This window comes from Saccostrea cucullata, unplaced genomic scaffold (assembly GCF_032062105.1).
Source record: "Saccostrea cucullata isolate Sc308-1 unplaced genomic scaffold, CSIRO_AGI_Scuc_v1 ctg3037, whole genome shotgun sequence".
In the NCBI taxonomy this organism is placed as follows: Eukaryota; Metazoa; Mollusca; class Bivalvia; order Ostreida; family Ostreidae; genus Saccostrea; species Saccostrea cuccullata.
Genome location: NW_026921956.1, coordinates 30,883 through 101,484, shown reverse-complemented (window position 1 = coordinate 101,484; position 70,602 = coordinate 30,883). Strand labels below are relative to the sequence as shown.

General features: G+C 33.5%; 3 long non-coding RNA genes across 8 annotated transcripts; 1 reads left to right on the top strand and 2 right to left on the bottom strand.

The window, feature by feature from the left end:
* Nucleotides 1-14,112: 14,112 nt before the first annotated feature.
* Nucleotides 14,113-15,425, bottom strand: LOC134260957 (uncharacterized). The gene is made up of 3 exons (XR_009990677.1): nucleotides 15,346-15,425; nucleotides 14,987-15,103; nucleotides 14,113-14,530 (listed from the first exon to the last, which is right to left on the bottom strand). It is a non-coding gene; the product is annotated as an uncharacterized LOC134260957 (long non-coding RNA).
* Nucleotides 15,264-28,056, top strand: LOC134260956 (uncharacterized). Its single transcript, XR_009990675.1, has 3 exons — nucleotides 15,264-15,439; nucleotides 27,506-27,623; nucleotides 27,862-28,056. It is a non-coding gene; the product is annotated as an uncharacterized LOC134260956 (long non-coding RNA).
* On the bottom strand, nucleotides 16,964-26,838 carry LOC134260958 (uncharacterized). Of its 6 annotated transcripts, XR_009990679.1 has the most exons (12): nucleotides 26,568-26,838; nucleotides 25,797-25,948; nucleotides 25,155-25,636; nucleotides 24,928-24,978; nucleotides 24,109-24,187; nucleotides 23,649-23,726; nucleotides 23,204-23,282; nucleotides 22,737-22,814; nucleotides 22,283-22,360; nucleotides 21,604-21,969; nucleotides 20,287-21,239; nucleotides 16,964-19,962 (listed from the first exon to the last, which is right to left on the bottom strand). It is a non-coding gene; the product is annotated as an uncharacterized LOC134260958 (long non-coding RNA). The 6 variants fall into 6 exon arrangements; XR_009990680.1 differs by having other exon boundaries at nucleotides 16,964-21,239; nucleotides 24,099-24,187; XR_009990681.1 differs by having other exon boundaries at nucleotides 16,964-21,239; nucleotides 23,194-23,282.
* Nucleotides 28,057-70,602: the final 42,546 nt, after the last annotated feature.

Below are 70,602 nucleotides of genomic sequence, written 5' to 3'. Positions count from 1 at the left end.
ATATCTTTTCTGTTGTTTTTTTTACAAAATGCTTTGAAATTTTAAACATAGGCAAACTTTAAGATGCCCTACAATATGATATATAATAATTGTCATGAAAATACGCGCATGCACGTGCGCTGCAATCTGATTGCCTTAAACTTTAAATGGCTATAACTCCCTTGTTTTTCAACCGAACAGGATGGGATTTAGAACATAGACATAATGGACTCCTACAAGAAGGTATGGTCATCATGCACGTGCGTGCACGTGCAAATGAGTAAAATAGTGTAGACAATATGATATCGTCATTACGCTCATGCAATCACATGCGCATGCCTGCATTGCTTAAATTTGAAATACTTGGTATACTTTTGGGAAAACGTTGTTTACGTCTTAAATGCATATATTTTGCCTTCTTTAATGAAACTTACATGTACAGGGAATATGGCACGAGAATGGAGTTGGGGAGCGTTTGGGGGAACATCTGTAACGGTTCCCGTTACAATTAGCACTAGTTACAATGTATGTTGAGAGACTGGTGTGAATAAACGTTAACAAAAAATACATTCTGAAATCTATTTCATGGGATGATGCAGCATAGAACTCTAACGAAAAGTCGGTCGGAAGACCGCTTGTTGCTTTAGCAACAAGAACGCATCTAGTTATTATTAGGGTCTTCCGTCTTCAGCGGAAGACCCTTCTATTATTCTTTTGTTTCTTTTTCACTTTTCTTCTTAGGGTCTTCCGTCTTCAGCGGAAGACCCTTCTATTATTCTTCGGTTTCTTTTTTACCTTTATTAGGGTCTTCCGTCTCCAACGGAAGACCCTACTATTATTCTATTGTTTCTTTTTCACTTTTATTATTATTCTTTTTTTTTTCTTTACAATTTTTGTGCAGAAGATTTCTCGGAGATGGCTCGACCGATTTTCTTGAAATTTTCGGAGAAGATGTATCTTCGTCTAAACCTTATACGTTTTTTTCATTTTTTTGAAATTCACTTCCGGTCGGAAGTTATCGCCCTTTGATCGAAATTTTGATGACCTCCATGTCTGTGATGGAACTCAATAACGACTCAAGCTAGAAAGCTGATTTTTTCAGGGATGATAGAGGACATGTTGCCATGTTGCAACATGGTCAGGAAATTTTCCGGAAGTGCCTAGTATGGAAGCTCGGTAGGGGTCAAAATTTAGGACACGTTTTATGAGTGGTTTTTTGAGACATTTTGCATCATATCTTTTAAAGTATCATTATTTTGTGAAAACATATTGAACAGAATTTGTGCAGAATGACAAGATCTTTAATATGATATCAAGAAAAAAGTGCTGACTAATCACATTAAGGGCCAAAAGGGGCCAAAAGTCTTTTTTCGGTAACTCTTTAGCAGTCAATATTTTGTTAAACATTACTGAAGCAAAAATGTTTATTTCAACAATCTACAACTATATATTATGATTTGAGAGTCGTATGGTGCATAATTAGGGGCCATAAGGGGCCAGAATGCTAAATATTTGACGCTTTATATCACAACAGAGGGAAATATTTTGTTAAGTAATATTGAACAAAAGATGTTCAAAATAATGATCTTAACAATATGCAACCTTTAAATTTTCGCTATACGTCCCCTTTAAGGAGTTGAAGGGTTGGCCCCTAAATATTTCTTTTGCAAATAACTCGAAAACGAAAGATAATTTCTGAATAGTTGTTGAACAAAAAGTGTTCAAAATCCTGAGAGCTTAAAGACGAGATCAAGAAAAAGGGGCTGGACACTCCAATTAAGGGCCGAGAGGGGCCAAAAGTCTTTTTTCGATAACTCTTTAACAGTCAATATTTTGTTATACATTACTGAAGCAAAAATGTTTATTTCAACAATCTACAACTATATATTATGATTTGAGTGTCGTGTGGTGCATAATTAGGGGCCATAAGGGGCCAGAATGCTAAATCTTTGACGCTTTATATCACAAAAGAGGGAAATATTTTGTTAAGTAATATTGAACAAAAGATGTTCAAAATAATGATCTTAACAATATGCAACCTTTAATTTTTCGCTATACGTCCCCTTTAAGGAGTTGAAGGGTTGGCCCCTAAATATTTCTTTTGCAAATAACTCGAAAACGAAAGATAATTTCTGAATAGTTGTTGAACAAAAAGTGTTCAAAATCCTGAGAGCTTCAAGATGAGATCAAGAAAAAGGGGCTGGACACTCAAATTAAGGGTCGAGAGGGGCCAGAAGTCTTTTTTCGATAACTCTTTAACAATAAATATTTTGTTATACATTACTGAAGCAAAAATGTTTATTTCAACAATCTACAACTATATATTATGATTTGAGTGTCGTATGGTGCATAATAAGGGGCCATACGGGGCCAGAATGCTAAATCTTTGACGCTTTATATCACAAAAGAGGGAAATATTTTGTTAAGTAATATTGAACAAAAGATGTTCAAAATAATGATCTTAACAATATGCAACCTTTAATTTTTCGCTATACGTCCCCTTTAAGGAGTTGAAGGGTTGGCCCCTAAATATTTCTTTTGCAAATAACTCGAAAACGAAAGATAATTTCTGAATAGTTGTTGAACAAAAAGTGTTCAAAATCCTGAGAGCTTAAAGATGAGATCAAGAAAAAGGGGCTGGACACTCAAATTAAGGGCCGAGAGGGGCCAAAAGTCTTTTTTCGATAACTCTTTAACAGTCAATATTTTGTTATACATTACTGAAGCAAAAATGTTTATCTCAACAATGTACAACTATATATTATGATTTGAGTGTCGTATGGTGCATAATAAGGGGCCATACGGGGCCAGAATGCTAAATCTTTGACGCTTTATATCACAAAAGAGGGAAATATTTTGTTAAGTAATATTGAACAAAAGATTTTCAAAATAATGAATTAAACAATATGCACCCTTTAATTTTTCGCTATACGTCCCCTTTAAGGAGTTGAAGGGTTGGCCCCTAAATATTTCTTTTGCAAATAACTCGAAAACAGAAGAGATTCCCTGAATAGTTGTTGAACAAAAAGTGTTCAAAATCCTGAGAGCTTTAAGATGACTTGAAGAAAAAAGGGCTGATCCCTAATATTAGGGGCCGTAAGTCGAATTTTTAAGTCTTAATGTTCAATGTCTGTTTACAGATTATTGAGGTAGAATCGTTCTTCTTTACAATCTTTATCTTTATTTTAGGATGAAAATCTCAATCAATATCTTATCTCATCTTATCAAGAATCGGACGGAAGACCCACTCGTTGCTCGCAACGAGATCGTATCTAGTTATTATTATTTTTATTCTTTTTTCTTCTTACAAAATTTGTGCAGAAGATTTCTCGGAGATGGCTCGTTCGATTTTCTTCAAATTTTCACAGTCGATGCGTTGTCATCTGAAGTTAATTCCGGCAAATTATTTTTTTGAAAGTCACTTCCGGTCGGGAGTTATCACCCTTTCATCGAAATTTAGAGGACCTCCTTGTCTGTGATGGAACTCAAAAACGGCTCAAGCTAGAGAGCTGAAATTTTTAGTGATGATAGAGGACATGTTGCCATGTTGCACCTGGGTCAGGATATTTTCCGGAAGTGCCTAGTATGGAAGCTCGGTAGGGGTCAAAATTTAGGACACGTTTTATGAGTGATTTTTTGAGACATCTTGTATCATATCCTTTAAAATATAAATATTTTGTTAAAATATACTGAACAATATTTTTGCAAAATACAAAGTTCTTTAATATGATATCAAGAAAAATGTGCGGACTCATCAAATTAAGGGCTGAAAAGGGGCCAACAGTTTTTATTCAATAACTCTTTTAAAGTCAATATTTTGTTACACATTACTGAAGCAAAAGTGTTCATCTCAACAATGTACAACTATATATTACAATTTTTATGTCGTATGGTACATAATTAGGGGCCACAAGGGGCCAGAATGCTAAATCTTTGACGCCTAATATCTCGAAAGAGAGAAATATTTTGATAAGTAATATTGAACAAAAGATGTTCAAAATCATGTTCTGAACAATATGCAACCTTTCATTTTTCTCTAAACGTCCCCATTAGGGAGTTGGTTGGCCCCTAAATATTTCTTTTGCAAATAACTCGAAAACGAGAAAGAATCTCTGAATAGTTGTTGAACAAAAAGTGTTCAAAATCCTAGGAGCTTTAATATAAAATCAAGAAAAAGGGGCTGGGCACTCAAATTAGGGGCCAAGAGGGGCCAGAAGTCTTTAATCGATAACTCTTTATCAGTTAATATTTTGTAATACATTACTGAAGCAAAAATGTTTATCTCAACGATTTACAACTATGTCTTATAATTTTTATTTCGTATGGTACATAATTAGGGGCCACAAGGGGCCAGAATACCAATTCTTTGACGCTTTATATCTCGAAAGTGAGAAATATTTTGATAAGTAATATTGAACAAAAGATGTTCAAAATCCTGTTCTAAACAATATGCAACCTTTCATTTTTCTCTAAACGTCCCCATTAGGGAGTTGAAAGGTTGGCCCCTAAATATTTCTTATGCAAATAACTTGAAAACGAGAAAGAATTTCTGAATAGTTGTTCAACAAAAAGTGATCAAAATCCTTAAAGCTTTAAGATGATATGAATAAAAAGGACTGATTCCTAAAATTAGGGGCCATGAAGGGCCAATAGCGGATTTTTAAAGTCTTCAATGTTCAATGTATTTTTACAGATTATGGAAAATCATTATTTTAGAATGAAAATCTCAATCAAAATCTTATCTCATCTCATCAAGAATTGAACGGAAGACCCACTCGTTGTTCACAACGAGATCGTATCTAGTTATTATTATTATTCTTTTTTTCTGCACAAATTTTGTGCAGAAGATTTCTCAGAGATGGTTGGATGGATTTGCTTCAAATTTTCAGAGATGTTGCAGGATAATCTGAAGTTTATACCGGCTGAAGGATTTTGTGAAAATCACTTCCGGTCTAGAGTTATCGCCCTTTTACCAAAATTCAGAGGACCTCATTGTCCGTTCTTTTTCTCGAAAACGGCTTGAGCTAGAGCGCTGAAATTTTCAGTGATGATAGAGGACATGTCCCCATGTTGCTGGTAGTTTGGATAGTTTCCGGAACTATCTAGTATGGAAGATCGGTAGGGGGTCAAAATTCAGGACTCGAATCACGAGTGATTTTTGGAGACATTTTGCATCATATCTTTTAAAGTATAAATTAGGGATGTCAACGAATAGTCGACTATTCGACTGTCAGTCGAAAGGACCGACTATCGAATAATACGACCGACTATCGACTAAATAAAATACGATAAAAAAGAGCGATAACTCTTGATTACAAATTTATCTGTTTATGAAAAAATTGTTGACAAAATTATTTTTCTGAACAAAAACTGTTGATTTTTCATTATCAATGTATAAATGCATATTAATTAAATGCTCTTCTATAATCTGATAATTGTCAATAACAATTGTTTTTCTGATAAATTATGAATCACTGTGCTGGATTTTGTTTCTAAAATTATAATGAAAACACAGTTATTTAGTCATTACATTACATAATATTGTTAATTTAGTAATGTTCAAAGGTTCACATACGGTAGCCGAGACAAGTTTTGATAATTTGATAATTACTTTAATAAAAACACGCATACTTTGTAGTGTTGTAAGCTAGGGCATTTAACTGTTTTAAAGTTACGGTAATCGCGGTATTAACAATGTCACACGGGCACCTGACGTGTAGATGCTGTGTTTATCGTATTTTATTTATATGAGTTTAAAAAATATTTGCTGGTAGTTTTTGATGCATATTAAAACTAAATAAATATAATTTCATGTAAACATAATAGCTACAAGTGCCTGTGAATATCTGTCAAAAGCATACGTAATGCATACACCAAAGAAGGATAACTCTTGCATAGTCTATGCAAATAAAAGAAAAACGGAAATCAAGATTTTATTATGAAAAAAAATGTTCCGAATAGTCGACTATCGTTCGAATAATGCAATCGAATGTTCGACTAAGGAAAATATATATTTTGACATCCCTAGTATAAATATTTTGTAAGAACATACTGAACATTATTTGTGCAGAACAACGAGATCTTTCAAATAATATCAAGAAAAAAACGCTGACTCATCACATTAGGGGCAGAAAGGGGCCAAAAATCTTTAATCGATAACTCTTTATCAGTTAATATTTTGTAATATAATACTGAAGCAAAAATGTTCATCTTAACAATCTACAGCTATATATAATAAATTTTATGACGTATGGTACATAATTAGGGGCAACAAGGGGCCAGAATGCCAAATCTTTGACGCTTTATATCTTGAGAGTGAAAAAAATTTTGATAAGTAATATTGAACAAAAGATGTTCAAAATGATGTTCTGAACAATATGCAACCTTTCATTTTTCGCTAAACGTCCCCATTAGGGAGTTGAAGGGTTGGCCCCTTAATATTTCTTTTGCAAATAACTCGAAAACAAAAAAGAATCTCTGAATAGTTGTTGAACAAAAAGTGCTCAAAATCCTAAGAGCTTCAAAATGAAATCCAGGAAAAGGGGCTGGGCACTCAAATTAGGGACCAAAAGGGGCCAAAAGTCTTTTTTCGATAACTCTTTAACAGTCAATAATTTGTACTACATTACTGAAGCAAAAATGTTTATCTCAAAAATCTACAACTGTATATTATGATTTTAAAGTCGTACAAAACATAATTAGGGGCAGAAAGGGGCCAGAAGGCAAAATCTTTGACGTTTTGTATCTCATAAGTGAGAAATATTTTGATAAGTAATATTGAACAAAAGATGTTTAGAATCATGTTCTGAACAATATGCAACCTTTCATGTTTCGCTAAACGTTCCCATTAGGGAGGTGAAGGGTTGGTCCCTTAATATTTCTTTTCCGAATAACTCGAAAACGAAAAAGAATCTCTGAATAATTGTTGAACAAAAAGTGTTCATAATCCTGAGAGCTTTAAAATGTTATGAAGAAAAAAGGGCTGATCCCTAATATTAGGGGCCGTGAGGGGCCAAAAGTAGATTTTAGAAGTCTTTATTGTTCAATGTCTTTTTACAGAATATGGAAAATCATTACTTAAGAATGAAAATCTCAATCAAAATCTGATCTCATCTCATCAATAATCGAACGGAAGACCCACTCGTTGCTCGCAACGAGATCGTATCTAGTTATTTTTCTTTTTTCTTCTTATTTCTTCTCCGGTACTTTTTTGTCCGGAAGTGTTCTCAGAAACTGTTCACCAAACTAAGTTAAAACCTTTTTAGGGTTAGTAGGCATGTTGTGTAGATGTGCCGAACGAAGGTCATTTTGCGCGCATTCGCATGCACGTGCGGGCGCGTGCAATGAGTTAAATGACTGATATATTTAATATGGTTGTAACTTTTATATTTTTTGGTTAAATTTTTTGAAACTCATTATATAAAGATATATAAGATGTGTAGATAAGATGACATGGTCAAATTTGCATGAACTCACGAGCATGCACGTGCGCTTTGCTCTGATTGGCTGAAACAGAAATCTCAATATCTTTTTTGTTTTATGATGAAATGCTTTGACATTTATAACATAGACACGCATTAGGATGTACTACAACATGATATATAAAATTTTTCATGAAATCACGCGCTTGCGCGTGTGCTGCAATCTGATTGGCTGAAACTTTAAATGAGTACGCAGCACAGTTAAGGTTACAAAAAGGAGGCGGAGCCTAATTTGTACGGGAAAACTTGACTATGACATCATGCACAATATACGTCATACAGCATTTCTTTAAAATACCACAAAATGAGTTTATCTGCGAATTTAACCAGTAAAAAATCATCAAAATACATAAAAACGTACTACAGCGTGTTGTTTTGTCGTTAGTTAAATCCCACATAACAAGTTATAAACAAGTCACTGATCGCAATACACTTGTCAATATGACGTAATTTCTTAAAACGTGACGTAGTTTGTATGCAGTGAGAGACAGATCAAGTAATATTTTCTCAACAAAATATGTATTCTATAATTAAATAAAATATTATTAACATATATTCTATGGGCCAATAACTTGAATTTAATGTCTTCTTTACTATTTTATTAATATATTTTCTGTACATTACGTATTTAATTAACACTGCCGTATATTTGTATGCAAGTACATCGGAGGGTAATGTGGGGGGTCTTAATAAATCGATCTAGTGCAAGGGCATACACTCTATGGATCAAAGTAAGTTTTTACATTTTATTTATAGAACTATTAAGGTATCTAAAAAGTGCTGCGACCCTGATGAAGTCGTAAAAACAATTTAATTATATCAATATTTCATGCCGCTGACCAGCAAAAAATATAGTATTCTGTCATACAAGTGTAATTTTAACAATGAAATTGCAGAATTTAGACAGGATCGCAGCACTTTTTAGAAACTACAATGCGTGTTGAAAATATTTATATACTAAACTTGGAAATTTAACTTGGTTATGCCCTTGCACTAGTGATATTTATATGTAACATCAATACTTCAAGTCAGTGTGCTAAAATCGCGTGACTGCCGCATCACGTGACTAGTCTAAATATAAAATATAATCGTCCTCGATATGTAGTTATTAATCATAATTACAATTATTCGATATAAATAATGTACTAAAAATAATCGCCATCCCGATTACGAATACATTTTTAAATACAAAATTTAGTCGATATTTCCATTGCGCACCTTAAATGTACTGCGTATAACTCCCTTGGTTTTCAACCAAACAGCATGGGATTTACTTCCTTCGGAAGACCTTACTGTTATTCGTCTGTTTTTTATTATTATTCTTCTTTTTTTCATAGTTAGGGCGATATCTCAGCTGTGCGTGGACGGATTTGAAAGATTTTTACAGGCATGATGCATCATGAAAATATCTCCAGACGTGTTTTTCAATTTTTTAAAATTCACTTTCGTTCGCGATTTTTGGGGATTTTTGTATTTTTAAAAAAGCATTTTGTCCAGCAGTTTTCTCGAGAACGGCTAAAGATATGAAAGTGAAACTCACTGATGTAATAGAACATCAAACTCCGTTATGGGCAACGACCGTTATTTGCACTTCCGGTCGGAAACGGAAGTGAATTCAAAAAGTCTTATTTCTCAACTTTTTTGTTTCTCAATATTTTTCTTTAGGATTTACAGGGTTTATAGTGTATCTTATGAGAATTCTAAATATGTGTTCAGTATTTTAATGCGTGCATATATTGCAAAGATATCACCGAACCAAACTGTGTCCCACTGTCGGGGGTTTGAATCCCGCTGGAGGCGTTTCAAAAATTTTTTTCTTTGTTTCTGTCTTTTTCAGTTGCAAATGACTTTTGTCTCTTTAATAATACATAAGGAATATTTTGCCGATTTTTAAAAGCTATTTTTTGAGATATTTTGAGGAATACGTATAAATATCATTATGTATGTTGAGAGACTGCTGTGAATGAACGTTTACAAAAATATACATTCTGAAATCTATTTCATGGGATGACGCAGCATAAAACTCTAATGAAAAGTCGGTCGGAAGACCGCTTGTTGCTCTAGCAACAAGAACGCATCTAGTTATGTCGCCCCGAACGAAGTCGGGAACGACATATTGATATTGTACGCATGTTTTTTTTATCCAGGCTGTTTCTCGGAGATGGCTGGGACAATCTTCCTGAAACTTTCCTCAAAGGACGATCACTGGTTGTAGTTGTGCAGTGAGGTCGTTCAGTTCCAATATGTCTACCGTTGCCATGGAAACCTGTAAAAAGCGACGAATTTTGTCCGCGAGTGTTCTCTCTGGTCCCTTAAACGTTCGTCATGAAACTTTTCTTATTTTAATGATTAGTATCTGTAGTTGTGCGATTCGCATTTAAAATTTTCAAATAATCGATTTTTGCCATGGAAACCAGGGGAAAGTTAAAATTCTTTAATATCGATTTTCTCAATAACTACGCAAGTAATCGTTTTGAAACTTTCAATGTTTATTCCTTGCAATGTGTCAAAGTGATTTCTACTTTTAAAATAATTGTAATGAGTCGCTCACAGTTGCCATAGAAACGAAACAGAAAAAAAGGTTAAGATGTACACATGTGTTCTCCAAGGTCTAGGTCAAAGGGTCAAAGTTCTTCATATCCAATAAAAGTTCTTTTCACAAGGATTACATATTTGAAATACGAAAGCCCTAGCCCTTACCGTTCAAACGTTATGGCTAAGGTACTATGTTCAAGACGACCCCCCCCCCCCCGCCTTTTGAAGCGCACAGCCAGGTAGAATACACAGATATAACATATACAACTTGCAAGTAACGTTTTAAAAGTTTCATTCATAAAATTCAGTTCCCGTCATGTGATATTTTTCCATCATTCATTCTCCTTCTGTTTTGTCTCTTGAAATTATAATTATTTTATTTTATCTATATATAAAAAAAATAACGATTGTCAGCTGCATTTATTATCATTTCGCGTTTTCTTGTATATCTATTACTTGTATATTATTCATTTCATTAGATGGTGCAAGTATAAATTAGAAACTTGGTACGTCATTTCCATAGTTTTTATTCATTCATAAATCCTTGGATCCGCTCCTTCAGGTGCGCTAAGCCTTGATCACCACTTTATACAAAACATTCATCTCGCCGAAAATGTTCATGATTCCGCTAAACTGAGAAAGTTTACAAATGATTTATCATGTCATAACAATCATCAGCTCTGTGCATTGCAGAAATGCTCGAATTGAAGGTGGCATGTCAGATTCGTTTTCCGGCAGAACCCCTAAAATTGAAAGTGAAAGTAGGGAAATTTGAGTTTTCGCTGGCGTTATAATACACAAAATAATTCGGCTGATCTTCTTAATAAATTACACTTGCCAAGCTTTTTTGGTAGGAAAGATATTGCCAATTAACAAGTATGAGGCTCAGTTCAGTACATCTGCCCAATTTCTTTTATGCAAGTCTGCAAATTTAGGAACTTGTAATTTTTTCCTGCACTACTTTCTTCTCCTACCGATTCTAAAAATAATTAGTGGGATGTACCCAATTAAGGTCTTTCGCTTCCAACGGGAAGGACTGATAGGACTCGATGGTTGTCCAGCTTAGCTAATGGATCATTGTTTTAGTGATGATAAAAATGAAAATCTTGTCCAGTACGGGGCGACATATGCTATTGCTTGCAATAGCAGACTTTCTAGTTAAGGTCTTCCGACTTCCTTCGGAAGACCTTATTGTTTTTCTTCTGTTTTCTATTATTATTAAGGTCTTCCGACTTCCTTCGGAAGACCTTATTGTTTTCCTCCTGTTTTTTACGGAAGACCTTCTAGTGATTCTACTGTTTCTTCTTCTTCTTATTATTATTATTTTTTCCCCAAAATTTTGTGCAGGCGATTTCTCGAAAACTATTCGGTGGTTTTCAATGAAACTTTCAGAAATCATGCGTCATTATATGAACTTTGTTCATCAGAAGGAAAATTTGGAATACTCACCTTTGGTTCCAAGTTATTGTCAGTTTTCTGATTTTAAAATGGATTTTTGTCCCCCCTTTTTTACGAAAATGGTCTAAGATATTAACTGGAGACTTGTTAGAGATGAAAGATGATGACTTTTAGATATGTGAAATCACCTTTTCGTGTGTCGTCAGTACTTCCGGTGGCTAGCGGAAGCGAATTGAAATATTCCGTATTTTCTAACTTTTTTGTTTTTCAATATTTTTCATTTATTTTTGGAATGTTAATAGAAACCGTTTTTATAATGCTTACTATATAATTTGTTTGAACATTGATAAATCCAAACTCTAGATATTAACATTCAAAAATCTGAAGCGGGTCCAATATGGCGGCTGTCTATGTCAACTCCGACATTTCGCAATAGGGGTTTTCAGAGGCAGCCAAGCGTTTGCTTGAACGAAAGTAAATAAGGATAAATGAAATGTTAAAGAATACGGGGATTGTCACGATGTAGTTACGTTGCAATTCTGTGTTAAACTAAGTTTAAATCCATGGTCGTCTCAAACGTCTTCTATAATTGGTTTCGGCTGGTTCTCAAAGTAAAAAAAGAAAAGACTACATGTGCAAATGAAAAACATACCTACTATCATTTGTTTTGCGGAAAAACAGATCTTAAATCATAGTTACAAATAATAGTTTTAAGAAACAATATCGAGGTATATATAGTAAGTATTAAGCGTATCCACTGTTTTGCTCATGGACACTTGAGTCTTATTAAACTAATAGGAAAGACAAACATAAGAAAAAGATTTTTTTTAAGAATTGGGTTTATATTAATATTCTTGTCTCAAAGATATGATTTAAGTTATTGAACATAAATGGTATCTGATGCCTTTACCGTCTTAGGGCGACACATGTTTTTCGGCGAAACATTTCAACCTTTTCATGAAGCTAACTAATCGAGATAGTTCAGTATGGGGATGAACAGGAAATTTAAAAAAGTAAAATATTATAGCAGTTTCGCTGATTTAGTGTTACTTATCTATTTACGTCATGGAATTTGTAAATGTGTTACAAACAATTTCTTTACCTTGAAATTTTAGCTATAAGAACGTTCTTTTTTATTTCCATTGAAGCTATCACACCTATTTAATGGGACGTTCCAAAGAAAAGGCGCGAAGATTCACTCGTGGCGTTTGGCGCTAAATTTTGAATAGTAACCTGCCTTTCATTATTCTAAGACAGATGTACTGTTTCAGAAGTATATACAAGTAGATTTAGAAGTTTGGTCCCAATAGCGTAATAGTAAGCGCTTTGGATTTAATACAGTCTCAACTAAATTTTGATTTGTCTCAACTATTTTTTTATGCAAATATCACTGTTTAAAGCTTTGTTTATAAATGACTCGTGCATCACCTTACAAAAACCTATGCTGAAGCACACATTTGAATTGACAAAATTTTGCTTTTCAAATTTGAGCAAAATAAAGTTAAATTGGTAAAAGTAAAATACTGAAATTCCAGATGGAGATGTTTTCATTAGAATTATTTTTCCATTTTACATCTCCTTACCTGCATTGTTGCAATGCTACTGAATTTGTGCAACTTTATCCGAATGCAGATAATTTACATTTCCCAATTCCCCAATGCAGGATTACCATTACTATGCAGTATGAATGCAGGCTCTGTCAGGTATTGTGCATTATAATGTCTATCAATGTCGCGTCAGTCAGTGCAGGCATTGGCCGACTGCACAGTCAGTCAATGCAGGCATTGGCCGACCTTACATCAGTCATTCAATGCAGGCATTGGCCGACTGCACAGTCAGTCAATGCAGGCATTGGCCGACTGCACATCAGTCAGTCAATGCAGGCATTGGCCGACTGCACAGTCAGTCAATGCAGGCATTGGCCGACTGCATGCAGGCATTGGCCGACCTTACATCAGTCAGTCAATGCAGGCATTGGCCGACTACACATCAGTCAGTCAATGCAGGCATTGGTCGACTGCAGTGAGTCAATGCAGGCATTGGCCGACTGCACATCAGTCAGTCAATGCAGGCATTGGCCGACTACACATCAGTCAGTCAATGCAGGCATTGGCCGACTGCAAAGTGAGTCAATGCAGGCATTGGCCGACTGCACAGTGAGTCAATGCAGGCATTGGCCAACTGCACATCAGTCAGTCAATGCAGGAATTGGCCGACCTTACATCAGTCAGACAATGTAGGCATTGGCCAACCTTGCATCAGTCAGTCAATGCAGGCATTGGCCGACTGCACAATAGTCAGTCAATGCAGGCATTGGCCGACCTTACATCAGTCAGTCAATGCAGGCATTGGCCGACTGCACATCAGTCAGTCAATGCAGGCATTGGCCGACTGCACAGTCAGTCAATGCATGCAGGCATTGGCCGATTGCACAGTCAGTCAATGCAGGCATTGGCCGACTGCACATCAGTCAGTCAATGCAGGCATTGGCCGACTCCATAATCAGTCAATACACCTCATTCTTCTTCACAGTAGATTTTAAATCCCCAGGCTTGGCTGACTTTGACAAAATGTTCTATAAAAAATGGCTGTTTGATTGTTAATAATTATCATGTCAAGAATATGTATACTCAGTAATGATAAACAATATCATTTTAATTTGAAATTGATAAATATAAAGTAATAGGAGGCCAGATAATTTTAAAACCATACCCGTCGCAATGGACATAAGAAAAGTAAACGTGCATGAGGTGAAAGTTGGTCTTTTTTTTTTACGAAAGTGTTATTCATTTTATAAATTCTAAAGAAGCCAGCATAAAAATGATTTTGGCTGTTAATTGACAACAAAGTACTAAGTGTTATAATTAATTGATTAAAATTCTCACTGCGGGGAATTTGTTGAATTTCCAACATGACTGAAACTGATGTAACAAAACAAATTCACTTGATATATGCACATGTGCACATGTATAATGGTATAAATATTTTCCTAAAGTATATGAACAGTAGCAAATAAAGTGGCACATTTAGTCGTGCATGAGTTATTCATTTAATGTCATATATTATAAAGCGTTTTCTTGATCCTCTATCTTTTTCTTTTCCTTTGGTCTATATTGTAGTTTTTAACCCGTGTATACCTGAAAAAGAAATGCAAGCAGTATTAAAGTAAACTTCTTTTTAAAATAATCGAGAATTACCGTATAATTTTACATTTCCTTTCCAATTTTTTTTTTCAAATTTTTCATTTAATTTAACTGTTTATGATTAGAATAGTTCACAAATAGTTTAAACTTATTTCTTCAAATGAAAAGACTTTGTAAGAATATGATGGCGATATATTCTGTAAGGCAGATTAACTATGCATTCCCAAGCCTTCACAAGACTGAATAATTTATTTTCCGGATAACCAGAGGCATATTACTTTTAAATTCCTGCCACTGGACATATTATCTTTATTCAATTTGTTTAGCACAACTATACTTTTTAAAAAAAAAATCTCCAGACCCCCCCCCTTCTTTTCAGAATTGAATGAATATTCTATCCCCGTCATTCAAACAAATACAAACAAATCAAAAAAAGAAACATAATCTTACCAGAGTTTTCATTTTTTTTGATTTTTTCACTATTCACTTTCATCTGTGTATGACTGGTTTGTAATGCACCAATGGACGAGTTTACATGTCCATCCTGACAAGGAGAAGGTTTTAAAACTGAAATAAATAATTATTATCCTCAATTTTTTTAATTGTGAAGGAAATTACTCTGATTGTAGATATTTATTTTAATTCGTCATAAATTAAAATTTCTTGCGATGCACCATCTTTTGAACGCCTCTGTATTTAAAAATGAAAGTGTAAAAAAAAATCGGCCGTCTAAATGTAAGTTTTATGTTATTTGTAAGTAAACACTTTTATCTATAACTGGTTTATGAACAGACGTACAAACTACTTACCACGAAGAACGATATACAGTCTGTAGGCCTGACGTTACACTCAATCATCGGCCCCTCTGCTGTAGGCTGGTCAGCTATTTCGATGCCTCGATTGGTAAAACGTAACATGTGCACGTGTATAATCATTCAGCAAAAACACACAACTTTTGGTAACCGGAAATACGTCCTTTTTAGCGAGCGCAGCGAGCGTCGCGAAGCGACGCTCGCAAAGCGAGCTCAATAGACTAACGTGTATGAACAGAGGAAATTCGGATTGAAATCTGTACATACGTCAGCCAAATTTCTCTGTGAAACCTTCCCAGAATTCCTGCACTACCCAATGTCCTTTGCGCGAATAAATCAAAAATAGTTAAAAAATTAAAGGAACATTGTTCCTTACCGAAATCTTAACGAAATGATTTTGCCTTACCTTATTCAAAAAAATACCCCCATGCCACAACACCGGCCTTCACCTTGCCCTTCGGAAATGATACAAATGACGTCACCGGAAACTTACGAAATTTGACGATATGCTAATTAAGTCATGTCGGTAGCTTCCGTGAAACTCGGAAAACATGTTGAAGATAGAAAAGTATTTTTAGGGACATATGTACATTATATACTTACTTCTTTTTTCCCGAGATTCTTAAAAAAAATAATTTTATTTGAATTAGAAATAAAAAGTCTAGTGCAACCAATGAAAATGATCTTCGTCTTGTTACGGATCGTCTGCTTTGTTTGTCAACAAACCTTCTGCCTTCCAGGTCATTTAGCTTACCTCGCCTTTGTGTGAATTGCAGCAATAAGTGTAGAGTAGCTGATATAGTATTTTTAAGGGTTTTATGAAAACAGGTGCATATTTTAGAGCAATTACTGACTAGTTTTTATATTTGAGTCACTTATATAACAATAGTCTTGACGTACTATATTTGAGTCATTGAGAGAATATCTGGTAAACTGTCAAAATGAATATTAGTGTAGTTGAAGTTCAGCCTGAACAAATTGGGTCAAGTGTTGGTTGCAATGAAAGCATGCTTTACAATCTACACAATGTCCCAGGGGATGGAAATTGTTTTTTCCATTGCTTGAGTCTTGCTTTTCATAACAACTTTACAAAGACAAGTTTTTACAGACAATCAATTTGTGAGCACATTTTGAAAAACTGGGAATGTTTCAAAAGCCATTTAGAACTTCAGTCACATTCCCCCTTGTCATACTATCAGAATATGATTCTGGGGAATGAATATGCCTCTTCTTGTGAAATTGCAGTCGCAGCTAGCCTCTATCAAAGGCAAATAAATGTTTGGTTGGAATGTTCAGATAAGGACAATGTCATCTCTCACGTCCTCTCAACATTCCAACCAAATACAGTGTCTGAAGGCAGCCCAATTAATTTATTACTCAGACATCAACATTTTCTGTACATGATACCAAAAGAGAAAAAATCGCAACAAAATAAAAATACTTCAATAAATTGCAATTTTTCTCAGCAATCTCATGCCAACATGTCGCATCAAGTTTCTAAGAATGTCAAAAGTAATGAAAATTCAAATTCCAAGCAAAATGCAACTGTTGAGAGAGATGTTCAAGAAAAACCTAATTCTTCTCTCCAAATTCAGTCTGATAAACAGAAGAACAATGTTGACCAGTATGTTTTATTTGAGCATTCTTATGCAAATTGTGAAGAAGTATTCAACAAAAATGTTCACCTGAATGATCTCACAGAGCATTCATATGCAAAACATTGTTCCAACAAACAAAATACAAATACTGACTTTACTATCTTTGAACATTCTTATGCAAATGTCTTCCCAACTCAAGGTATGGACATTGGTGTTCAAGAAAAAGCAGAATATCATACTAATGAAGGAAAAAAATTAGATTATCAGCAGTCTGTATTACCTAACACATTTACAGCATGTACTGAAAATGAAAAGTCAAACAATGCAAATATCACATTTACAGCATGTACTGAAAATGAAAAGTCAAACAATGCAAATATCAGAAAAAGACATGCTGACATTAGGTCAAATTCGTCATTGACACCTCAGCAAAAGAAAAAATCAAAAACTCAAAAATTTGCCCCTGAACATGAAAAAAAACTTCAAGAACTTTGTAGGAAATTTGGTCTAAAATATGAAGAGCCCAGTGAAAATGAAACTTATCAAATTTATACAGCAAGGAGAAAAAAAATTCTGCGAAATATTAAAGCACAATCAGAAAAATATAAATTGAATCCTGACGATATTCCACCCCCTCCCCCTCTTGATGAAAATGCTCATTACAATAAAGCTATGGATTCTATTAGGGCTTTCGAAATTCAACAAATGTCTTATTCTTTTCAATTTTGTTCAGTCTGTCATGAGAGAAGACTTGAAATGAACATGGCCAAAAATGATATTTGTAGGCGTTGCTATAGGGATAAGAATCAAATCAAAATGTTCTCAACAGAAAACAATATGAACCCAGGCACTGTACCTGAAGAACTCCAAGATTTAACTGTCATAGAGCAGCAACTTATTAGTAGGATAGCTCCATGTATAAATGTCCATATGTTAAGTCATGGGGGTATTGCTTCATCTGGTCATTGCGTCACATTTCCTCAAGAAATAAATGAACCAGCCAGAATTTTTCCTAGATTACCACATGAAATTCAAATTATTAAAGTTAGAAAACAGGGGAAAAATGAAACATCTAAGGACTTCAGAGTCCGTCGTTTAAAAATCGAACAATCTTTAAGATGGTTAAAAAAAAACAATCCAGCCTATTCCGATATCATAATAAGTACAAACAGGTTACAAGCAATTCCTGAAGATGGACAATTAACAGACATAATGACATTACAATTCAAAGAAAATACTGCTCATATTCATGACAAAGGACCATCATCTGAACAAATAGATATAGGTGTAACTGAGGGTTTTACAAATTCTGGTGCCCAACTACCAGACGCTAATGTAAATATTCAACAGAAGGTCCAGAAAATAATTGAAGAAATTTTAGGTGAAAATCATGGGGACGTTACTGTTAATAGACAGGGCACTGTTACTATTCCTTGGCCTTCAAAAGGCGACACTCCCGTATCTGAATTTACGACGAAACATTTTTTTACCCTTGCTTTCCCTGCACTCTTTCCCTATGGGTCCGGAGATTATTACATTAATAGACCAATCACTGTATCATGTATGGGGCAATGGGCTGACCATTTATTATGGTATGCAGACGGCAGGTTTGCAAAACACCCCTATTTTAAATTTGTTGTTCACAACATGATTATGCGAAAAAGAGCTTTAGAACAAAGTAGTTTTATAATTAAACAGAAACTTGGTGACCAACAATTTACAATTACAGAGTTGAAAAAACTTATTGAAAATGGTGATACATCAGTTTCAAAAAAAATTCTCTACTTTGGGGGAAATTTAAGGGGGACTTCTCAGTATTGGGAGCAGAGGGGCAAGGAATTAAGAGCTTTGGTTCAATATAAAATAAATGAAGGTGCAGGTCTGCCATCATTTTTTACTACTGGCAGTTGTGCAGAATTTCACTTTAAACCACTCAGACGACTGCTTTCAAAGTATGTTTCTGAAACTACTGGAAACTCTATTGATCTAACTGATAGAAATATCCTTTTTAAAACTCTTCAGGAAAATACACACATTGTTGCACAATACTTTGATCTAAGAACACAGTCATATTTCAAAAATGTAATGGGTCCTGTTTTTGGTGTTGACTCCTACTGGTACAGGCAAGAGTTTGCCAAATCCAGAGGTATGGTCCACTGGCATGGTCTTTGTTGGAGGTCAGATAGAGAGCCTCATGATTTGTTACACAATGCAATTTCTGCTGGTCTTTCTGAGGAACAATGTGCAGAAAAACTCTCTCATTGGGCTTCAGAAATCTTTGGACTTACTGCTTCTCATCCTGCTGGTAAGGATGAAGATGGCAATCCAAACAGAAACTTGTGGCCTCCTCCAGAGGGTACTGCTCCTCCTCCTCCCGAAGAAAAAAATCCCCTGTTGAAACTTCTCCTGGATGTTAGCACCTCCCAAGAAACACTTTTGGAAGATCACTTGCTTTTATCAAATCGTTTCAATCTGCACCGTTGCTCAGATTACTGCCTGCAACCTTCTCGATATAATAATTCTGAAAAAACTTGCAGAATGGAATTTCCTAAGCAATTACGTGCATCACCTGCTTTAGTGAAAGACCGAAATGGATCTTTGCGTCTAGAAATGAATAGAGACCACCCTGTTCTTGTTCAACATTCTCGTTTCCATACGCAAGGCTGGAGGGCAAACGGTGATATTTCTCTTATTCTGTCAAAAAGTGATCCTTCCAATCCCTCTGTAGATGAAATTATTGCGACCGAAAAATACATATCAGGTTATGCATGCAAGGGAAATGAACCCACTGGTGCTCTTTCAGATCTCTTCTCTGATATGGTCAATTGTGCAGATGAATCTTCAGGGGCAACTGCAAAATCACTCTGTACAAAGCTTTTAATGGACACAGTTAAAAGGGACATTTCTTCAGTTGAAGCATCTTATGAACTTTCTTCCATTCCTCTTTATCGCTCTAGTCATTGTTTTCAATCAGTTAGCTTATCAGGATGTAGAGTACTTGAACAATCTGGAAATACTACAATTACGAAATCCACAATTGTTGATAAATATATTTCCAGAGATGAAAACGATAATTCTTCATTATATCAATTCATTTGCAAAAGTGGTAAAGTCCCCGTCATTTCTGGTCCCACTCAGGCACACTGGCCATTAGATGAAAATTACTGTAAAACTTCATTATTGCTTCACTGGCCAAACTGGCGTACACTTTCAGATATTAAAGATGAAAATATATCTTGGACAGAACAATTTTCTCTGTTTTTACAATTAGATACTTGTCCAAATTTTATTAAAGCAGACATTGAGAGGGCAAAGACTAAAAAACAAGATGATTCCTTACCCAAAGACAATATTGAAAACAATGAAGTGGAACAGCCTGATTGGATGGAAGTCATACGCCCCAATCCCGATTTTAGTGAAGTTTGCACTGATTTTAATTTTGAAGATGGTGGCCCCGAACATGACTGGAGCAAAACATCATTTGATTATCCAAATGACTTCGGTGAAGACTGGTGGAATACTGTGACCAAAGCTGCCAACATAGATGACAAGTCCTTAAACATTCCAAATGTAGATCTCCTTAAATTGAATCAAGAACAAATGTTAGCATTTAATATTGTTATGAAAACACTCCTGAATTTTTCAAACAAATCACATGAGTACAAGCCCCTTCGCATGATTGTGTCAGGTACAGCTGGATCAGGAAAATCTTTTCTTATCAAATGTTTAGTTAAAGCCATTCGCCTCTTTTTTAACTCAAATAAATCTGTTCAGGTTCTTTGTCCAACAGGCAATAGTGCAAACTTAATATCTGGAGTAACACTGCACAGTTTCCTTAAAATACCCACCCAGTTCAAAGGAAGAGAAATGAAAGCACCAGAGGGTTCTATAGGGGAAAGCCTCCAGGAGAATTTATCTGACCTCCACGTCCTTCTTATTGATGAAAGGTCATTAATTGGTTCTAATACCTTAGGGTGGATGGAGTTTCACTGTAGATGTGGCACTGGCATTTCAGATCAGACATGGGGAGGAATCCCAGTAGTTGTATTTTTAGGGGATGATGTGCAACTTCCACCAGTTTTGGATGCCCCAGTTTATCACTCTAAAAGTAAAAATTCAGCCTCAATGCACGGTGTTCTGGTGTGGCAAGAATTTCAGACAGCTGTTACTTTAAAATCAATCATACGCCAAGGAGAACAAGAACATGAATTGAAGGAGGTCCTTTCAGCTCTTCGTCAATACAAAGTTACTCCAAGTCAGGCCAAATGGTTGCAACAATTTCAGTGGAGCAATCTGCAAAAGACACATGGGAATGAATTATTAAGTAGAATGTCAGACAGGGGTCTTTTTGTTTTTCCTACTCATAGCGAGGAATGGGGTCACAATAAGTCAAAGTTATTGGAGATGAATCAACTTTTTCCTGTTGCAAAAATTATTGCAGTTTCTAAGGGTTCTCACTCCAAAACTGGTGAAAGTGAAAAAGCTGGTGGTCTTCTCCACACTCTTTACTTATGTAAGGAATCAAAAGTTATGCTTTCTGTGAATTTGTGTGTGAAATTTGGTCTTTTTAATGGTGCTATTGGCATTGTTAAAGATATTTTGTATTTTAATGGAAGAAGACCACCTGCCCTCCCTGATGTTGTAATGGTGGATGTACCTAATTACACTGGTCCCCCTTTCCTATCTTCTTATCCAAAAATTGTTCCAATATTCCCAGTGGAGAGAAATATAGATTGTAGATGTCACTTTTGCAAAAGAAAACAAATCCCACTGCGTTTAGGATGGGCAACAACCGTTCATCGTTGTCAAGGAATGACCATAGGAAAGGGGGAAGTGAATAGATATATAGTTGTAAATCCTGGCACACGATCATTTGAATCCAGAAATCCAGGTGCCCTTTTTGTCGCCCTTTCTAGGGCAAAGTCAACTGGAAAAGATGACACAGATCCTGACTTTGCCTGGCACCCTTCCATTCTCCTCAATGAAGACAGGGTCTGTCATAGAGTCAATACGCCAACAACTACTGCAAGAGAACATGAAATAAAGAGAATAGAATTATTAGATGAACAAACTACCAAAGCCTTCCAGCATTTAAAAGATGATCCAGCTATCATTGCTTTATTTCAGAAATCAACATTACCTAGTGTCTCTGAGGAGTAATTTCCTTTTCTACATATATTGACATCATGAATGCGATTTTTAATACAGTGTCAATTTCCTGATTTATTTCATACTGTGAATAATTGTGAACGGTGGGAGACATGCCAGTCTCTAACTGAACACTTTTATCTACCATAGATTTCTGTAGGTATATATATATATATACCAAAACTTACTGGTTCAACTCTGTTGCTGTTCTGGTTAAATTTTAATCAGCATTGTTCTTCTGTGTTTTCTGAGGACGATGACCAACCCTGAAATTAAAAATGCCAGTGTCACATCTTTTACTTCCATTTTTCCCTATGTTGACCTTGCCGAAAGTACAATTCAAATAGTACTCCGTTTCTCAGTAAATTTTCTGAATTTGAATGAAATACGACTGTTTTACTTTGGGCTCTCTATGACACTCTGTTCCCTTCTGCACACTGTCAGCCTTTTTTACAAATAGAATGACCATTTCATCTTATTCTCATACCATGCAATTCATCATTTCCTTGATTTTTTATTTTAAAGTGTTTTTCATTATAGTGAACGGTGGGAGACATGTCAGTCTCTAACCGAACATTTTTTATTTTTTTTTTACCTCACCAAGATTTCTGTCGGAACATATACATGTATCCCAAAACTTACCGGTTCAACTCTGTTGCTGTTCTGGTTAAATTTTAATCAGCATTGTTCTTCTGTGTTTTCTGAGGACGATGACCATCCCTGAAATTATAAATGCCAGTGTCACATCTTTTACTTCCATTTTTCCCTATGTTGACCTTGCCGAAAGTACAATCCAAATAGTACTGAGTTTCTCAGTAAATTTTCTGAATTTAAATGAAACATGACTGTTTTACTTTGGGCTCTCTATGATACTCTGTTTCCTTCAGCACACTGCCAGCCTTTTTTACAAACAGAATAACCAGTTCACCTTTTTCTCATATCATGCAATTCATCATTTCCTTGAGTTTTTATTTTAAAGTGTTTTTCATTATAGTGAACGGTGGGAGACATGTCAGTCTCTAACCGAACATTTTTTTATTTATTTATTTATTTTTTTTTTTTTTTTTTACACCTTACCAATATTTCTGTAGCAACATACGAAAACTTACTGGTTCAACTCCATCGCTTGTTCTGGTTAAATTTTAATCCGCAGTGTTCTTCTGTGTTTTCTGAGGACGTTGGCCATCCCTGAAATTATAAATGCCAGTGTCACATCTTTTACTTCCATTTTCACCCATGTTGACCTTGCCGAATGTACAATTCTAATAGTACTCAGTTTCTCAGTAAATTTTCTGAATTTAAATGAAATATGACTGTCTTATTTTGGCTCTCTCTATGGCACCCTGTATCCTTCTGCACACTGCCAGCCTTTTTTACAAATAGAACAACCATTTCACCTTTTTCTAATATCACACAATTCATCATTTCCTTGAGTTTTTATTTTAAAGTGTTTTTCATTATAGTGAACAGTGGGATATATATATATATATATATATATATATATATATATATATATATATATATATATATATATATATATATACCAAAACTTACTGGTTCAACTCTGTTGCTGTTCTGGTTAAATTTTAATCAGCATTGTTCTTCTGTGTTTTCTGAGGACGATGACCATCCCTGAAATTATAAATGCCAGTGTCACATCTTTTACTTCCATTTTTCCCCATGTTGACCTTGCCGAAAGTACAATTCAAATAGTACTCAGTTTCTCAATAAATTTTCTGAATATAAATGAAATACGACTGTTTTACTTTGGGCTCTCTATGACACTCTGTTTCCTTCAGCACACTGCCAGCCTTTTTTACAAATAGAATGACCATTTCACCTTTTTCTCATATCATGCAATTCATCATTTCCTTGAGTTTTTATTTTAAAGTGTTTTTCATTATAGTGAACGGTGGGAGACATGTCAGTCTCTAACCGAACACTTTAAATTTTTTTTTTTTTTTTTTTTTTTTAGACCTCACCAAAATTTCTGTAGGAACATACCAAAACTTACTGGTTCAACTCTGTTGCTTGTTTTGGTTAAATTTTAATCAGCATTGTTCTTCTGTGTTTTCTGAGGATGTTGGCCATCCCTGAAATTAAAAATGCCAGTGTCACATCTTTTACTTCCATTTTCACCCATGTTGACCTTGCCGAATGTACAATTCAAATAGTACCCAGTTTCTCAAAACATTTTCTGAATATAATGATATATGACTGTATTGTTTTTGGCTCTCTCTGACCCTATTTTTCCTACTGCACATATAATTCACCATTCCATCAAGTTTTTATTTTAAAACACGTTTATCCTTCTAGTGAACAGTGGGAGACATGGTGAACGGTGGGAGACACGTCAGTCTCTAACCGAACACTTTTTTCTACCGGAGATTTCTGAATGCATGAATAGAGATATTTCATACTACAATTTGTATATATATTCTATTACTTAATAATTACCACGTTGTTCTATTCATTCTGAAATCTTCACTTGTGCAGCAGTTCTATTCTAAAATTAAAGTATTATCAGTGTTTTCATAACTTTCAGTCCCCCTTTTTTGTTACTCCTGTGGAAACTGTCACATACATATAGTATCTCTCATTGTTAGTTGAGAGAGAGATTATTTGGGGAGGGTTTTCTATGAAGCTAATTTTTTCCCTCCTTAGTTTGGAGGAAAAAAAAATCTTTTAAAACATGCCTTATGCAGTAAAACCTACCTGAGGCTTCATCAACTGTATAAAATGTGAACATTTGATAGAAATTTTATCTGATTATCCTCCCCTCCCACCAAATAAATATGTTTTTTTAATTAGCTTTATTTTTTGTGAAAGTTACCTTTTTCCGCACAGCTCACTTCATCACCCTTTTCTGGCTCTCTTCTAGTCCCTGGAATTAAAAACCAACAATAAGTATTTCTAGACTCATTGCAACCTATTTTTCAAAATCGATATGTTTACCAGATATTTTAATTATTATTTTTCATGATTTTGAATGGTTATATCTTTCAAGCTAATTTGAAATGTTTTAAGAAAAACATAATCTTTGTAATTTTTCAAAATTACCTTTTTTTATTACTTTAGAGAATGCATATATTAATTGCTTCTGACTCAAGAGGGAGAGGATTCCACTCGTATATCCAGAGAGTTCACCCATTTCCACCTGACTGGCTCGTTTCTTTTATTTTTAAACCTGGGGCTTCTGTTGAAAGGCTTAGCCGTGAGGCTAAACACTTTATTCAAACTGAAAATTCCAAATCTTATCATGTTGTTTTCATGGGAGGTATCTGCAATCTAACGGAAAAAATTACACACCAATCTGGCACCGAAATTATCTACAACCATTCACTCAGCAAAATTCAGTCCTTGATTCACAGTATTGAAAACACCTTTAAAGAAATTCCACCATTAACTGCCAACTGTTCTACCATCCAATATACCACTATTCCTCCTGTGTCTCTCAGAAATTTTCAAAATTATCAAATTGAAAAAAGAAAGTTCCATCACAGTCAAGTTCCCTCAGAGGAATTAATTACCCAACAGGAAACCTTGGAAGAAGACATCAAAATGATAAACTCTAACATCTGTGAAATTAGCATATATAACAACAGTTCACCAATACGACTTGATAAAGATATAACAAAGAATTCACTTAAGAAAAGGGGACGAAATGGAAAAAACAAAAAAAAAATTTCAAAATTTACGTACCAAAATTTTTATGACGGGGTCCATCCAGATAATTCACTTTCCGATATATGGTTTTCCAAAATATGTACTTCAATTTTGGCCTTTCTCACAGCTTCATCCAGTTCAATAGTCAATGATCCAGATATTTCTGAGGACGAGGAGGAAAATGACACCTGGGATTTTAAAAGAAACTAAAAGTTCACATATGCATACCTAAAATGTTCATTTATAAGAACTGTAAATTTCTCAAGTCATTCATCAAACTTAAAAAATTTTTGTTTACGTTCAGTGACAGCTTTAAATTACAATGTTGATGATTATGAATGGTGGGAGACATGCCAGTCTCTAACTGTCAAATCATTCAACTTTTACTTTTAAACATCATTAATTAATATACAATCCTAGGCTTTTCTTGCTTTAAATATTGCAGTATATTTTTAATGTTTACTATTTATCAATGTGAAAAATCAGCTACTCTACACTTAATGTCACTTATAATACTTCATGGAGTGTACTCCTGTTTGGGATATAACCACAGCATGTATGGTAAGTATATTTTTATGATCAATTTATTCATTGATATGTTGTTCCTCTGTAACTTTGATTTTTTTTTTATTGTGACGCCATCTTGGTTCGATGTTTACCAATTTAGAGTGACATGAAAATTTGAGTAATACTCCTCTGTAATGTATAAAAGTAGGTAAATAAAAAATTATTGGATTTAGAATCAAGATGAAACTGAGTCCTGTAATTTAAAATGCAACCCATAATTCTTGAAATTTATGCACTTACCGTCTTGTTATTACCGGCAAATTAAAACCCTTTAGGGTTAGACTAGCTGGGCAGCTTGGCCGCGTGGTTTGTTGATATCCCGCGTCTGAATCACGTGACATCGCATTGCCTAATAAGTCGTTCCAAGAAACACTCGCACGATTGGCAAAATCATCGAATAAATAGGCAAATATTTTTTAAATTTAAATGTAATTTTCAATTCATATTTTTCTTTTTCAAACAAGCAGTTTGTTTCTCTTGTATTTTAAGAGAACTCCTTTGTGATTCTTTTTTTTAAAGAAATAAATCCTAGAGTTATCTTTCCTTTTCCTGCAACTACTCTGGTTAGAGATTGATGACACCCTCCCCCTTTTTTTAAAAAATGTTAAAAACACACCGTAAAACATATTATCTTGAATTTTAAAAAGATCATCTTAATTGGCTTATTAAAAATATTGTTATATGTAACCATATATGCTTTTATTTTTAAATTATGCAACTATATTGTGTTTATTTGGCAAATGTTTCAATTATTATTCAAAATAACTTGCATTTTTTAATTTCTAACTTGCCCAAGTAATATAATAATATAAAAAAGGTAAATGCTTTTTTAAGGTTATCTCTGGGATTCGGGGTTTTCCAGTTTTGATGTACAGCTTCTTTCTAAAGTAAATCGTACTTTTTCGATTTCTAGCGTAGAACAAAAAAAAAAAATATAGTTGTAGAAATGTTTGCAAATTATGGCGTGTGTTTAGAAATCTTAATGGTTGCACCCCTTAATTACATGTATTTGGTCTGATAAGTTTTTTTTACTCCGTGTCCCACTCTCACCAAAGAGTTTGGTTCGGCCATTGTGATTTTTTTTCCAGAAAAATAATGCATGTAGTGGCAAAAGTTACAAAGTTCATGTTTGTTTTGTCTAGGGATTTTTAAATACATGTCTTATTTTTTCTTAACAGTGTTGAGTGACACTCAGATGGAATCTACAGCAACATTAGACTACAGTCTGTGATGATATCCGATTCTATGAGACCTGAGTCTGTTTGTTAAAATGGTGGCCAACGACCATATCATAAGGTTTTATATTCAATATTGTGCCTCACTACTTGTATTTGATTATTGAGTGATGATTACATGAATACATAAAATTAAAAATATGCGAAAGAAGCATTTTAAGTAATATTAAGAGCGTATAACATTAATTATTATGTTGGGACAAGACGATGAATTGTAATTATTTGGTGAAACAATACCGAAAATTATATACAAATATGCTTAAACAATGTTGTGTAACTAACTCCGATTCTATTTTCAGGCGAAGTACTGAGAACTGCACAGACTAAATGGATTACTTTAGGAATCAAGAAGACAACATTTTGACAATGCATAAAAGATTCTACGCAAATAATTTTTATCAAACTGTCCTTGAAAATACATCGTTTTTATTTAAATTTAATTTTCTGCAAATTCTTCTCCATAATTAAAATAAACGTTAAAATTGATCATTCATCGGCATTACTTGATTTATAGAAGTCTGCTATAAAAAACCATTTTTGACAAATACAATATGTACATGTGTAACTATATTTTTTACAAGGAAGATTTTATTTGCATTAGCTGTATGAATTAATGGTGTTTCAATGCCTGCAGTCCCTATACATGTATATACGGTGGAATGTACAACGCCTGCATTGCATCAGTCTTTTGAGTCTATCATTGACTGCATTAGAACTTATGTGCATGCAGTCGGCCAATGCCTGCATTGACAGACTGATGCGCCGTCGGCCAATGCCTGCATTGACAGACTAATGTGCAGTCGGCCAATGCCTGCATTGATTGACTGAGGAGCAGTCGGCCAATGCCTGCATTGATTGACTAATGTACAGTCGGTCAATGCCTGCATTGACTGACTGCGCAGTCGGCCAATGCCTGCATTGACAGACTGATGTGCAGTCGGCCAATGCCTGCATTGACTGACTTCGCAGTCGGCCAATGCCTGCATTGATTGATTGAGGAGCAGTCAGCCAATGCCAGCATTGACTGACTGATGTACAGTCGGCCAATGCCTGCATTGACTGACTGCGCAGTCGGCCAATGCCTGCATTGACTGACTGATGTGAAGTAGGCCAATGCCTGCATTGAGAGACTAATGTGCAGTCGGCCAATGCCTGCATTGACTGACTGCTCAGTCGGCCAATGCCTGCATTGACTGACTGATGTGCAATCGGCCAATGCCTGCATTGGCTGACTCTCTCAAGGTCCAATGCAGGCATTGGCCGACTCTCTAGAGAGCCAATGCAGACATTGATGGACTCTCTTGAGAGCGTGAGAGAGTCAGCCAATGCCTGCATTGGCCCTTGAGAGCCTTGAAATGCCCGAGTGACCATAAATAGAAAGAGAGAGGGAAAAGGATAAAGAAAGAGCGATTCACATTGCCTGCATTGGCCCTTTTTATAGTTGTGCAACCTGCATTGACCCTTTTGATAGTCGTGCAACCTGCATTGGCCAATAACAAACACATTGCCGTAAGAAATTGGGATGAGGTTCTGGCATTGACTTAAGAATAATAGCCACCACTGCATTGCAAGTTTATTCACTTTCCTAGGTTTTAAATACATTTTCTATTCCTTTAACGCCAAATTGCATTAGTTAATTACATTTAGAACAAATTCGATTGCATATGTGATTAAAATAAAACACAAATCTGAATATGCTAAAATTTGCAAGAAATTGAATGGACATCATGTCATTGTTCCCGTTGTTACTTGTATCATATGAATTTGGAAATAAGTGAATAAAACCATACCATTTGTTTCGGACTAATTTTGTAATCATAAACAACTTCTTTTATAAATCTATTAAATTATATTTACTTTGGTAATAAAAGTCAAATTGTCTTTCCAAATTGCCCATAACATCGAACTTAAATTAAAAAAAAAATAAATTAGACAGATAAAAATTAGTTGAGACCCCATTATTTTCATGCTGGCGACCCGGGTTCAATCCCCTTTGTTTCCATAAAAAGTTTAAATCACTTTTTCGGATCGATTTTGCGGAGTTTATTTTCAGAATCGGACGGAAGATTTCTCGTTGCTCGCAACGAGTTTCTTTTCTAGTTCTTATTATTATTATTATTCTTTTTTCATAGTACAGCCGATATCTCAGCTATGCGTGGACAGATTTCAAAGATTTTCCCATGGAAGATGCATCATGAGTTTATCTCCAGACGTGTTTTTCATTTTTTCGAAAATCACTTTCTTTCGCAATTTTTGGGGATTTTTGTATTTTTTAAAAGGCATTTTGTCCAGCAGTTTTCTTGAGAACGGCTAAAGATATCAAAATGAAACTCACTGAGGTGATAGAACATCGAACTCCGTTATGGGCAACGACCTTTATTTTTCGTCGTCGGCACTTCCGGTCGCAAACGGAAGTGAATTCAAAAAGTCACATTTTCCAACTTTTTTGTTTTTCAATATATTTCTTTAGGATTTACAGGGATTATAGTGTGTCTTATGAGAATTCTAAATATGTGTTCAGTATCTTGATGCGTGCATATATTGATATGATATGACCGAACCAAACTTTGTCCCACTGTCGGGGGTTCGAATCCAGCTGGGGGCGTTGCAAAAATTTTTTCTTTGTTTTTGTCTTTTTTCATTTCCAAATTACTTTTCTCTCTTTTATTACATGTATGTAAGATTTTGCCGAATTTTAAAAGCTATTTTTCGAGATATTTTGTGAAATTATTGTAATAATCATGATCTGTGTTGAGAGACTACTGTAAATGAACGTAAACGAAAAGAATTCATTCTGAAATCTATTTCTTGGGATGACACAGCATAGAACTCTAAAGAAAAGTGGGTCGGAAGACCTGCCTGTTGCTCTAGCAACAAGAACGTATCTAGTTATTATTATTATTCTTTCTTCATAGTACAGCTGATATCTCAGCAATGCGTGGACAGATTTCAAAGATTTTTACAGGGCTAATGCAATTTGTGAATATCTCCAAAAGTTTTTTTCATTTTTTCAAAATTCACTTTCGTTCGCGATTTTGGGGGATTTTTGTATTTCTAAAATAGCATTTTGTCCAGAAGATTTCTCGAGAACGGCTTAAGATATGAAAATGAAACTCACTGAGGTTATAGAACATCGAACTCCGTTATAGTGAACGACCTTTATTTTTCGTCGTCGGCACTTCCGGTCGCAAACGGAAGTGAATTCAAAAAGTCCAATTTCTCAACTTTTTTGTTTTTCAATATTTTTCTTTAGGATTTTCAGGGATTATAGAGTGTCGTATGAGAATTCTAAATATATGTTCAGTATTTTGATGCGTGCATATCTTGAAAAGGTATGACCGAACTAAACTTTGTCCCAGTGCCGGGGGTTCGAATCCCGCCGGAGGCGTTTCAAAAAATTTTTCTTTGTTTATGTCTTTTTTCAGTTGCAAATGACTTTTATCTCTCCTATATAACACGCATGGAATATTTTACCGATTTTAAAAGCTATTTTCTGAGATATTTTGAGGAATGCCTGTAATTATCATGATGTCTGTTGAGACACTTCTATGAATTAATGTCAACAAAAAAATACATTCTGAAATCTATTTCATGGGATGACTCAGCATAGAACTCCAACGAAAAGTCGGTCGGAAGACCGCTTGTTGCTCTAGCAACAAGAACGCATCTAGTAAAGGTCTTCCGTCTTCATGGAAGACCTTATAGTTATTCTACTGTTTCTTATTATTTTTCTTATTTTTTTCCCAAAATTCTGTGCACGCGATTTCTCAGCAACCATTCAATGGATTTCAATGAAATTTTCAGAAATTATGCGCATCAATATGAACTTGATACATCTGGGAGGAAATTTGATAATTCGCTTTTGGTGCCAAGTTATGGCCAGTTTCCTTATTTTAAAATGCGATTTTGTCGCGCACTTTTATCGAAAATGGCTAAGAATATGAACTGGAGACTTATCTAAGAGCATAGGGCATGGTTATTAGATGTGCGTAAGCCCAATTTCCTGCGTTGTCGGTGCTTCCGGTCGCTACCGGAAGCGAATTTAAAAAGTGCATTTTTTCATTTTTTTTTGTTTTCAAAGGTTTTTTCTACGATTTTAATTATCTTAAAAGTGACTCTTATGCGAATGAGAAATATGAAATTTGTTTAAGAATTGAAAAGGACAATCTCGAGATATTTGCATTTAAATATTTGAAGCGATGTTTTCAATGGCTGAATACGTAGCGCGTTGGATTGTCACGCGGGCGACCCAGTTTCGCTCCCCCGAATATCCGAATTTTTTTTTTTTTTATCATTTTTTCATCTCGATTTTTGGTGTTTTTAATTCAGAATCGGACGGAAGACCTCTCGTTGCTCGCAACGAGTTTCATCTAGTTATTATTATTATTATTATTATTCTTTTTTCTTCTTATTTCTTCTCCGGTACTTTTTTGTCCGCGAGTGTTCTCAGAAACTGTTCACCCAACTAAGCTAAAACCTTTTTTAGGGTTAATATGTGTGAAGTGTAGGTGTGCGAAACGAAGGTGCGTGCGCGTGAAATGAGTGAATTGACTGATATAATTAATATAGCTATAACTTTTACATTTTTTGATGAAATGATTTGAAACTCATTATATAAAGATATATTAATACTGTAGATAATGTGACACTGTCAAATTAGCATGAACTCACGCGCATGCACGTGCGCTTCACTCTGATTGGTTGAAACAAAAATCTCAATATCTTTGCTGTTTTTTGAAAAAATGCTATGAAATTTAAAACATAGGCATACTTCAGGATGTACTACAATATGACATATAACAATTGTCATGTAAACACGCGCATGCACGTGCGCTGCAATCTGATTGGCTAAAATTTAAATGGCTATAACTCCCTTGTTTTTCAACCAAACAGAATGTGATTTGCAACATAGATAGATATAATGGACTTCTACAAGAATGTATAGTCACCATGCACATTCATACGCGTGCGTGTATGTGCGTTGCAATCTGATTGGCTGAAACTTTAAATAGCTATAACTCCCTTAGTTTTCAACCAAACAGGATGAGAGTTGGAACATAGATAGATGTAATGGACTTCTACAAGAAGGTATGATCACCATGCACATCCATACACGTGCGTGAATGTACGCTGCAATCTGACTGGCTGAAACTTTAATCAGCTATAACTCCCTTGGTTTTCAACCAAACTGAGTGGGATTTAGAATATAGATAGATGTAATGGACTTCCACAAGTAGGTATGTCACCATGTTCATGTATGCACGTGCGTGCACAACTACAACCAGTGATCGTCCTTTGAGGAAAGTTTCAGGAAGATTGTCCCAGCCATCTCCGAGAAACAGCCTGGATAAAAAAAACATGCGTACAATATCAATATGTCGTCCCCGACTTCGTTCGGGGCGACATAATAATAATAACTAGTGCTAATTGTAACGGGGACCGTTACATATGTTCCCCAAACGCTCCCCAACTCCCTTTTGGTGCCATATTCCCTGTACGCTTTATTAAATAGGACAAAATCTATGCGTTTGAGACTTTAACAACGCCAAATTCATTCAGACTTTTGCATTGCACGCGTGTGCATGTGAATGCATGCGCATAATGACCAAATCATCTTGTCTACACATTGAATATATTTAAATATACTAAATATAAATGAATTTGATCCAAAAGTATTTAAAAATACGCTCATTCAAGTGTATTTTTGATTAACTCATTCCACGTGCACGCACGTGCATACATGAGCATGGTGACCATATCTTCTTGTAGAAGTCCATTACATCTATCTATGTTCTAAATCCCGTCCCGTTTGGTTGAAAACCAAGGGAGTAATAGCTTTTTAAAGTTTCAGCCAATCAGATTACAGCGCACGTACATGCACGAGTATTCATGTGCATGATGACCATATCTTCTTGTAGAGATTTAAGATAATCTATCTATGTTCCAAATCCCATCCTGTTTGGTTGAAAACCACGGGAGTTATAGCTATTTAAAGTTTAAGCCAATCAGATTGCAGCACACATGCATGCGCGTGATTTCATAAATTCTTATCTTTATCGTATTGAAGGATATCTAAATGAATGAATATATCTTAAAATTCCAAACATTTCGTCATAAAACAAAGGAGATATAGCCATATAAAGTTTCAGCCAATCAGATTGCACACACGTGCATGCACTTCATTTCATGATTTTTTTTTCTATATCATATTTTAGGATATCCTAATGCATGACTATGTTTTAAACTTCAAAGCATTTCGTCAAAAAACAAAGGAGATATAGCCATTTAAAGTTTCAGCCAATCAGATTCCAGCACGCGCGCATGCGCATGCTTTCATGAAAATTTATATACATCATGCTGTAGATCTTCATAAAGTAGGACTATGTTCAAAATTTCAAAACATTTTAACAAGAAACAAGAAAGATATTGAGACTTTAGTTTCAGCCAATCAGAGCGAAGCACACGTGCATGCGCGTGAGATCTTGCTATTTTGACCATGCCATCTTTTCTATACTGCTAATGTATCCTTACATTATGAGTTTCAAAAAAAATTCATCAAAAAAAAAAGAAAAGTTAGAGCAATATCCATTATATTGGTCATTTCACGTGTTGCACGTGCGCGCTCTTGCAAGCATGTGCGCGCAAAATGACCCTCGTTCGGCAAATCTACATAACATGTCTACTGACCCTAAAAACATTTTACCTTAGTCGGATGTGTAGTTTACAAGATCACTCGTGGACAAAATTTTCCCAGGAAGAAGAAAAATAATAATAACTAGAAAAGAAACTCGTTGCGAGCAACGAGAGGTCTTCCGTCCGATTCTGAACCCCCCCCCCCCCCCCAGCAAAATCGAGCTGAAAAAGTGATAAAACTTTTTATGGAAACAAAGGAGATTGAACTCGGGTCGCCAGCATGGAAATACAAAGCGCTTACTGTTACGCTATTGGCTAAATCTACTTGTATATTACTTCTGAAACAATTCATCTGTCTTAGAATAATGAAAGGCGGTCATAATTTTGCGTTAAACGCCACGAGTAAATCTTCGCGCCAAACTTGCTCAAGATGATCACATCGGAATTTGTTACTTGAGTTTTAACAGTAATTTTTAGGATAGATAATCTATTAGTGATGAACAGATGATACTGTTTTCTTTCCTTTATTCGATATGTATTCAACTTTTTATTCCATGCAAAACCATATACAGGCATGCCAATGTTATAAATTTCTGCACTATTGTCGCCAATTGTCTACTACTGAAGTCGGCCATGATACATTATTTCGTGCCAAACGTCACAAGTAGTTGTTCACGCTATTCCTCTGAAATGTTTGATCCATTTAATGGATCTAATAGCTTCAATGAAAATTAGAAATGTATGTTCTTATAACCGGAATTTCGAGCGTAAAAAAGTATATTTATCACATTATACAAATATAATATCGTATACGGCCAAGTAACACTAAAGCTGTGAATTCGGTAAGATTTTCCACGAATTTTGTATCCTGTTTACCCCCAAAGTGGAGATGAGTTACACGTTCATAGAAAGACTGGAATGTTTCACTGTAAAAAAATCACTCCGAGGTCAAGGAATCTGATACTCTTCATGTTCAATAACTTGCATTTATTACAAGAATATTAATATAACCTTTAATAAACAATCTTTTAAAAAAAAAATGTTTTTCTTATTTTTGTCTTTTCTATTCATTAATATGTCATATGCCTGCGAGATAAAATAAACAGTAGTCAAGTAATACTTCAGAAACATAGTGAATATTAAGTCAGGCAAGTTTCTTGAAAAGCTATTACTTATAACCATGGTTTAGGATAAGTTTTCCCTGGTGCAAAACAAAAGACTGTAGTCATTTTATTTCCACTTGTAGTCATGTTGTATTCTACTATGAGATGCAGACAAAAGCAATTTCAATAGAAGTTTGAGGAAACCTTATATTAAAACTATACTCAATGCAACGTAATTGCGATGTAGCAATCTAAAGAATCCTTTATATTTCATAAATCTTTTTGGTAGAAGTTTCGTTCATCTAAACGCTCAGCTGACCTTCTAGAACCCGACTTGCTTAATGGCGGAGTTTACGGAGACCGCCGCCATCTTGGACACGCTTCAGATTTTTAAATGCGAATATCTAGTGTGTGGATTGATCAATTCTTAAATAAATTATATATTTGGCCTTTCCAGTAGGATCTTAATTACCATTAATTATATCAAAGAAAAATATTGAAAAACAGAAAAAGTTGAAAAAGTGCACATTTTAAATTCACTTCCTGTAGCGCCCGGAAGTACTGACGACGCAAACGAAGGCAAAATTGCACATTTATAACTCATGGTGTATCATCTCTAACAAGTCTCCAGTTGATATCTTAAGCCGTTTTCGAGAACATTCGAAGACAAAATTGCATTTTAAAATCAGGAAATTGCCCATAACTTGGCACTGGTACCGAATTTTCCAACAAACGGAATTTTATATAAAATTCATATAATGACCTATAATTCCTGAAATTTTCATTGAAATCCACCGAATAGTTTACGAGAAATCGCCTGCACAAAAATTTGTCTAAAAAAAAGAATAATAATAATAAGAAACAATAGAATCACTATAAGGTCTTCCGTGAAGACGGAAGACCTTAATAATAATAATAATAATAATAATAAGAAACAGAGTAAAAACAATATGTTCCCCAACTTCGTTTGGGGAACATAATAAGAAACAGAGTAAAAACAATATGTTCCCCAACTTCGTTTGGGGAACATAATTAGATAAGTTCTGGTGAAATTATAAACATGCATAATGTTTATGGACCTGGAGCAGCATCGCTACGTCATTTTAACGTCATGTCAGCCGGAGATGTTTTCACATGTGAAACTATCGGAAAGCATTTGCTTTTTTCTTCGTTATCATATTTAGTATTACAAAAATCAAACCTTATCTTTTCTTAAACGATTTTTTTTAATTTTTCAAAAAAAAAGAGATGTGCTGTTGCTTCCATCAGTATGATCTTTTTATTAGTAATATATGCAGGATGACTTTGCATCATGCAGTGCCGATTTACGCAACGCGCGGGTCAACGTTATTGATTCTGTTAGGTCAAAATTGATAGTCGACCGGAGCTTTTTATTTTACTGTGGTTGAATCATTGGTCGGAAAAAATACAAAGCCAATGAAATAACAATCTTTAAACATGTTTTGCAGTATTGTTGTTATTGTTTGATCAGGTTGGTCAGTCTGGAAAAGAGCTTTAGATAGCGCTACACCAAATTTTAAGTCTCGCTGCTCCGCCTTGACGTCAAATTCCATTTTTTCGGCGTTATCAGAATTCTTGATTGCGCATAATTTTTTTAATGATTTCTGTATTTCTGATCAGAATTCTAACAAACTTATACATCATGCAGTTAAAATTAAATTGAAAAATTATAAACAAAAATTTAATTATGATCGCCTTCATTATGGGTTCACCGTGGGTTTGAACGGTGTTGTTACATATTTTCAATATCTGATTTCGTGACTGCTCCGGGCACCCCTGCCATTGATATATTTATCGACCATTGATGATAAGAAATTCAACATTTGTAAAATATATTTTGTTATTACGAATTCTTGGTGTTTGTCAAACGTATATGCGAATTTTCCCCGAAAGATGTTCATTAGAAAGAAATATATACACAGTGTCTCAATAATTTCCGAACAGCCCTCGTACGCATGCACGTGCGTGCGCATGAAATGAGTGAAATGACTGATATACTTAATATAGACGTAACTTTAACATTTTTTGATGAAATACTAAAAAACTCATTATATAAGGATAAATTAGAAGTGTAGATAATATGACATGGTCAAATTAGCACGAACTCACGCGCATGCACGTGCGCTCTGCTCTGATTGGCTGAAACAAAAATCTCAATATCTTTTTTGTTTTGTGCCTAAATGCTTTGAAATTTTAAACATAGTCATGCAGTAGGATATACTACTGTATGATATATAACAATTTTCAAGAAAGCACGCATGCACGTGCGCTGCAATCTGATTGGCTTAAACTTTAAATGGCTATAACTTCCTTGATTTTCAACCAAACATGATGGGATTCAGAGCACAGATAGACATTATAGACTCTTACAAAAAGGTATGGTTACCATGCACATGCATGCTCGCGCATGCACGTGAGCTTTGCTCTAATTGGCTGAAACAAAAATTTCAATATCTTTTTTTTTGTTTTTTGCCGAAATGCTTTGAAATTTTAAAAATAGTCATGCATTAGGATATACAACAGTATGATATTTAACAATTTTCACGAAAACACGCGCTTCCACGTGCGCTGCAGTTTGATTGGCTAAAACTTTAAATGGCTATAACTTCCTTGATTTTCAACAAACATGATTGGATTCAGAGCATAGATAGACATTATAGACTCCTACAAAAATGTATGGTCATCATGCACATGCATGCACGTGCACTTCGCTCTGATTGGTTGAAACAGAAATCTCAATATCTTTTTTTGCTTTTCAACGAAATGCTTTGATATTTAAAACATAGTCATGCATTAGGATATCCTATAATTTGATAAATAATAATTTTCATGAAATCACGCGCATACATGTGCGCTGTAATTTGATTGGCTTAAACTTTAAATTGTCATAACTCCCTTGGTCATCAACCAAACAGGATGGAATATAGAATGGAGATAGACATACGGGACTCCTACAAAAATGTATGGTCATCATGCACATGCATGCACTTGCATAGAGTTCGTCTTCGTGTTATTTAATAAAGCTTACAGGGACTAAGGCACCAAAAGGGAGTTGGGGAGCGTTTGGGGAACATCTGTGACGGTTACCGTTACAATTAGCCCTAGTTTGAATTGAAACCGAGACGATAATTTTTTGAAATTTATTTATAGATGTTCGTTTCAGTAAGTTCCCACAGACGATGAACTTTCATTATGATTATATAGAGTCTACACAATCCCAATATGGGATATATTACACAAGAAATTCTTTTAACAAGGACAAAATGCTGATTAAAAAACTTGGTGAACACTGGTGAAGGACCCGATCAAGCCGCGGAATAGCAAAACCTACAATTGCGATGTGGGTTTCATGTAATCATGAAATATGAACAAATAAATATTGAATTTTTAGGAATTCGTTTTATTTATTCGAAATACAATTATTGTTGTTGATATCAAGTAAATTACATGTAATACAATTGAAAACGTGCAATGACATTATTTACATATACTTTACTTTCGGTATCAGTATAGGTAGAACTTTGACGATCGGAACTGAAAATCGGAACTGAAAATTCCGGATTTTATTTACTTTCAATCTCTCGAACTCTTCGATCTTTCGAACTTTTCTCGAGGTCCCTTGAACTTCGAGAGATCGAGAGTCACCTGTATAAAATAAAAGCAGCCCAAGATAATTTAGTTAAGATCGCCAATTAATACATCATCTACCATGAATGCTCGTTTATTTCAATGAAGTGACCTTTTAATAAATTTAAAAAAGAATATCTCTCTCTCTCTCTCTCTAGATCTCAATACAAGACACTTTATGAAGCGAACTACCAATTTACATGATTGCACGGATTTATTTTTTTCAAGCTATATAAAAAGTAGCCTTTCCCCATATGAACAAGGCGCACACTACGAGTAGTTTGTAAATATTTAATCTCTGGTGTATGACAAACGTGTTTCCTAATCCGTCTAAAGTATTATAGTGTATTTTCTTCTATTTGTTCGCTTTTTAAAACATTGTGATTGCAATAAATTTGACATTAGCAATTTTTAAATACAAAGTGGTTAAAACACTATCCGTTCTGTTTTACACATATCTTTACTTCTTCCGATTTTAAACTTTATATGGATGCAATCACTGGTCCCGAGAAAACTATCGAGATACGGGCAGTTAGGGCGAGTTACGTTCGTTCGTAAGATGCATGTTGTCGGGTTCACATGTAAGCAGCCATTTGTAAACCGGAAACAGCTATCTTTTATTTTTAGAACCAAACATGATCATAAATCAGAACATAGAAATCCGGAATATAAAACGTCAATTAGTAAAATATAGATACATGACACATGTCGGTGTTTCTCTATAGAGTGTATGTCCTGGGGGAAAGGAATATTATGATGCATCTCGATCACGATCTATACCAAAACACGTTAAAAAATCAAACTATCATCTTGATTGTTATTTAATAATGACATGAAACAAAGGAGTCATATAGATTTTAAAGGATGTATCTAACACCAATAAATGATATTCGATTAAATGATAAATGCATTTTCATTTTAAAAAGCTACTGTAAATAATTTTTGCACGAACTTTATTCCCACATAATTACGCGAGACGGCGTGCTTGCAAAAATTCCATTCTCGAGTCTAAATTATGCTAGCATGTCATACACAGAAAAAACGCTGCATTCCTGAAAATTTTGTGTTGCTAAAAATGCCAAATACCCTTCTCAACTAAATAAAGTTTCGCAATCATTTGATTATTCATAGTGCTTGATTAGCCTTTCATTGCACATAAAATGCATCAATTTTTTACCACTATGACATCAAGTCAGCAAGTGCAATAAGAATAGTGACTTATGTATTCTTTGCATAACGAATAACCAACAAAATGAATGCATTGTTAGATTTTTTATACTGCAAAATTTTTGTTTGATGTCACTGTTAACAAACCCCAAGTTACTGAGGTACTGTTCCTTATATTCCCCAAGACTTAAGTGAATTTTTAAATACGCAACATTTTCGTCCTTGTACCACTTAATGTATCCCTGTTTCATTTCTCCGCCATAAGTCTTTCATATTCTTAGCCGTATTTTATCGGATTTATAAACCCCATTGCATTTATCATACTTGAATGATTTTCTTGTGGGGTTCTGGACCAGTACACATCTCCGACAATAAAGTATTTGCAAACATCACAAATGAAATCGAACCTAAAACATGTTTTAGAACTCAGAACCATACATATACATAACTTAAAATCACATTAAACAGCATGTTAAGGTATACCTTTACTCAGATTCCACTAATAAGAACGAAAATCCACCTATTGCACATTGTACACATATGATTCTTATGTTAAATTTCAATTTCAAAAAAACTAGGTCAATGACCTCGTTTTCATGCTAGGGGCCCCTGAATATTTCTCCGGAAATACGTAAATTTTTCACACCATGACCATTTTTTTTTCTTCACCAACAAATTATTACAAGCAACAAAACTCTTTAAATAATGAAATATTATAGCAATGGAACAGAGTTTCTCTATATAAAGAAATGAGCAGAGTTTGGGCCATAAATATGATAATTATTACAGTCCGAATTTCCTCTGTCATATTTATATTTTTTCCTTATTTTTAATCAAATATTGCAAAAATCGGACTGATAAGAACTCTTAATTATTTAGTCTTTGGCACTTTTGTTACCCTCATTCTCATGGTATTAATATTATATTGGGTCAATGATCAAATCATTGAGATATGTTGACTACAGTGGTTTTTGTACATGTTTTTGAATTTCTTTATTTCATACCATTCTTTTATTTGAAATAATTTATGAGCTTAAACACAAATAAAATTTGAAAAATGATGTCTTAAAATACATGTTAACTTTACTTTGTGATTAATATTGCAAGAAATTAAAATTTTGAAAAAATGAAAAATTACAAATTTAGTTCGAATTTCCTCTGCATAGCAATACATTGAGTTTTGCTCCTGTATATTTTCTTCAAGTACTTACATATTAAATTTTTTAATTTATATTGAGATAAATCTTAGTTTTTTCATCCATTTAGAACAATTTTTGATTCAATATGTTATACTTTATAAAATTTCCTTTCTGATTTCTGAAACCTGAGTAAAAGTCATCCTTAAAGTATATTTTGAATAGGTGAAATGAAAGAGAATAAATCACACACACAAATGGATATGTATGCTTGAGAAAACCCAACGAACGCAATAAACCTTGTCTACCTAGAATACTGGACCGGGGAGGGAATGTGAACATGTTTGCGAGAACTCATGAACTCATGAAAACCTTTTTTTATATTTTCAAATGTATGTCGAAAAGGGTGGGTGTCAAATCTCTTTTTTATTGGACGAAATATCTTTCGACCTAGATTATCTAGCTGATGATGACGGTTGTCTTTGATTTGACGTATTTAAACAAAAAGGGAAAGAGGAATGTACGCATGGCATACATGTACTAAAGTATTTATAATAATATCGGGAACAGGTAAGAATTATCCAACTCTAGGCTCTAGGAATGTGGTTTTAGCAAACTTAGTGCATTATTACAAAATTCAATACCAATATTGCGAGGGTTAAAACAAACCTTTCGCGGAATTTCTTTCAAAAATGTCATTGTGGTTTAATTTGAATTAAAATAGACTTACATGTATATTGTATTCATGTATATTGGTCAAGATTGGTATGTACGTAAATTTCTAGGAGCATCTCACCCTACCTCACGTTAAAATCGATCTAGAAATTCTACAGAACACAGAACACATAATTTTTGTTTTCAAGAATAGCCTGGGAACCCATTTCGCACGCACCTTATTCATATTACAATCATTTTATTCAAAATACTATTGTGTTTTCCATAAGATATTATAACAGCAGCAATGGTGTGCACATTACATTGGCGGCCCCCTTCAACGTACACTTAATTTGTCTTCGAGGAAATACGAGGATTGATCAAACAGTTTCCGAACTATCTCTCTATTCACAAAACAAAGATTTAGATTAGAATAGTTCCAATCTTAACTTTATTTATTGATTCTTTGTATTTTGATCGGACGAGAACAACTTCATGAAGAAATGTAAACATAGATATCTTTTTTCAATCAGAACTACTTTCTTGACCAACCTTCTAGGCTAGGTATTGTAAAAACAATGAAAACAGTTACTTACTTCTCGTCAGTTTTAGCTAAATTATGATTATAAGAAACTTAAATGAAATTAAATGAAACAAAACTGTCGACAAACAGGACCAAAAGACAATAATATATACTGAAAGGAAAAAGAAACGCAAAAGAACATAATATGGGAAACAAATTTTGACAATGTGGCCGAAAATTGTGAAAATTGGTCAGGTGTGCATTTTGGTTCCTTTGCACTAAAGTACTCAACCATGAAATGTATGGCGTCACGTAGGGGAAATGATCAAAAGTGAAGAATACATGCATGTTGATATGATGATGATTATTTTGTGATAAAATTTTGTAGTGCCAAACGATGCAATAGAGCTATAGACATCGTTTTTGCATATTTGCAGTCATTATAAATTTCTTGCAACCGTGATATGGTTGATGGAAGCTACTGTAGGTTTAGTAATTGAATTTTATATGCATAAGTGAATAAAAAGGCAAAAACATGCTGCTGAACAGATTGTTTCAACTTTTCAACCAAATAAAAGTTTTTTTTCAGTTGTCCGAGAGTTAACTTTAAATGTTTCCAGCCTACCATGACGGTGACGTTGGCGCGTAACAACGTCACAATAAGATCGGGATTTTCATCATGCCACCTCGGTTATTGTCAAGGCATTATCACTGAAACTAATATTTATACAGCAGACAATCATACTCCTTTTTTTCCACCCTAAATTGACAGAAACTCTCTGCTCTAATTTTGGGCAGCGAGATTAGCAACTTTACGTGGGTTTTACTCTCAAACGCACGTACGCGTCGTTTGCGTGATTTTTGAAAAGATGTTAAAATTGGGAAACTGTACCTAGTGATTGTCGGGACTTTTTTACAAACATTCACGTCCACCAAACCTGCTGGGTTCTGTACATTCTATCCTAAATTGAAAATTCGTTGGATTCGATTGGGCGGGGGATTTGTTGGCTTTGGAATAATACAGGTAATCTCAGCCATTAAGACTACCGTCGGAAGGGTTGACTAATAATGTTGTGATGAAGAAAAATAGCCTAGTGAACTCAATGCACATGGAAATCAAGTTTGTTACTGATGGGAAAGGGAGATGATGAGAATTTTTAATTTTATATTTGGGGGGTGTCTACATATTGACATCAAAATCTCAGGAATTATCAGTCAAAATCACACAAAATTTTGGAAACTTGTTGATTAAAGATGAATTAAAATGCATGATAACAATTCTGGAAAACATTATAAAAAATAGTTTTCATTTAACTCAAATGTTTAATGTGCGTTTCTTTATCCTTTCAGTATATTATGTTTATGTCACTGTATGATCACAGGTGTGAATTTTATTTAAAAATCGCCCGACCTTCGAAGCAAACAGATCTCAGTTGGTATCGTTGTACGTGATTTGGAAACGAAACGTACCTCACACTCTTCCTTTATAAGTATCAAATTCATATCATTGCATTCTAAGCCTATATTTTTCCTTAATCTTTGAACAAACGAGTTCAAATCTATGGCGTCTTCGGTTTGCAACTTTCGCTCTCAGCGATTTTCGCTGTCAACATGGCCATAGTCGAGGCCATTTTTTTTTAGGTCACCTGAGTCACTCATGTGACCTATAGCTATCCGTTTCGGCCGTTGTCGTGCGTTGCGTGTCGTGCGTCATGTATAAACATTTGGACATTTCCAGCTTCTTCTCTGAAGCCTCTGAACTAGTTTCAACGAAATTTGGTACATAGCATCTATGGGTGAAGGGGAACAAAAATTGTGAATTTCATGGTCCCCGGGGGCCTGAGGGGTGGGGCCAAAACTACTAAAATTAATGAAATCTTAAAAAAAACCTTTTTTTCTACTCCTGGACATAAAGCAGTCAAACTGTTGGTATGAATGTAATGAGCATTAAGTCCTCTACCAAAATTGTGAAATTCATGGCCCCAGGGTCAGAGGTTCTAGTGCTAGGGCGGGGCTATATAGATTATATAGTGAAAATGCATTATTTCTTTGAAAATCTTCTTCTCTGCTCGTAGGTAATAGATAAACTAACTAAGTACATATTTATGATGAGTAAGAGTGCCTCTTTCAAAATTGTGACTTTTATGGCCCCAGGGTCAGGGGTTCTGGTGTTAGGGCGGGGCTCCTTTGATTATATAGTAAAAAACATTAATTCTTTAAAAATCTTCTTCTCTGCTCCTAGATTTCAAATAAACTAACTAAGTACAGAGTTATGATAAGCGAGAGTGCCTCTTTAAAATTTGTGAATTTTATGGCCCTAGGGTCAGGGGTTCTGGTGTAAGGGCGGGGCTCTATTGATTATATAGTGAAAAAGCATTATTTCTTTGAAAATCATCTTCTTCTCTGCTCCTGGGTATCAAATAAACTAAATAAGTACAGAGTAATGATGAGAAAGAGTTGCTCTACCAAAATTGTGAATTTTCTGGCCCCAGGATCAGGGGTTCTGGTGTTAGGGCGGGGCTCTTTTGATTATGTAGTGAGAAAACATTAATGCTTTGAAAATCTTCTTCTCTGCTCGTAGGTATTAGACAAACTAACTAAGTACATATATATGATGAGTAGGAGTGCCTCTTTCAAAATTGTGACTTTTATGGACCGAGGGGCAGGGGTTCTGGTGTTAGGGCCGGGCTCTTTTGATTATATAGTGAAAAAACATTAATTCTTTAAAAATCTTCTTCTCTGCTCCTAGATTTCAAATAAACTAACTAAGTACATAGTTATGATGAGCAAGAGTGCCTCTTCCAAAATTGTTAATTTTATCCCTAGGGTCAGGGGTTCTGGCGTATGCTCTATTGACCATATAGTGAAAATGCATTAATTCTTTGAAAATCTTCTTCTCTGCTCCTGGGTATTAAATAAACTAACAAGTACATAGTTATGATGATTAAGAGTGCCTCTTTCAAAATTGTGACTCTTATGACCCCGGGGTCAGGGGTTCTGGTGTTAGGGTGGGACTCTATTGTTTATATAGCGAAAATGCATTAATTCTTTGAAAATCTTCCTCTCTGCTCCTGGGTATTAGATAAACTAAATTAGTATATATGTAGTTATATAATGAGCAAGAGTGCCTCAACCTGATTTATAAATTTCATGGCCCCTGTATTAGGGGTAAACCCATTTTGTATAATTATGGTCTTTTGATTATATAGTGAAAATACTTTAATTCTTTGAAAATCTTTTCCTTTGCACCTGGGTATTATGCCAATGATATAAGTATATGTATTTATGATGAAAAGAGGTGCCTTTATCAAAATGGTTAATTTCATGCCCCCTGGGTCAGGGGTGGGGGTTACATAGTCTGAAAATAAATTAATGCTTTCAAATCTGCTCTTTAGTACAGTGTATTAATCAACCATTTATAATGCAATAAAATTCAAGATAAAATTTCCAAAATGTTGAAATAAGAGGCCCCAGGGTCAGTGGTTCCTTTAGGGTAGGGTGCACAACTGGTTATAAGTTGGAAGTGTATTTTTTCTTTGTTACTCTCATCTACCTCTGGGTATTAAGTAACTAGAGTAAGCAAGCTAAGTATATTATTATGATAAGCAATGGTCATCTTTCAAAATTGTGAATTTCATTGCCTCTGGTTTAAAACATGAACCAAATTCAATTGTTCAAAAGTTGTTACATGATACTCAGGTGACCTATAAGGCTCGTGGGCTTCTTGTTCCTGGAGTATACTCTTACTTACGATTTTTGATGACTTAAACAACATTTGATGAGATATTATACGTTTATAAATTGATCGATTTGACGATCTATGCTACTTTTCTTTACGACATAACTATTCCTACGCGATAAATAAATAACGGATTGTATGAAGGTCTCAAAGTGAAAAAAAATTTAATAATTAAAAAAATTCTTAATTTTAATTATAAGAATTAAAAATCCTTTTTTCAGAATTCATTAATGTGTAAACTCATGCCTTTTTACTCACAAACTGTACATAAAATTTTTTGCACTTTTATTCAGTTTGTGAGTAAAACGGCATGAGTTTACATATCAATAAATTCTTTTAAAAAAAAAAGGAACGTTAAATGATTATACTATAATAAAATTTGGCACACCTATGTACATGTTCTATTAACAGTATATAAATGTAATGGTTTTCTCCATCATTGTGACGTCACAATGTTAAAATGACGTCAATATATAAGTGACTCATTATGAAAAATGGTTGTCACAGTCTTATTCGAGCAACGAACGGCTGTAAAGTTTAATGTATAAGAAATTACTTTGAAATACATGTATCTAATTACAATTTAAACAAGGTTTATGAAGACAATTGACTTTTCAAACGTTCAGTCACAACTTAGATTGATTGTTTTATTGAAGGAAGGGAGATGGTAAAAAATGACGTTTGTTTTGTAGCCAAGCAAAAGCAAGCCGAGGATTAGGCGTATCCTTTCTAAGGCATTTTGCAATGAAAGAATACAAAGTTACGGCTAGAAAATAGTTGAACATCTTTCCAATAATATTCATTTCAAGTCCCTAAAACATCCTTTAATTTAGACTTTTAACACATTAAATGTGATAGAAAGAAGCCCCTCCCCCACAACTTTATCAATATTGGATAAAGGACGTTCTTGAGACAGAGGACTCGGTTTATGATGATCACTTCTGTATACAAAGAAATTTTCGCCCCCTTTCATTTTCGCTCCTTTTGCCTTATCCTCCTTTAGAAGAATTTAAAACGGGTGAATTAAAAAAAATACAGTATTGTTATATACATGCGTATAAATGCATATTTTTGATAAAGACAATTTGTTAGTTTCTTAGATGTACTTATGATTTAGGTATTGTTTAAATATTATAATTGATGTACTGGGAATTTTTAATTGAAAATTAATTGTTTTATTTGATCTTCAGAAAGAGCACTGCTGCACGTGTTTGTAATTTCTCAAACTTGACATCTCTCTCTCCATCCCACGGTATCGATACTATTAGCTCATAATTGTTATCAGGTTTATGGTCAGATCTTAGACTGGTGTTTCTTTGAATTTGTTATGCTTACTCAAATTGTTTCCTGTGTTATAAATTAATGTCATTGAGCTTTCCCCAAACTTTTCTACTGTCTTTTAACTTGTTTCATTGGTTCATTTATGAAATGTGGGAGGAGTTGTCAAAGATGAGACGTGCCTGAGTTTATTTGTAATTCACTCTCACTTTAGGAATTTTTGTGTAAAAATGTGAATTTTGATTTTGTACTTTTGGACTTGAATAAATTCTAAACTTTAACCAGGAATTATCATTTCAAAACAATATAATTATTACAGTATAATTTCTTCAACAAATCTACAAATGGGCGAATTTAAAGCGGGACGAAATTGTTTTCATCGTTAAAGTGCGAAGATAAGACGGGACGAAAATAACTTGGGAAAGGATATCCTTATCCAACCATTCTATGTTTAAGATTTGGTCATTTCCGATAAAAAGATTGTATGGAAAGAAATATAAGACTCATGTTTATGAACAGAATGCTTTAGAGCATGTCACGTGGCCGCTAGGATCATGTGATTCGCGCATGGACAGAACGTTTGCAGATATGCAATAAAATCAGAGAGGGTTACTTTACAAAATAATGAAAACTGAAACCATATTTTATTTGTTCTATTTATTTGTCATGGAAGTTATTCAATCTTTTCGCGAATTTTTTAATAACCAATAGGCGTCTATACCTTTCATTATCCTCAATAGAAGTTCTGATTTCTTAAATTCCCATACCACTGGAAAACGTTTTTTTTTACATATGGCAGAATTTTTATTTTATATGTCACTGCGGTTTTTAGTATTAAGAATTGAAATGATAATGAACGAGTAATGTCTCCCCTGCATTATCCAACATCCATCTCCATAGCAATGAACAAAGTTTTGCTGTCTTGAATACTGTATTTAAAATATTTTTTGTATATACAAATGCATATATTGCATCTGCAATTTGAAATCAATACCACTGCTAAATAACATATTAAGAATTCCACGAAATTTTTTATCAACCCAAGTAAATTTATATTTGTTTAAATAAAATATTGCATTGACTTTTTGTGGTAAATCTCGTTTTTAAAAGATTTTTTATACACGCAAAATTCGTTGGGTAAGCACCAACAATTTGACTGTCCGATAAAAACCCTTTCCTTCTGAAAACAAGTTACAAATATAGGGGGTTTCTAAGCAGAAGCAGATGTACATGTAGCATTCATATTTTGCCAAAAAAAACTATCCGATAAATTGATATGTTTTATTGAGAACTCAAAATCCACCCAAAGAAAGAAAGTGGCCTCCATTTGACCTCTAATATTTGGTGGTGTGATTGTCAATATATTTTGGCACCCCTTCCTTCTTAAACACTTTTAGATGAAGAAACCATCCCTCTCTTCCATCGTCTATTTGAATACCACAAGCATATAAGACAGGCATGTAACTCTTTTTTTTCTTTAAAGGAACCAGAAAAATACTATTGTCTAAAAATACTTCTGAAAATAACTGGGAAAAATGTAATAAAAAAGGTTGGGTATGATATATAAAAAATAATAAAAAGAGTACATATTTTTCAGGGATTTATAAGAAATTTTCCTTACAAAAGTAAACATAAAGACTCTATTTATATTAAAAGGAAGGGGCTAACTACTTTTATCTTTTCATGTTTGAAACATTATTTTACTGATTGGTATTTCTGCTTAAATACTGCTTTAATTAATGCTAAAATACTGCTTTTAATACTGTAAAATCACATATTTTCGTGGGGTCAAATTTTCGTGGTTTGAGGAAAAAATGTTGGTTCGTGGGGATTTGATTTCCTGGATGAAGAACTTTTTAGTAGTTGTGCATATGAATATTTACATTTCGTGGTGGATATAAATTCGTGGGTCTCTTCATACCACGAAAACAACGAAAATCAAATCCCCATGAAAATTAGTGATTTTAAGAAAGCGAAACCATAAACACTATGTACTTAATTAAGCTTAAAAACAGCTACTGTTGAGATATGAAGATTATTATTGCAGCATTTAACTCAATAAATAATGTTCATGTTATTGTTGATAAGGTCATTGTATCGACCATAGAACTTACAGAGTGATGACTTTAAACGATACTGTTGATATTCTGTTCATCAACTTCCTTGTCAATGCCACGTTTTAGAAATTATTCATACGTAGAGCATGCTCTTGCGTGTCGAATCAACTGAGATATAAACACGATACTGTTGATATTATTGTTTCATCAACTTGCTTGTCAATGATGCATACAAAATATTCTACTTTGGCTAAATCAGTGCTACATTATGTCGTCAAAGTAGGCGAAATGACAAGTGTCCATTTTAGAACGCAAGTTTTCGTAATATTGGTATTTAGAGATGTAATTTAACTCAAGAAAATGAATAGAAACGTGTAAACATTTACAAAAATAAATTGTTTTTATTTTGATATGCTGTATCTCATTTTTATTGAAATCTACCACCGATAACGTCATATGTGTACATCGATAAGTTGGGAATTTGGCTAACACGGCATGTATAAAGATACGTAAAATGGGATTTAAAAGGAAATATCGTGAATATTATGTGAAATTCATAGGGAATTCAGTAAATTTAACTGTATTTATTTTCATTGATTATAGTCTCTTTCGAAGACAATCATCTATATACATATCCCGCTGGCCTTTCCTCTGTCATTCGTGAAAAAAATAATGCAAAAGAACAACAAAAAGCTGGATATTTCAAAACATAAGATTTGTACAGATGGAAAATTTGCCTTCTAAAGTGAATGGAAAGCGCTGCTAGAATCCTGAGTAAAGCATTGTTTTACGAAAAATCTCGATTCATATGTATAAAATTCAAATCATAGCGTAAGGTTTCGTGCGAAGGTGTGGAATAATAATTTTACTGTCAAGAAAATAGGATTCAAGCAGCACTTCAATAGATGTTTTTCAGCTATAGTACTTACTCAAAGAAATTCTTAAACTCCGAAGTATCGTTGTTCTGTAAGCTTTTATAATATGGAAATTTTTGCTATTAAAAGAAGTCACGAGATGCCGTGGCGTAGACACTCATTTATCTGTATGTAATAGTTAATAATAGTTTACGGTTATCAGCAGTTTCTGTTTTCAGTTTTCAGACTTAATTTCCTTTAAAGGTCTAAATTTCCCACGAAATTACTTATATTCTTCCTTAACATACATTTACCCGCGTATCTGCTACAGGACAGTGTTTGCTCGATGATACTTATCTTTCGGTACCTATTCATTCATGAGTACTCAGTACTCATCTGTTCAATTGGGCATCATTATTTTCTTTTCCACTATTTTTATAAGAGATAAATTTGTGTGTTTCGTAATAAAACTTTTGTGATATTGCAGCACATAAATTCAAAGGTTTCTTAGTAAATATTGATGTGTAAACATATTATATATACATAATATTTCAGCCAAAGGATAATAATATATTGAATATCAGTAGCATTCTCAATGTAACCTAAAATAAAAGATCTTTTCGTAATATTGATGACTAGACCAGTCTTATCTTCAAGAAAAAGTACAAATTCCTCTAGAAATGATTGTGTATATTCGCATTCCCATAAAAGGTGTTCTGTTGTTTCTTCTTCCGAGTGGCAAAAATTGTTGACACAGATAAGTTTTGATTAAAAATTATTTGTGACATTTCAACACCTTGTAAATAGTTCTCATAATTAATGGGTTTTCTAGTTTTTTGATAGGTACGTCAAGGCCAGAATTCTTTATCAAAGACTTGATAGCATGAATAATACTACTATATTCTAAAAAAAAATGATCTTAATCATGGGATAATTATTTCAAAAAGATTCAAAAACTTGAAAAAGAACCATCTTCATTAATGATATCATTAACCCGTCTAATGTTGCTGTCAAACAGTTGTTTATCATAAAAGAATTTCCCTCCAATACAAAGCATAGGGTTATAAAACAAAGGTGAGTCGGTAATATATGATCATTTGACATGATTATTTGATCGGGTTCGTTATACGAATCACTGGTAATAAAGATGTGAATTGAACACACCTGTTATTCCTAGCAGTTCAGGTTTAGGGCATACAGGCGGACATTACAAGTCGCCAGCAACCTCAGATGCTATCTCATGAATCTATCCAAAATTTATTTTTTCAAAGTTTTCAGATAAGCTGTGATATAGTCAATTCCACAGTTTATAAATTTGTCCAAGTTAGAATTTGGGATGAGATGTTCCATACCCCTATTTATAAAACTGAGCTGTCTTATCCAAAATAATTTCATAGAAGATATAAAAGACTTTAGGTTTAACATTTTCAATCCCCCATCTTCATAATTTTTAACAATAACTTCTTTTTTAACCCTATGAATTGAATTATTCCATTGAAATGAGAAGAATATTTTTCCTAATTCTTTGCAGTATGATTCAGTGGGATTTGGCATTGAGATTAAAATTTGATTAAATAAAAGTAAAACTAATGTCTTAATGACTGTAATTTTCCCTATTTGAGTTAGGTACCTTTTCTCCCATTGTTTAAGTATTGATTTAATCTCTACTAGCTTGGGCTCATAATTTAAGTGTAATATCTTATCCAATTCCACATCAAAATGTATTCCTAGAAGAGTAAATCTAGTAGTTCCCCAGTTAAGATTGTAATTGATTAAAGTATTTTAAAAAAGTCACAATGTGCTAAATACAGCCAATATGCAGCCATACATAATGAAAAAGGGAAAGACAATCAATCAATACATTGGAGTCCATTTCGCCGCAATGCATGATGGAGCCAGAGTTGTTGCTTTGGGAATTCATGCCGTTTATGGAGTTGGTAAAATTATGGAGATAGGAAAAAGTATTGAAAAATCAGTATTTAACCAAGACATACATTAGTTTATTGTTGAGTGAGGTATTTGATCTTACTGTAGGATATTTGTTATTATCATGATAATGTAGGGCATTTGTTTGACATCTGAATGGTGCACCTGTTAATTAAACAATGATTACCCTCACAGTACTCGTCGCTAATCCAATAACTTATTTTCTCTAATTTGAACATAACATACTTCAATCCTCTTTATGGTATGGATGACAATTTTATTTAAATTAAGCTACTGACTCTAAAGATTAAAATAAAGATTTGTAAAGATTACAATCAAAATGAATTGATGAAAAAGACTATCATTTTTATCATTGTCAAAAATGGTCTTTATATTATTTTGTGGGGTTATGGGATTTTGTTGGGTCATAATCAAAATCAAAGTTGGACATAAACTTTTCAAAACAATAGTTTAAATGTGATTATGTGAGACAGTCCCTGAATCTGATTATACTTACAATGTTGGATGATTTTCTCACGAATATATTTGTCTGACATAGTACAGTGTGTGATGATATCCAGCTTAAATTTGTCTATAAAGAGGTCGTACATCTTCTCCGGTTTGTCCGGTACATACAGACATCGCTCTCCTTCACTCCTCTCATAATGCCAGGACCGGCAGTATTCTGATATCACATCACGTGACGCAGTGGTCAGGAAAAACTCCAGATCAGTGTCCTCCACCAAACACTCCGTGACAAAGGCGTACATGATGTCATGTCTGATGTCAAATGATTTAAACACGACGCTGTTGTTCTTTTTATTAGTTATTCCATCAGGAATGGTTGACAAATCAATGCTTTCATATAAAGGTAGATCTTTAAAATACCTCTCTCTGATCTCGTTTAACACTTCTTTGTGGGCCTGGTTATGGACATCAAGAGTATACTGTTCCATTAACAGAATACCGTACAGAAGACATCGTGCATCAGGGCTAAAGCTGTGATAAGTACCTGTAGTTATAAATACGGGTCAAAAATGAACCGAGGATCATAAGCAGAAAGTTAATTTTTTAACATCATAGTTAGCAATTTCCTAATATTTCATTTTTTTTTTTGCATCATTATAACAAAAATAAGACAGAAATATGTAAATTGACTAGCAACGTAATATTCTTTACAACTCTATTATATCCTATATGTGTTTATCTACAGTTTATCCAATCGTATTGTGCGTAGGTTCTGTCGCATTGTGATTTCCGTTTATTTGGCTTTGCATTTTCTATCTTCATTTGCGGTTATCAGGTTTTGCATTATCGTTTAGATCGTTTATCAGGTTTAACGTGCTCCGTTTGTTGCGTTTATTATGTTCATTCGGAAACCCTTGCTTCTCATTTTATTATGAGGAAACGCCCGAGGTACAACTGGTTATTATTTTTTCATTTTGTTTACTTACTCTTTCATCTGGGAAGATTAAATAAATAGTTTATATTATAAAAAGGAACAAAAGGCCCAGGTCCACATCGCTCACCTGAGAAACTGGTTAGGTAAAAGAAAAAAATCAGTTCAGCATTGAGATGTTTAAATATCAAAGAGAGTTCGGGGGGGGGGGGGTTGTTAACAAAATTAAATCTTTACTTCTTACAGATGCTTTTAAATCAATATGATACAAAATGACTTTGTTGTTCATAATATGATTTTTTTTTCTTTGATACCGCCTTTATGTTCCTTTGTATAACTATGATAAACTTTAATGGCTCCTCCATTGCATTGATTTATATTACCTTTTTGATGCTTTCAATTGTGGCATTGTTGTTGTTGTAAAGAACTTAAAAGATTTTTTCTATGCATTCCTACCTAAATCCTAGATCACACATTGTGGCCCCATTCTACCCCCAGGGATTATGATTTGAACAAACTTGAATCTACACCACCCGAGGACGCTTCCATTTAAGAAATAAACAACGTTATTCAGTGAACATGGCGTTATGAATAGCAATTGCTCTGCTGGCATATTCCATGATGCGCGCTAGCGCATCATGGAAAATATGCCAGCAGAGCTACTGCTATTCATAATGCCATGTTCACTGAATAATCGTTGTTTATTACTTATATTTGCATTCTTTGAGTTTTTCAAGAATATCAGAGGAAATCCTGACTTACATAAGGACGCAGCTTCTTGTCTTTAGTAACGAAAAACATACGCCTTTAAAATCACTACACCTGATCAATGATCCTTTTCTCAAATAAATCACAAACAATTTATTAAGTATTTCCCTCTCAAACACATATCTGGATACAAGCAGTGCCGTCGTCACATTCTCTTAATTTTTGTTTTGATGCAGTTGTGACGTCATCGATCAACGTTATTGAAACCCTCCGACAAAAATCAATAATTTAAATCTATGATGAAAAATGAGAATGCTTTTATAATGATTATTACTCCAGAATGCTTTTCTATGATTTTTTTTTAAGTTTTTCTATTTATTTTTAATAGCTGAAATCATTCGTGAAGTAGATATACTAGGTTAGTTAAATTTTCTCTTTCTGAATGTCATAACCCAAGTGTGAAGAGTTATCGTTCTTTGTACAAATATGCATGATACGAAAAAGTAAAAATATTGCCGTTCTCTAAATTTTTAAAAAGTTTTATTATACAATTAAATACATTGACCAAAATTAAATTTTTAAAGATATGAATCAGCAATTTTAAATATTCTGAATTTCCTTTTTTTAAAAGAATATTATTAAAAACTTATTTTTATTCCTCTCATGAAACATTTCATATATATACTTCTCAACACGGTATATAAGTGTAGGAGAGATTGTTCTACACGAGTGTGATAGAGCAATTGCACTCATAGAAGCAGCAGTTGCGTCTATAGTGCTATGAACGCAGTTGAAGCCTGCAGGTTCATAGTGGGAGAGAGCAGTGGATATGCAAATATATAACTATAAACAATCACTTTTTTGCTGTTCTTGAGAAGAAAAATTTAAAAGATTCTTTTTTATGTAATTCTGATGTAATTGATCGTCCATCCTTTCCCTAGGGGTCATGATTTGAACAAACTTAAATCAACACTAAAATATGATGGTTAAATATAACTATAACCAATCATAACTAATCAGTTCTTGAAAGGAAGTTTTTAAAAGATTTTTCCTACATGTACGTATTATTATCTTAAACATTGATCCCAAATTCTGGCCCTACCCTCTCCCTCGGGGTTATGATTTTAACAAACTGAATCTACACTACCTAAAGATGCTTCCATATAAATATGAACAATCATGTTTTTGCTGTTCGTGAGCAGAAGAATTCTAAAGATTTTTTTACTACATGTATGTATTCCAGTGTTAATCTTTGATCCCCCATTGTGGCCCAACCATGCGCAAGGGGGTCATGATTTGAACTAAATTGAATCGACACTACCAGAGGATGTTTCCATATAACAATAACCATTCATGGTTTTGTTGTTCTTGACAATACGTTTTTTCCTAATTACTATGTTAAACTTTGTTACCCCACTGTGTCCACACCCTACTCCTGGGGTAAGGATTTGAACAAAATTGATTCTACACTACTTGAAGATGTTTTCACATGAATTTAATCTTTCCTGGCCAATGGATCTGGAGCAGAAGATTTTAAAAGATTTTTCCTTTAAATTCTATATAAAAATTTGATCAGCCATTGTGGCCCGCCCTACCCCGCGGGGCCATGATTTGAACAAATTTGAATCAACACTATCCGAGGATGCTTCTACATGAGTTTAATTTTTCCTGGCTCTATGGTACTGGAGAAGAAGATATTTAATTATTTTTCCCATATATTCCTCTGTAAAACTTTGATCAGCCAATGTGGGGGCTCTACTCCTAAGGGCTATGATTTGAACAAATTTGAATTAACATTACCTAAGGATGCTTCCACATGAGTTTTATTTTTCCTGAAAAAAATAATTATACCGCGAACATGCCTGCTCTATCCAAAAAATATATAGTTAATCTTGACACTATGAAAACTATAATTAACTATAATCATAAGTCTAACACTTTGATGAATTAGAGTGATAACAGTAGAAACTTTGATTTACTATACTGATAACTTTGACTCTAGGAAAACTTTGATTTACTATAGTTATAACTATAAAAAGTTCACATAAAGACTTTGATTTATTTAAGTTATCAATCGAATATACTTCATATCATTGTATTCAAACTATTTAGTAGAATGCTTTAAAGACCATACTTTTTTTCTCAAAAAGTATAAAATTACAATACTTTTTTTTATCAAAACGGATGAAATTAAATTAAAATTACATGCAAAAAAGGAATTATATGTACATACTATACAACGGGAAAAAAGAATAGGCTGATATATCAGACTATTTCATCACGAATAACACTATTTTAACATACATGCATCGTGATATACACTTATCCTGGAATCAAAACTTTTCATCTTACAAAATTGTGACTTCCGAGTAATGTTGATTGTTGATTCATTCATTTTTCATACACATTGTCAATCTCTCTCTCTCTATCTGCATATCTCTCTTTCACACCTTCATAAGTACATGTAGAATGGTATTCTTCAATACAAGATATTAACAGCAATATGTGCAACGGTTCATTGGACATAATGCAGCCGACGAAAAGTGTGCAGATGCGAGACGGTACATTTTGTCGTCCATGATGCAGGAGAAAAGAAAGTCTTGTCTCGACAGTCGGCACAATATGCATCGATGGACGGCAATATGTGCAGTGAGGATAGGTACACATTGTCGCCGACGACAATATCTACAGAATGACAATTTGTACCGTCACACAATTTTTAATTTTTATTCAATCTGAACATAGGCCTCTACGGTAGCTGGTATAGGATATGGTATGAGAAGTTTTTTTATTAATTCGTGGCCACGAAATAAAATTCGTGGCCACGAAATAAAAGTTCGTGGCTCCGAAATGAAATTCGTGGGAACGAAATGAAATTCGTGGGAACGAAATAAAATTCGTTGGAACGAATTTTTATTTCGTGGCCACGAAATAAAATTCGTGGGAACGACATAAAAATTCGTGGCCACGAAATAAAATTAGTGGGAACGAAATTAAATTCGTGGGAACAAATTTTTATTTCGTGGGAACGAATTTTTATTTCATGGTCATGAAATAAAATTCGTGGGAACGAAATTTTATTTTTTGGCCACGAAATAAAATTCGTTGGAACGAAATAAAATTCGTGGCCACGAAATAAAGTTGTGCTATATAATGTCGTTTTAAGGTCCTTCTCTTGTGTGTCATTTAAGATGAACAGACTTATTATTATCATTCAATTGGACTGAGCCAAATGGAGTTGTGTTTAAAATTGTTATGGGTATTAAATAATATGCCTGAATCATCATTAATTAGTGAAATTTTTGCCGGTTAATTGCACGAAGAGCTGATATATGAACGAATAAATAGTATCAATACTGATATCACTAGTTCATCGCATTTTTTCCTAAATAATTACATGTACCTTTATTAAAGAGCACACACTTTCATTTGTACAGACCCTGAGACGTGCTACTACCCCAAAAAAGCGTGTGACTTTCGTGCGCTTTCCGTTTCGTGCAGACCGTGTAGCGTTTCGTGTAAACCGTGCAGCGTTTCGTGCAAACCGTGTAGCGTTTCGTGTATACCGTGCAGCGTTTCGTGTAAGCTCCAAAGCGTTTCGTGCAAACCGTGTAGCGAGCGTGCGGAAAGCGTGTGAGAAACGTGCGACTTTCGTGTAAGAACCGTGTGAGAAACGTGTGACTTTCGTGCAAGAATCGTGTAAGATTCATTCGGAAGTCATTTCATTTTAAATATGGCTGTCGATGGGTCAGGATGTCAGATTGTATTAGTATTTTATTATTGAATTAGTTATGCTTGTGATATTTTAGGAGTAAAATCAAATAAAGGAACAAATTGAAATTTCACGGTAATGTATAATCTATATTTGTTTGTTTTCTTTTCCTTCTATAGAAAATGTGTTCAAATTAATCAACCATGAACAAAAAATTTAAGGGCATTGAATTCATTATACTTTCAACGCGATCATGGCTTCTTAAATATTTTTTTTTTCTCAAATAAAGATATCGGTATAATTTTTTTTATAATTTAAAGCAAAAATATATCAGGACTCCGCTCTTGTCTTTACATTTAAAGTACTTGAAAGAAAGTTTTAAAACGATGTGTCATTTAATACTTTTTAAAACATAAAACTTGTTGCTCATTATTGTCAAATAAATGGATTTAATAATTTTAATTCACATGCACTAACGATTACATGTTTAGAAACGGGGGGGGGGGTGGGGGGGTTAAATTAAATTACTAGTACAATCTTTCATTTTTTTGTTGTTACTTTCAATCTAATGTTAGTTTAAATAAATGCTTAATTTTCCATTCTTTTTTAAACCCTTAAGTTTGTTAAATATGTGCGCAGATACACCCCTTAAAAGTGTATTGGAATCTTCTTTCCGCGCTTCAACTGTGATCAAGGTCATTTACAGCAGCGATCACGGGCTCCGAGTGCATGGCAACTGAAAACCTGTTTTGCTATACGAGTTCACGGCTTTATGATACCTGAAAATTACGACTGGATTTTATTGTTTTTGAAATAAAATGGTCCTATAAATATTTAATGGTTACAACTTATAAATCAGCCGATTTCATCCTATATTTATAAGTCCGAATTTCTAGCCGTAAACAGTAAATAAACAAAACTGATTTGGTAGTCTTCTCATGAACGTCATGTAAGAAAAGCTTTGGAGTAAATCATGAATAATTGTATATTATTTGTTTTATAAATCACGTACTTTTTATTTCACCTAAGATATTTCAGTTTTCTTGTAATATACCTGAATGCCGGTGTAAAGATCGATCTACATTGTATGTACAATGTATAGTCAAATGCCGCAACTATTAATCAATGTACACATATATACCCACGTTTAGTCCGGGGTTTGAAATGAAGGATTTTACAGTATGATGGATATTCTGATGTTATTTGATAAGCTTCATGTAAAAAAAGAAAGGGAACAAAAATAGATTAAGACATCAGATTTAACCCCCCCCCCCTTTACTGGTTTCCCTCCCATAGATAATGCTTACGTAAGATAAAAAAATTCTTTAAAAATGTATCAATAATCGTCAGTAGAGTAAATAGACAAATTTTATTAATAAATCAAAATCTAGATAAATAATCTGCCTACGGAAATCAAACACAATATAATCAATATTATTTAAAATCAATGAGTTCATATTCATGCAGTAAGAAATCGAATTTGTGTTTAATTTATTAAATTATACTCGTAAAAATATTACATTGAAATAAATGACTAATATATAAAAAATGTATTTTATTTAACAGTCATTCATGATATCGGCATTTCGTTTTTAAACAATTGGATAAATAAATAAATAAATAAATAAATAAATAAATACGAAATGACCATTATTTATTGATAGAGTATTAAATTTTCTACCGGTTTATGTAACACTAGTGTACTGATAAAATCAATTTAAACAGCTGCTAAATGTGGCTTTGTGAAAGATTTCCATTAAATTAATGATAAAACCGTAATAATGCCGGAGATGTTCCGAGTAGAAAATCCAAACCGAGGCCAAAACGTGCGAAATCGTGTACAAAGCGTGTGAGAAACGTGTACAAAGCGTTTCGTGCAGCCTTTCGTGTAAACCGTGCAGCCATTCGTGCAAAGCGTTTCGTGTAAACCGTGTAGCGTTTCGTGCAAACCGTGCAGCGTTTCGTGTAAACCGTGCAGCGTTTCGTGCAAACCGTGTAGCGTTCGTGTACCGTTCGTGCAGCGAGCGTGTGGGGTAGAGCACGTCTCAGGGTCTGTATTAATTAGTTGAGTTTTATGTGAAAACAATCATGACAATATCTAAATATTGTTTTCATTTTTAAGATGTCACGTTCCCGATAATAGGGGCCTACTCTGATTGTTGAATAAATAAACATTGAGTGATTGAAAAAAAAAGCCTTGACGTACAAATACACGCTACATGTATTTTTTTGAAAAATCTAGCAATAAATGTTTGAAATACATTGAAAAATGCATTGGACATAAGCTTAGCTATTGTAAATAACTAGGGATGTCAAAATTGTCAATAATTGATATTCGATTATTCAATAGGAGTATTCGAATATATTCGAATATTCGATAAAATGAATAAATCTTGCATTATAAAATAAATATCTTCACTCTCATGTCAAGCAATATAGGTTTTATGCCATTATTTTTGAACAAAAACTCATTACAGAGTTGGGTTAATGTGCAATTATATATATTTTATAATTATCGAATATATGAAGAGTATACATCCAAAATATAATTATTTTTTTTTTATTTAAAAGACTCTTTAGTATGTTCCAGATCTATTGATCGTCTTACTAAAGTCTAAACTGATAACTCCTAAAGAAATAAAATTAAAAATCGACATATTCAAGTTCAACAAAACTTGAATTCGTATCCAGGTTTCATGAGATACTAGTATGGAATGCATATCGCATACGTATATGGACTAGACACTAAAATCTTTCAGTAATTTTTTCTTGATACATATAAAAAGAGTAGTCAATATTCATTCTGCATTCATGAATTTAAAAACTAATGCATAGCTCCGGGATTCTTGACGTGATACCAGTATATTTGCACTGTAAACGACGTTTCGTCAAACGCTAAATGGTCTGCGACGCAAAAAAGGAAGGGGTGGGGGTGATAGGGGTATTCAAAAATTATCTTAAAATCTACATTTAAATACGCTTTACATATGAGGACTTTAAATTTTTTAAGTTAATATATTTTAGAAGCAAAAGCAATATTCCATATTTAATGTGTATTTGTAGAATTATATAACAAAGTGATCGACCCCCGTCTGAAAGACGCGCGGGAACGTGATTTATTGAGATAGGGGGAGGGGGTAATTTTCCGCTATTAAATCAAAACTGGTCGTACAAAAATTATACAAAAAATTATGAAGATTATTTTTTCTACCAGATACCTAAAGAAAGTTTTTTACCAAAATTAAACGACAGGTTTTTTCACAAAAAAAATTTGAATTTGAAAAATACACAATTTTCAAGGCTTAGAAAATTCATAGTTTTTCAGTTTAAGGTCTTTAAAAAAAATTTTTATGATATGTATATCAAAAAGATGACTACGTTTTTGTGTTAAATGGTTAAAGGAATAAGCCAATGAAATTTGACATTTATATCTAACCTGGTTTTTTTGAAAATCAAGGTTTAAGTAGTTCATTGATTAAACATTTTCTCTCCTTGTAAACAACTAAAGGGGGGTAACTTTCGGAAGTTCCTGTCCAAAAACCACTCGAACGATTTTGTCCAAAATATGCATACATGCAGTAGATATAGTCATGTACTAAATATACAAAAATAACGAAAATTAAACGACAGGAATTTTCGGGGGTTAGGTGTGTTGTACATCCTTAAATGCAGTATCATTGTTTTGTTAATTTAATTTTTACCTTTATGTATTCCTTCTTATTTTTATCATTAAAACTTATTAAGTAACACAAAACTCTTAAAACACCCTCTCTTCTGACCTGAAAATATTTAAAGATGTGACCCAGTCACACTGAAATTATTTCATACGCAGCACAGTTAAGATTACAGTACGGGAAATGTTAACTATGACGTCACACATAATATAAGGTCTTCAAAATACCACAAAATGAAATTATTTGCCATTTCAAACAGCTGGATAGCTGTATACTACGTACAAACTTACTATTACATGCACTTTTGTCGTTTGTTAAATCCCACACAACAGTACATAAATGATGCATCGATCGCAATGTACTTGTCAATATGATGTCATCTCGCAAAAACATGACACAGTTTGTACACAGTTAGAGGCTGATAAGTCACATTTTAATGAAAATGTCTTTTGCTTTCAAATAAAATATCATTTGCATTAAATAAAAGGCCGTTAACTTGGATGCGATGTCTATTTTAGTATTTTATTGATAAACTATCTGTACACATTCCAGACAAGTGATACTGTCGTACGTTTGTATGCAGATTCATTGAAAAAGTAATGGAAGGGTCCTCATAAATCGATTTATTGCAAGGGCATACCCTCAATGTATCTTGTCAAGTTTTAAGACATAAACTCAAAAAACATTAAGATATATACAAAATGCCGCGAACCTCATAAAATCTTGCAAATAAATTCATAATAGCTATATTTAATGTAGTTGACCAGCAAACTATTCAACCTGCCGTCCAACAAATTAAATTTAAGCAATTAAAAAGGGAAGCTATATAGGTTCGCAGCAATTTTCACAAACTACATAAAGTGTCGAAAAGGATTATAAATTAAATTAAGATTTTTCACTTGGTAATGCCATTGCAATATTGGAATTTATAAATGACCTCTAAACTGCAAGTATAATCTCTAAAATCAATTCGACAAATCAATTCAAAAAGTCGACAACACGTGACAAGTCTAAATAAAAAATATAAAAGTCCCCCAACATGTAGATTTAAACCACATTACATCTTTTTAGATCAGTGAAGTCCAAAAAAGAATCGAACATCCTAATACATGTAAAGTATGTATTTTTATCTTAAGGTAGAACCTATGTCGGAAAAGTCTTCGTCACAAGATTTTCAAACTTTTCAAAATGATAAATTAGCACTTGCTTATCAATCAGTCAAAAGCACATAACATGTTTCCTTGTTATTAAATTTAGTGCAGCCTGTGGAACATGGAATGGTAATTACATATTGCGACTATACATTTCAGTTATTTTTTGGGGTACTTGTCATAAAGAGAATATGAAAAATCTCAAAAATACTTAATCAAACATTGTCGGTCGTCGACTTTATTAACTGAACAGTATTAAGTAGTATTTCTCAATAATAAATTCTTTTTTATTCCATTGACTTAAAATAGTAGTCCATATTTAAGAAAAAATAGGCAAATGAACTCTATTACTTTTTAGTCACTTTTCCACTCTAAATTTGTCAATATTTTTCAGAAGTCTTTGTCAGAATGTTTTCAATCTTTTATATGATGAAGAACATACCCAAATAATTACAAAAAGTAAATAAAGTATTTACCCTTCCCCTCAAACTGTATTTTTCTATCTAAACAGATCATATTTGATAAAAAAAATTTGTGATCAAACACAAACCATATTTATTAAAAATAACTAATACTTAATTAACAAATAACTATGAAAAGGCATTAATTTCATTATAGATATCAAAAAAGTATATACAATATTCAGCACATCTTTGACTCAAGACACGTTTATCAAGATATTAGTGGTACTCTTTAGATTCAATATTTAAGATTTTTGCATTCCCTCAAAATAGTTGTTAACCATTCACAAGCTTTCACAATGTAATTTCATTACAAGAGAATGAATTTTAGGTCAAGATCTATAATAGTAAATGAAAGGTGCCTTCATGATCAGGTTTCTATAATTTGAGAAATGTATTAAGTCATTTAGCTTTATAATTAAAAATATATAAATTGATTACAGATATTTAGCATGATTTTAAAATTAATGTCATGAATTTCAAATTGCTTTACTAATTTACTTCAATTTCTATTGCAGCTGTAAATTACGGGAAAAGTAACATTAAATTGATTATGACGTCATAATGGTTCTAGCACAGGCTAAACACATAATGTCATACGACGTAGGTTCTTCGTTAAAGAATCGCCGATATTTCCATTTGTTACCTTTAACTGTGCTGCGTATTTTGATCTACAAATTAATGATTGATTAAGCAAATAAAAGGTCATTACATATTTTTTTATATATTAACGATGAGCAATACTAAACTCACAATCAGTAGAAACGCAACACCCTAATTTTAGGGTGAAATTATGTATGGGATATAACTGTACCAAATTAGTTATTAAACGGTTGAATGATTTTCATTCCATTACCGGAAGTTGGTTTTTAGCTCTCTTAACAAATATCAAAAATTAGCATTTTTAACAAAATCACTGTCAATATCTTGGGTTTTTAAGGTTTTGTACCTGTTAATCATAAGTATTGTACAAAAATTCCGAAAAAAAACTTCTTTTTTTCTGGATGTGATGCCATTATTTCCTTAAAATGACTAAAAGCACGCATTTTTATAGCTGATGCTGGAAATGCTCAAAATAAACAAAAAGGAGAGCTACAGATGCAAATAACGCTACATAACGACTTTTCGGGCTCATGTGTTTCAAAAGCATGAATGACAGTTCCTTGGCCGGAAGTCCAAGGGTTACTTCACTATGCCAAGTGAGAGAAGATTTGACCTCATTATCTGGAAAACAGACATTTTTCAATAAAACTTGGACTTCAGTTTAATAAAAGATAAATCAATTATTTAACGGATTGAATGATTTACACTCCATTACCGGAAGTTGATTCTAGCCCTCTTAACAGCAATAAAAAATTAGCACTTATTTAAGGAATAACTGTGTTATGTTTCGATTTCATGAAGTGATCAATCGATTGGCTTGCGTGATAATTTGCATAAACGCCTTAAGCCAATCGATTGATCATCTTCATGAAATTGAAAAATCTGACGGTTATTCCTTATATTTACATGCTTTGATTCCGCCAATCCACGTGCTCAAAGCCCTGCTTCTGTCTAGCTGTTTGTTCCGCCCTGCACGTGGTTTTTTTTTTAACCGCGCCAATACATTGATGGAGAAATAAAGTACATTTACAATTGGTAAATTTATTTCGTACAAAGACTTTGGAAATGTAAATATAATAAAATTAGTGACAATATTTTAAATTCGTTGACGAATTCTTTTGGCCGGTCTCCTATTCTTTTAGCAAGAGTATTACGTTTAATTGCGATTGCTTGATACAATGCTGAGGTTTATTCTACCTATTCCCTCTTTTTTTTTTAATTAGGTAGGAAAGGATAACAAAAAAGTGATTATAAAACCATATACTTAATTGCTGAATTAACAGTGATTAGTGAAAAACTGTTGGAATAGAGGACTCGTAAAGCTTTCCAAAAGGCTATATCAGACTTTTTACTAATATTTGAAGGGAATATTAAATTTTACTTAAAATAAATTACTGATTAATCATTTCTCAGTTTTTTTTTTTTTTTTTTTTTTTTTTTTTTTTGCATTTTATAACAATCAGCTTTTTAAAAGCATTTTAAATAAATCTTCTCATATTATGTTTTCAAATAAGATATTAGGAGTTTTTTTTGTTTTTATTTTTTGAATAATTAAATAAATACATTTTTAAACATGCGTACATTTAATTAAAAAAATTAATTTAATTTTTCTAAAACTTTTAATCCCTCGTCTTCAAATGTACAAAAAATGTAAAAATCCAAGATGGGATGTAATTACTGTTTATAAATTATAACAAAACATTTATTGTTACTTGCATTTGAGAATAGTTGGATTGAGATTTTGGGAAAAAAGTGGGAGTAGGTACATGTAAAAGACACCACTGCATACTTTCAACATCAAAACAAGTGACAGAAAAGCTCAACTGATTGCATTTATTTCTTCCTTGAAAATTCTCAGTATTTTATACATAAATCTAATAGGTTAATCATTATTATAATTCTATACATGTATATAGGTTTTCATGAATTTATTGTACTGTCTTTAATATCTTTTTAATTTCCTAAACTATTTCTGTTGTAATATTTGATGTCAAGTAGATCTTTCATTATTGTTTAATATCTAATCCTGCATTACTCTTAAACTTTAGTGCTATTGTTTTTTAATCGGCGTTTTCGTCAGTTGTCCAGTAAGCTGAAGAGCTTACATGTTTGCCAGGACAACAGAAATGATCAAAGCAATATGAGCTGCAATTCTGGTGACGAACATTTTTTTGTTGTTGTTGCAATATTGTATATACCTATTCAATGACAGAAAAAAGGAAATAAACTTTTGTTGTTTATAATTGCGATTGAAGAACTATTTATAAGTTTTTATTGAAGCAAAATTACATTATTATCGTCCTGTACAATAATGATTTCTTATATAAAGCTGTATATTTGATTGTGTATAGAAAGTCTTTCTTCTGCTTTCTTTTAGTCTAACTGATCATATAGGTTAAAGTTACATACATATCTGCCATAATGACACATTTTAACAGCAAAATATTTTTTTTTAAAATGCAGCTCATATTGCTTTAAAATTATAATCAATTAAATTGTTATTAGAAATACATAACTTAGTGGCTAAATCCACTTTTATTTATGTACGTATATATGACGTCAGGGGTCATCATTCTAAAGTTATACATCAAATGATGATTTCGATTTATCTCAGTGTTCACATTTTCATATTTACATTTGCCAATGTCTTTCCGTATACAACAAAACAAGAAAACATTCATGTAACCATCAATTTGCCCGGGAAATAAATAAAGTAAACAATGGAAATGAATCATCAAACCGCTTCGATATATGTGAAAAAGACATGAGTGTAAATGATGGAGCCGATACCTAAAAATATTTTGAAAATTTAAAGTCGGATGAAAATGGAACAAAAACGATACCCTTTTAAATTTTATTAATTCCTCAAGTATATGTTGGCTGCATAAATTATAAATTGAAACCAGACACATGCATCAACAAATTTTAAAAATATATATCACTTTAAGAATATAAAATACGAACTGTGTAAAGTACGTTTTCATGCGGTAAGTAAAATTCGATGTTCTAAAAAAAGGGGGATCTGCCGTTTTTTCGATAGTAAATGATAAGAAACTTTATATCTTAAATATAAAATATATATATATATATATATATATATATATATATATATATATATATATATATATATATATATATATATATATATATATATATATATTACAGATTCACCTTATGGAAGTAAGTATATCGTGTATCTCGTTATTTATAAAGAGAAAGAACATTCTGATTAACAATCTTTTTAATGTTTAGAAACCCTTTATTTCTGAATAACTTCTCACACCTCAATCCCCATATACCAACACTTAGACTTATACACTGTATGCATAGAGCAGCCCGGTCCTCCGGGCTGCAATAAATTGAAATTCATGCGTTTTTGATCACGTGACTAACTTCATGTCATACATCAATGAAACTCTAAAAATAATATCTTATTTCTTTACATGGAAACAAACACGACATTGTTTTACCTGTACACTACTTGTGATCCATTTCAGTAAAGTATTATAAGACTACTTTTCCACTTACTTGCTTTCCTGTAAGGTTTGTTGTTGATGATGTAGATGTCCCAGTGTGGATGGAGGCCTATACAGGATCTCATGATGTCAGGTCTCCCGTATTTCCAGAGCCATGTCACGTGATCCACACTGCCCTGTGTTCTTTCTAGGTAATGTACTTCATCCCCTGTCTGTTTTAATTCCTTTAAATACGCCTTCACTTCATTCTTTTTTCCTTGTACAATCTTTTCTGGGATCATCACTTATATAACAGAACAAGAGTAAACTGGTGATCTTCATTTCTTAAATAATGCATTTATTTAAAATTGGAATTGATTTTTTAAATAAATTACCAATGGACTGTTTTTTTTGTGTTAAACAAAAATTTTATGGCCAAATTGTCATCAACATTCAATTGAATTGTTGTAAAATGTAGGCGGGAATCGGAAGTTACCATGCAGAATTCTTCGATTACTGTGGCATAAAAAGTCTAACAATTCTAAGGTTTTTTCTAAGCTTGCATATAAAAAAAAATCAACCATTGACCGCTGTGTGAGATATTTGACCTGTCGATGAGATGTTGGATCGCTTACGTCAGTTGAATTTAATCTCATTTGTATTTGTTGATGTTCAACAGTGACGGACCTGTTTACATCATGGAAGAGAGTATAAGAGATGTTAATGACAAAAAATATAAAAATAAAAGATATAACAAAACATTTTTTCCCTGCGTTCTCGGGAAAAATGGGTTTAGTCGACCCTGAACCCAAACGGTTTGTCTGCAGCTTAGCGGCCTCAGAGACACAGTTTGATTCATTGGCCCGAAAAACGCATGATGCCTTCAAACTCACTCAATAAATGTATTTAAATATCAATCTATTTCATTATATTTTTCTGATTATACAATCGATTTTTATGTGTTAAAAATCAATTGAAAATTAACAAGCAATAAGAGATATACTGTAGATCGTTTTAACTCCGCGGTTTTAAAATTTCACGATTTCTCAAAAACTATCAATTGCGATTGTTTTTATTTCAAACTGCAAGAAATTATTTAAGATTTCGTATAATCATTTGAACGTTTCTTAAACTAAAAATAGGATTCACGATGGGTTTAATTTCGGGAAGAAAATATAAAAAGGGGAACATTGTGACATTAAAACCAACGTGATTATTTGCCAGTCTACAGTATATCTGCTGGATAGGCTTTATAAATTGATATAATTCATATTTTACACTTACAGATCGGAGACACTCTATGACAAATCGATGTGTCCTTCATGGTGACATGAGTAAGTATGTCCATCTGTAGACGGCGTATCAGTAAGGAATCAAGGGCACTGTGAACACTAATGACACACTTCTCTCCAGGTTTTCTGTTGTATCTCTGTGATCTCAGGTACACACTAGCTGTGTCATAACTACTGTACCAAAATGGTTTATTACAGGCTTTGGTTTTAATCCTATACATTGTCTCATCCTGTGTGTCCTCAGTGATCCTGCCCTCATCTTCCCACAGGAAATCACGTGACTTTAGTCTGTCAAGTGTCTGCTGTGCTTCCTCACTTCTTACAGGATTATATATATCGCACACATACTTACTTATCATATTTAGCATGTCCAGCCACTCTGTGTCAGTGAAGTCAGGAGGATCGGAGTCAGAACACAGAAAACAGAATAACACAGACACCTCATCACCTGTCAGTGTGGAGAACTGATCTAGAAAATAGATTGATCAAATTTGATCAGAGATACAAATATACAGCTGTTTTGCTTATTTAGCGTTGATTTTTTTTTCCTATTCCTATTCCATATTTAGCCCCCACAATGACAAAAACCCTTATATATTGAATACTTTTCTCTTACAGTAGATCTAAATATTTCAAATAATTCAGTTTAAAAAAAGCGGAAGAATCCAACCTGATCAATCCCTCCCTCTTCCTCACTTTAATTCTCAATGAAAAAAATTGTCGATAGTTAATTAGAGGTTCCAGTTGTATCTTTTATGAAAAATATTCAATTTTCTCCTCTCCACCCTTTTTTATATGCTTTGTAACGACAGAAAGACAGACAGTGCCTAGCTCACAGATCAATTGTTTCTTACTCTTTTGCATACTAATGTTTTTTACCTCCTTTATGGGATTGTTTGCCCTTTTCATACTTATAAATGGAAGCAAAGAGTATTTAAAAGAACATCGTTCATCAAGATTCAGATTTAGATATTAAATTGAGGTTGAACTTGAGAGATTTGCAGACGGCGTGGTCAAATTTGAATCAGATTTAAGGGATTGTACAGAGGCATTATCATTTCCCTAACTACACTGTAAAAAATGATGTTTAACTTGTGTTTAATTTTTAAACAGTCGTGTTTTACAATTAAACATAGTATGTTTAAATACAAAACACTAGCGTTTAATATATAAACACTGATGTTTAAACTGGTGTTCAATAAGTAGGGTGTTTAATCATCCGTCTTAAACACGTAATGTTCATATGCATCAAATCAAAAAATTAATTAGGTGTTGCTTCTTAGTATTTGCTGTATGAATATGTCATTTTTACAATGTCTTAATTTACGAAGTAATTCCGCACAAAATATTAGATATTTATCGACACAGAAAAAAATACGAATAGCAAGGCAATATGTTGACTTTAGATCATACCAAAGGCGTTCACAATTAACATTAATTGGTAGTAATTTTGTGCCAAATTTTCAAAATTTTCAGAAACTGTTAAAGAGGAAATAGAAACAAATATTATGATATTTTCTATAATTGTATCAATATTTTAATCACCGGTGTTTAACACGAGTGTTCATTTCTTAACCATATATATTTATAAATTAAACAGATGGTATTTATATAGAAATTGTAAATTAAACACCAGTGTTCAATACTTTATGATAGAAAATGACGCAGTTGATTATGTCATAACATGCCATTTGAACGCAGAAGATGGAGAATCATGCACATACTGACAAGAAACACCATATCTAGGAAGGAAATAGGAGGTATTTATACATTTCTTTACGTAAAATCTTTTAAAAAAGAATGTTGAATACATTAGAGATCTAAATTGCTTTTCATTTATGAAATGCAGGATTGTTTCCTACAATTA